Source organism: Pocillopora verrucosa, chromosome 14 (assembly GCF_036669915.1).
Source record: "Pocillopora verrucosa isolate sample1 chromosome 14, ASM3666991v2, whole genome shotgun sequence".
NCBI lineage: Eukaryota > Metazoa > Cnidaria > Anthozoa > Scleractinia > Pocilloporidae > Pocillopora > Pocillopora verrucosa.
Window position 1 is genome coordinate 8,004,838 of NC_089325.1, and position 69,753 is coordinate 8,074,590.

General features: G+C 37.8%; 8 protein-coding genes across 13 annotated transcripts in view; all 8 read left to right on the plus strand.

Moving 5' to 3' along the window:
- Positions 1 to 1,624: 1,624 nt before the first annotated feature.
- LOC131776541 (diencephalon/mesencephalon homeobox protein 1-like) lies at positions 1,625 to 10,354 on the plus strand. Of its 3 annotated transcripts, none has more exons than XM_059092741.2 (4): positions 1,625 to 1,712; positions 5,004 to 5,138; positions 7,916 to 8,091; positions 9,469 to 10,354. In XM_059092741.2, the coding sequence occupies exons 2-4, from the start codon at positions 5,024 to 5,026 to the stop codon at positions 9,892 to 9,894; spliced, it is 717 nt and encodes a 238-aa protein (XP_058948724.2). In that variant the 5' UTR covers positions 1,625 to 1,712; positions 5,004 to 5,023; the 3' UTR covers positions 9,895 to 10,354. The 3 variants fall into 3 exon arrangements, with proteins under 3 accessions (XP_058948724.2, XP_058948723.2, XP_066017572.1); XM_059092740.2 differs by lacking the exon at positions 1,625 to 1,712 and adding an exon at positions 4,262 to 4,332; XM_066161475.1 differs by lacking the exon at positions 1,625 to 1,712 and having other exon boundaries at positions 5,019 to 5,138; positions 7,930 to 8,091.
- A 2,714-nt stretch (positions 10,355 to 13,068) lies between these two features.
- LOC131776443 (diencephalon/mesencephalon homeobox protein 1-A) lies at positions 13,069 to 17,590 on the plus strand. The gene is made up of 3 exons (XM_059092611.2): positions 13,069 to 13,307; positions 15,773 to 15,951; positions 16,441 to 17,590. Exons 1-3 carry the CDS (start codon positions 13,181 to 13,183, stop codon positions 16,837 to 16,839), a joined length of 705 nt encoding a protein of 234 aa, XP_058948594.2. The 5' UTR covers positions 13,069 to 13,180; the 3' UTR covers positions 16,840 to 17,590.
- Positions 17,591 to 19,815: 2,225 nt separating this feature from the next.
- Positions 19,816 to 24,674, plus strand: LOC131776444 (paired mesoderm homeobox protein 2-like). Its single transcript, XM_059092612.2, has 4 exons — positions 19,816 to 19,875; positions 20,672 to 20,966; positions 22,998 to 23,176; positions 23,244 to 24,674. Exons 2-4 carry the CDS (start codon positions 20,837 to 20,839, stop codon positions 23,598 to 23,600), a joined length of 666 nt encoding a protein of 221 aa, XP_058948595.2. The 5' UTR covers positions 19,816 to 19,875; positions 20,672 to 20,836; the 3' UTR covers positions 23,601 to 24,674.
- A 6,061-nt stretch (positions 24,675 to 30,735) lies between these two features.
- Positions 30,736 to 39,694, plus strand: LOC131776516 (diencephalon/mesencephalon homeobox protein 1-A). Of its 4 annotated transcripts, none has more exons than XM_066161477.1 (4): positions 30,736 to 30,755; positions 36,893 to 37,132; positions 37,730 to 37,908; positions 38,789 to 39,694. In XM_066161477.1, the coding sequence occupies exons 2-4, from the start codon at positions 37,009 to 37,011 to the stop codon at positions 39,128 to 39,130; spliced, it is 645 nt and encodes a 214-aa protein (XP_066017574.1). In that variant the 5' UTR covers positions 30,736 to 30,755; positions 36,893 to 37,008; the 3' UTR covers positions 39,131 to 39,694. The 4 variants fall into 4 exon arrangements, with proteins under 4 accessions (XP_066017574.1, XP_066017575.1, XP_058948696.2 ...); XM_066161478.1 differs by lacking the exon at positions 30,736 to 30,755 and adding an exon at positions 33,310 to 33,330; XM_059092713.2 differs by lacking the exon at positions 30,736 to 30,755 and adding an exon at positions 33,435 to 33,594.
- Positions 39,695 to 44,522: 4,828 nt separating this feature from the next.
- Positions 44,523 to 48,897, plus strand: LOC136278127 (retinal homeobox protein Rx2-like). Its single transcript, XM_066161479.1, has 3 exons — positions 44,523 to 44,824; positions 47,374 to 47,552; positions 47,950 to 48,897. The coding sequence occupies exons 1-3, from the start codon at positions 44,638 to 44,640 to the stop codon at positions 48,199 to 48,201; spliced, it is 618 nt and encodes a 205-aa protein (XP_066017576.1). The 5' UTR covers positions 44,523 to 44,637; the 3' UTR covers positions 48,202 to 48,897.
- A 1,318-nt stretch (positions 48,898 to 50,215) lies between these two features.
- Positions 50,216 to 53,243, plus strand: LOC131776445 (diencephalon/mesencephalon homeobox protein 1-A). Its single transcript, XM_059092613.2, has 3 exons — positions 50,216 to 50,468; positions 52,290 to 52,477; positions 52,969 to 53,243. The coding sequence occupies exons 1-3, from the start codon at positions 50,333 to 50,335 to the stop codon at positions 53,224 to 53,226; spliced, it is 582 nt and encodes a 193-aa protein (XP_058948596.1). The 5' UTR covers positions 50,216 to 50,332; the 3' UTR covers positions 53,227 to 53,243.
- Positions 53,244 to 56,503: 3,260 nt separating this feature from the next.
- LOC131776442 (diencephalon/mesencephalon homeobox protein 1-A) lies at positions 56,504 to 60,029 on the plus strand. The gene is made up of 4 exons (XM_059092609.2): positions 56,504 to 56,634; positions 57,405 to 57,597; positions 58,254 to 58,432; positions 58,932 to 60,029. Exons 2-4 carry the CDS (start codon positions 57,471 to 57,473, stop codon positions 59,472 to 59,474), a joined length of 849 nt encoding a protein of 282 aa, XP_058948592.2. The 5' UTR covers positions 56,504 to 56,634; positions 57,405 to 57,470; the 3' UTR covers positions 59,475 to 60,029.
- A 3,785-nt stretch (positions 60,030 to 63,814) lies between these two features.
- LOC131776556 (paired box protein Pax-6) overlaps positions 63,815 to 69,753 on the plus strand; it is a 7,247-nt gene continuing 1,308 nt past the window's right edge. Inside the window, exons 1-2 of the mRNA XM_059092760.2 lie at positions 63,815 to 64,026; positions 69,245 to 69,423. Of these exons, the coding sequence (XP_058948743.2) occupies positions 63,870 to 64,026; positions 69,245 to 69,423 (336 nt within the window). The 5' untranslated portion in view covers positions 63,815 to 63,869. The remainder of the gene's footprint in view (positions 64,027 to 69,244; positions 69,424 to 69,753) is intronic.

Here is a 69,753-nt window from a genome sequence, read left to right on the forward strand (position 1 = left end):
AATGACTCAGGGCACCCCAAACGCTGGAGCATTTCTTGGAACTCAGTTTATCTCTTTTCTAGCTAGCTACCTTTCTTGTCATAGACTCACTACTTAATCCAGCAAAGAATTTAAGAACCTTCTACATATTAATAAGTGAGAAATTTTGCTGAACATTTCTTCTTTAATTGCTTGGTAAGTAAACAGTTAAGCTGAGTTTCCGAAATGAAAATGACGTGCTTTGGAGGATCTCAGTTTTATACGTAATACTTTTGCTTACTCCATATGAATATGATTCCTTGATTCATGTCATAACTAAATTTATCTGGTAACGTTTGAGGAACATTTCTGGTAAATTGTTTCATTCTATGTTAAACTAAGCGTTTGACGATAAGTACACAGTCGGTAGTTCGCGAAAAGTCGCTATCAAGTTGTAAATGCTGTCTTGCAAAATTCATTCAAACTAAGATCTCTTACCGTAAACAACAGTGGATTAATCGTTTTGTATAGGGTATCAAAATTACTTGAAATCCGTCTTTTCAGCGATGTGACATCGAGGTATTTACCGAACCTGAGGCTTTAATTTCTACCGAGCGAAATAAACTTTCTTGAAACACACAGTTACACTCTGTTAATCTTTGCAGAATGCTACTAAATGCGATGGATGCACTTTTTGGTCGCCAATCCTTCTGATAGTTTATTTCAGTGCACACGAAACCCTTATTAAATTTCTTTATTATTGGTTTTTAATCCTTTAAACTTTTATCACTTCCGGAAGCTCTTAAGTTGGCATTGTGCTTCTCGACATGTGCCGTTCTAATTGAACCGTTTAATTTTCCATCATCGTGTGGGATGTTTGAGCTCAGTGGGTTAGACAGTAACTGTCAACATGTCGACATCACTAGGGGGGCTAATCTTCAGACGATCTAATAACCCAGTTATGAAATAAAGAAGATGATGCATTTAACTCTTTGTTGCTTTTTTCGCTCTGCATCGAGCAATTATCCTTTCACACTTTTGGTAGTAAATATAGTTGATTGCCGCCAATGTCTTCCTCTTAGCTGGTTGTATTATCGATTGTGTTTCCGTTTGGGCGAGAAGAATCGATTTAGTTCTAATCTTCCTATGAGTATTGATACGTTTGGCCCAAACCTTGATTAGGCTTTGAGTACAATGATGTTTAAAGAATCAACAACGTGGCTCACTTTGTGATTCAGGGGTCAACTATGGTCCGCGGCGTTCAGCCATAGGGGATGACCATCGAGGACGATCTTTTTATGAAAGGCCTGCAATAGCCGCAAAGGATTACTTCTTCTATGAAAGAAGTTACTTTAGGAAAAGGACCTAGACATGTAGATAAAGGAATGAATTAAACTGTCACTATTGTTGAGAAGTTTTAAAATTTCGTTTAACCTCCTTACTTCGATGTACAGAGTTTGTTCCTTAAAATTTTCTCGGTTGTCAAACAAAAAACCATCTCTCTAAGTCTCAGTACGTATGCACCAGGACAACAAAAAGAAATCATCACTTCTCAATCATCATTTATTAACAAAGGTGACATAAGTATAAAAGAAATCTTAGAAGACCGACGAACGCGGTGACCTTTTCTGGTCATTTAAGCCCATTTGTAGGCTATTGCGGCAAGGTTAACAGGTAAAACCTCCACCACTTAACGGAGGAAGCGACGTCAGTGACTCTGGGGTTTAAAACACCTGTGCTATTTCCTACTACAGGTACATGTACGTGTCTCCTAAAATTTAGATTTTGATTTTTGTCGAGGGTGACTTCAATCCGGAAATCCACTGATACCTCAGTAGTGTTATAAGAAGGGCACCTTTCAGTAGCAAACCTGCTTCACGATGTTTTGATTTCCGATATGTGTTTCAGCAGAAGAAAATTTACAAATAATAGCTCACTTGGAAAGACATACGCCACATAGGAAAGAAGAAAGCAAAACTTTTTAAGTTGGTTGCAGAAGTTGAAGATTAAAACAAATTAATTGAAGATGGCGAACTTAGAAATGCCTAAATACACTTGAACAGTTGAAGCAGAGGAAGGCTTCTCAAACCTCCTTTGTTTGCGAGCAGTGAAAAAGAAGCAAGAGATCATCCAACAAAATAGTTTCTCCTTGCTGGTAACACAATTCATGATTTTACTGAAAACACAATCAAACAGGCAGATATGCAATACCAATATCTAGCATGCTCGCTTCCAAGCTATTGAAACTTCAACAGAGTTTATTTAGAAGTAACTCTTCCAAGACTTATGCTTCGGGATCGCCGCAATGCGGGAAAAAAAAAATTTCGCTACGCCGGTTACATCAATGGTTGCATTAACGTATCAAATGGTTAGAAAGGCGAATATATCAATCTAACCAAGCAAGGATACGAGAGCAGTGGAAGCCCTTACTTAAAAAAGAATATTATCATAAGGTGGCTAGATAGATTGATTTCGAATTCATTACCAATACTGATAAGAAGGTTTTTCACAAGATATAGTCAATATTTGAAGATCTTCATGTTTGCCATGCTTCTAGCAGCTTAGTAAATGCTTTATTAAAGAAAAGAAATTTTTTATTTAAAAGCAAGGCCTGTTTCTTATCGACGAAGGTCTTCCTGAACGACAAGTTTAACAGCATGAACTTTTGAGTGAGCCTCATGACAAATTTTGATAAGATCCCTCTCAGTAAGTCTTACGCTTATAGCATAGATTTCTTAAATTCGTTAAGCCTCGTGAAAAAGTAAATTTGGAGCATGGCTGTATGTTCTTCAAGGGCGTAAGTTCAAAGTGAAGCAGCAAATTCACTCGGCTGCCCGCAGCATTTCAATTATAATAGTTTCTTCAAGCAACGTCGGCAGCCGGTTCAAGTAAAGGTGTTATATTGTACTCTTTGTTAAATTGGTTTGGAATTACTTCCTTCAGTGGGATCACGCGATTCTGATTGAGCGGATTTCTTTTACCGACACGATCCCAATGGCCAAGCGAGGCTTGGCATCTTCGTGAATGACGGGCAAGGTCCATTTTATCGAGTGAAAGCCAAATTAATCAATTCTTTTATAGAAGCCTATTGCCTCCTCTGGATATAATCTGATCATAATAAAACTATTAAACGGATTTCCATCGGGCTTTAAGCCCGAGTTGTAAGTCAGTAACCGTAACCGTAACCGCAAAGACTAACGCCTTGGTTGCCACAGATGCAAGAGACCGAGGACTCGGATATATATACACTACTAAGAGAGAGTGACAAGCAATACGTGATCAACGGATAATGCGATGTTCTTAATACCAAGCGGGGGGGCGAAGAGGAAAAATAAAGTATTTCCGATTAGCTCGAGAGACGTTAAAAGTGCAAACTTCTCTGTAATTAGTGCAATTTAGCTGTTGCTAAAACTGATATGCTTTTATTTTTTCTGCAAAATGTTTTGAACCGTGTAATTTAAAGGTTGGTCACCTCAAGCATGAAAGTGAAATCTCATTTGAGCCTCTAACTACTCGAAGACAAGTGATAATTTAACCATAATTAGATTATTTGTTTGTTTCCTAAAGCCCCTAGTTTAGCATGACGTCAGGCTAGCTGCGTGACCTGGGTTAAGAAAAGAATTAAGATAATCCTTCGGTAGAAATATGACATCTTCTACTGACACAATAAGATGTGCTAACCAGTATTTACATATGCAGGATGTGGGCGACTGTCGTGCTTATCGGCAGAGAACCCTAAAAGGATTCATTGTTCACATGAAACGATTTATGTTTCCGCAGTTTAAAACAATCGCTTTCCTAAAACTCTTAAGCAACACTTCTGCAGTAACAAATGATTGCAGAGACGTCGTCGATACTACATTTAACGTCGCGAAGGAAATTTTGCTCAGATCTCATACCTTGGTTTATAAATATTATTTGTTTTTTTTGCCCGCTTCTGTGACTCAAATCGTGTTTCTTATTGAATCAGGAATTAACATAATTTTCCGCGCTCCTTCAGGCGTTAGCTAGCGCTAAATTAAAACTTCGTGTTGGCATTCCTCGTTCATAACTCCTTGCATTAAACGTAGAATTCAATAATTCGAGCGATTAAGCCGTGAAGATTTGTAGACAATAACAGAGTCGATGCGTTACTTTCCGCACGGGGTTTTCGGCGAATTGTAATCACAAAAAATGAAATAAAACGACATGTCCGCAGCGCTGTCTTCATGAGCATGCCGCTGTCATTTACCACGACAATTTCCTGACAGCAAGCTTATTATGTTATCATTAAGCCCCTCCCAAACGGTTAGTTTAAATTCAAGGGTGTTAAGCTACGCAGTGCGTCTATCAGTTTAATAACACACCGTAAAGGAACCCTGAGACGTGAGTTTGGTATGTACATCTCTTCCTTCGGATAGCTATTCAACTTATTTACGAAGCAATTAGAGTAAATTTTTATATCACTTGATCATGCAGTTAAGTTACGAACTGCGAGCATTGTTTGCTTTGATTCAATCTCAAGTGCTTTTGAAAAATTACGGCATTCTTGATGGGGACACTTACATACAAGTGCGTCTCAATACGACTTTCTCAGCGTCGGTTAGAGCTTCAAAGTTGTGAGCCGTTTTGTAGTGCCTCTAAAAATTTAACAGAGGAGTACAGTGAAACTTGGATGAATTCACTTAAACTTGGCCAATGACCACGCACAATATTTGCAAAGATGTATCGTGGGGTATTGGCTTGTTGGCGTGGAGTCAAAATAGCAAAATAGTGCGCTCCTGTGAGATTCAATGAGACAGTGGATTTCACCTGACTATATGTGCGATAAATATTTACGCCATTTAGACTGTCTCAAGATTTTGAAGCTTACTTGTTCTGATAGATCGATCGACAAAGAAATTACTACAACTCAAAAATTAAACGTGCTGCTGGAACAAATAGAGCGCATCCATCATAAGAGGATTAAAAAAACACTCTCAAAAACATTCTTGCAAAACGGACTCGCTTTAGACAGAAGTGAATCATTATAAGTGACAAAATTTTCACCAACCTTTTTCCTACAGTTCTACACCAATATTAAGAAATGGAGCGTCACCCTTTCTCTATTGAAAACATTTTAAAGGACACACGAGGTAGTAGTAGCATCCTTAAGGTTGCACCGACTTCTGAAGCCTTGGCACTGGCAGAGAGGATGGCAGGTTAGTCGCACTTCAATGTAAGCTCTCTAACGGAGTAAAACTACGATTATGTTATTTGGTTTAGAGTTATCAAAGACCATTGGTTTAAAATACGATTAGCTACTAATTTGCGAAAGGAACTTTCCTTTAAATTCAAAGGTATTTTTATGAGCATGCATCTTTGTTTTATACTCCATACCAATTGCCGTGAAATTCGATGAAGGCATTCGCCTGTTTTCAATCCAAACTGGAAATTCTTCTCATTCGGTATTTCCAACTACTCAACTGATTGTTCTCGAGAGTCTTCTTAAATTTTACATTGTTTAGACGGTTTTCGGTTTTTGGAAGCACTTGAGTAATTCAGAGGCGCCAATTTTTTACACTTACGGAATCTAAAATCACAGCCAAAAATTAATCATCGCATAATTAACTTATATTTTTGGTGAAGGGTCAAGTGAGATAAAAGGTGTCAGTGGTATCTTTCATCCATGTGGTTTTTGTCGAAGTCAAACCTCAAATCTACTCCGGGTTTTTTTTGTGGCTAAAATAAGGAATTATATTAAACCTTACCAAATCTTAGATGGACAAGTTCCATACAAAATGTTTTCAGGCGATTTGGGAATTTAAAGGGGACATTGGATTAGCCGAAAAAACCCGCAAGTGTTTTGTTAGTGCTTGAGATGTTGGTAATGAAGTCTGAATCGTGGAATAATGAAACACTACTTTCATTGTTCTCACCATCCTTCAATTGCATTTCCGCAATCCTTAATTTACAAGAGATTTAAAAACCCCAGTATAAAGCCTCCGTAAACCTCAGGAAATTCCTTTTTGTTCTGCTCAGCGCGGTTCCATTGAATTCTTTAGCACGGGGAAATGAAAGGACTGTGCATTTTTAATCATGCACAGATTACTTATATATATAAAGTATAAAGATGTTGCACACACAGTTCTTCTTATTTAAGTATTTCCAATCTACAACCACCCTTAATTATGGATGATTCTTTGGTTTCGCGTATTAGAATTTAAGCCGCTCTGTTTACTGGTGGTTGCTAGCATTGTGATAAATACGTTTTATTCGATTACTAAAGTGCAGTCTTACTGATGACAGCAGCGCTTGTTTTCGGGTTATTCAAATAAGGAAATCTCAAAATGTAAAGCTCGACTTCCGATAGTTAAAAAAAAGGAAAAAAAAAACACAAATATGCATTCCGACGAATTCTTTCTCTACAACGACTCTGTTTAACCGATGTAACAGAGATGGAATATTCGACAAAAGACGTTTTCACCTTATGTCTCCGAGTCAATTTATCTCATCAACGAAACGTTGAGGAAACGTTCTTTTCGAAAACGAATCAGTTCAAATTCTGCTTAACTCCAGGGGCGTTTCCCTTGTTTACGACGCCGTCTTTAAAACATCACCATTTCTTTAGCACTGATCCATTGAAAGTCCCATTAATCAAGATACGACTTTTTTTCTTTGTTCTCTAGTTACTGTGCTTAATTGGAAAAGTCAGTTCTGACAAATTCATAAGCTTTGTTTGCAATGGTTCGGCGCCCAGTAAGCCTTACGATCAACAAGAGAACAATTAAACAGATTTATCAGAGCACATTGTCAGGCTGTAAGGAACTATTAATTATGGATGTTGACAGTTCCAGGTGGAAGAGTTTACACATGGGTTGCAAAGTCATGAGAGAATTTAAATTAACCATTCGATTTGTATGTATAAGGTTGTTCTTTCTATTTTAACTGGTTTGTTGTCAGACAGCTCCTTATCATCACAAATAACCTAAAGAGCGTACTCATAATTGGATGGTTAATAATCCCACCTTTCGAAAGAAAGTGTGTTCTTTGCTGGCATCAAGATAAGGTGCATTTCTTAGACTGTCCATCATTTGTTTACATTAACAGCTCACATTTTGGAGTGTAGGCAAAAGTATGTTACTGTCATGAATTATTTTCAATGGGATAGATCCCTTGCATCAATTATATGGACTTTCTAAAATGCATCTCCCCTACTGGCCTTAACGTAATTCTCTGTAATCAGTAGCCTGTTAATGCCGATTGTCTGAAAGGGTTGCAAAGAACGCCGGAAATTGCGAATGAAGAGTAACAAAGGCGAGTGCCGCTTAAATAAGAACTGTCAGATCACAAGCTATACCGACTTCTACTATACGTGCACTGTAAAAAGCTGTTTAAACAAATGAGCTAAAGTTATTTCTGAAAATCGATCAGTAAGTATATTGTTTCCATTTAATCAGCCAGTACATACACAGGATAGAAGAGCTATGCAATGATTCTATTTTGAGCATGCAAAAATCCTCTTATAATCCCACCTGGGTCTTTCCTCTTCCGTAAAACGTAAAAAAAAAGTGTTACCTGCACGTTCTTGTTTAACTCAATTAGTCGCTTGTTATCACCACTTTTGAGGGAAAGTCATCAACATGCAAGAAGGATTGCCATTCTTCCAAGAAAAACCTTTGAAAATAATAATAGAAAGTCCACAATTTGTAGATCAGAACTGGCATCTTTTCTTTACGTTCTAGTTCTGAATTCTCCTCATACTTTAAGTGGGAGCTTTTTATAAGCGACGGAGTAGCATGCATTTCATTGGAAGTAAATAAAGAAAAAAACTTATTCGCTTCTGAATAAGCTCCAGCCACGTGGGTCAGTTTGGTTGAAGTAGAGACTTTGGAAAGCAAGTTTAAAAGTCTATATCGCTGTTATACAGGATGTTTTGAGCTGATGATAATGGTACATATGGGACGTAAAACTTTGCGTGATCTTTTTTTTAATATAGATATTATATTAAAGGTCAGCTGTATGGAAGGACGGAAAATTCGGCGTACAAGAACCACATTCAACCAGTTCCAACTTGAAACTCTCGAGAGGACATTTGCAAGAACTCATTATCCAGACTTGATGCTAAGGGAGCAGTTGGCAGCTTACACAAGTTTGCCTGAATCACGTATCCAGGTTGGTTTGACCCCAAAATTAAAATCACACCTGCTAATCAACTCATTAAAAAAGGACTTAGTTTCGATCCTAACTTCTCAGAGGGTACGTATCGAGGAAGTATTGTTAACAAAATAATAATCTTAAAACTTTTTTTTTTTTCAAGACCTGGTTTGTATTTGCCCGAGTAAAGTACTGCAAATATTTCTGCATAGAACTGTAGGAAAAAGGAATGACCCGGCATTCTTTGCAGTCGAGAAATATAATTTAAAATATGCCTAAAGATATCAAACAGAAGATGTTATAGGCTGAACTTAGATACAAGTTATGGCAAAGGTTATATTCAGAGCATCAAGTCACCTTAAAATAGAATATCATCTTAGCAGCAAATGGTGCCGTACCTCGATTTTAAATAGAAAATTGAAATCCACCAAATCGGGAAAAATCTCTTCCAAATAAAAGGGCCCGGATTCCCCAAACGAGTTCGAGGACATGACCTCTTCCTAATTCGGCTTAATAAAGAAAGCCCTAATTTCCACATTCCGGTCACAGTGAGTAAACCGATGATTTCTTTATAGCAGATTTGAGAATTAGTTTTTCAGGCTATTCGCAAATGAGACACATGGTTTCCATTCGTCATAATCACATCAGTTGCGCAATATCTGTCAATTATGGACTGAGGTACAGAAGAGTGATTCAAAAGATATGATTTGATGTGACGTAAGCACAGAGTAAAAATGAAATCCCAAATCTTGACTCCCTCTTCCCTTAAAATAGTGACGGCAGCTTTCTTTAGATGAGATTTACATAAAAATGCAGGTGTTACCTCCCGGCGCGAACCCTTCCACTACAAAGATCCGAAAGTTGATTTTCCTACCTGATTACTAAACACTTCCTTGTCAGCTCAATAGAGTTAAAATGAGCTTTTTAAACACTGGCTCATAGATTATTAGCAGCTACAAATAGTAGAAATTAAATCCAAAATCTTGATTCCCCCTTCCCTTAAAATAGTAAGGGCATCTTTCTTTAGACGAGATTTACATAAAAATACAGGTGTTACCTCCCGGCGCGGAGGAAACGTAATGACATCGATATGCAACTGACTCGTAGCTATAAATAGGAACTCAAAACCAACAAATGATCATGGATGTAAATTTATCATCCCCAATGAAAACACTTTTTTATGTCTGTGTGTTTGTTTTGTTTTGTTTGTCTGTTTGTTTCTTTAGTTCTGGTTTATGTCTTGAAAGATTCGTTACGCCGCCCAAAACCCTAGTCACGGTTTCTTTTTAGAAAAAAAAGCAGAAGTCAAATAAGTAACTGATAGTAGGGTATCACTACTTCAAGCGTTCTAATTTTCACTTAGTTAGTCGCCGTCTTCTTTTACCTGTCTCTTAGGTGTGGTTTAAAAATCGTCGGGCCAAGTATCGCAAACTTAAAGGATCTAAAGAAACAGGTGACCTGGAAAGTAAGGATGACCAAGAAACGAAAAAGAAGAAAAATGCGGATGATGATGATCTTCAGGATGTTGAAGGTTCACCTGTTGGGGATGAAGCCCATTCTTATCACCAAAATAAGCGGCTAAAAGTTGATCGAGATCTAGAAGACAGTAATATCGCAGTTCCTACACGTCCAGTTCCTCTGAGCTCTGGGTATGTGTCATCGCCTTTCTCTTCGAGGTCTTTTCCGTTTGACCCAAGGCTGCTATCAGGATATGGTTATACTTATGTGCCTGAGTGGGTCTATTACGACTCGGTAAACAACTGCCAGCCGCGTTCAGTTAATGTACAACAGCTGTATCCCAACATAGGAGTTATTCACTGAGTTTATGCGAAAGGCTTTGGTGTAAAATGTAATCATTATTTATCTTTTCAAAGAAACAACATTCTAGGAATACGATGAGAGACTCACGGCTTACGGAGCCATAATGTGGTGCAAACAGCGCAGACTACAGCTTCTCTCGCATCATCAATGTAATTTATTGCGTCATGTCTGTAATTTTTTTAGGAATATAGAAAGTTCTGTTGTCAGGGCAAAACATCTAGAGGAGGTGACGGAAAAACGCGTTCAAAAATCATCTGTTTGGTAAAACTTAAAGCAAATGTAAATACTAAATATGTATACACTTATGCAGAACAAATTTGGTAATAGTCATACTTATTTATAAACATCTGTAATATACTTGTATTTAAGCCGTTTCCTAAGTTTGTACCATTTCACTATTTGAAACTGCTATGTTCAACTGCGTTTGAATTGAGACTATGTTGGCAATAAAAAGGAATTTAGGCGACTTATTTAGAATTTAAATTGACAGAGGATTATACAAGAAATCTGTCATCGCTGAACATCTCAACTTTGGACCGTTCGCCCACTCGTCAGTGGGTGCATCGCTGTTATTTTATCTTGAAAAGCCAAAATAAGGCTGTGTCCAAGTAGGATCGGATTATTATAACCGTAGCAAGTATCATATGAAATGTCCAAGGAACGCACAAAGAACACGAATTGTCAAGCCGCAATTGTTAGGCCATAGCTTCTCAAGCTTGAGTTAGGTTAGCGTTAGGAATCTACCCTGGGTACCTATGATTTAGGTCACGTCTGAAGGCGTCTCAGTAAGCCAACATAGTTTAAGCCAACATATCCTCAGCCCTAAGCCGTAAAAGGCGTTAACACCGAGTCCCACGAGGTTTTTAATAAAGATCCCTGCCGAGCATACTATCAAAAAGCGGACTTGCGCTGTAAGGTGGCACGAGAAAGCTCATTTCCTATTCCCTTCCCTGCTTCGAGACATCAAGAGGAAATAATGGGCATTGTTTTCTATTGGAGACAATTAATATAGACAGTCTGAGTTTGGATTATAACTTTTTCTTCCTTAGCCAAGAAGTCTCCTTCTTCGAAGATTGTGTGTCTCTTTGTCAGTCCATCCCATACTCTCGTCTTAATTCAAGAAGACGCCAACAGTCTTTCCCTGGTCTCTCCTCCCCGGATAGGCTTTTACAGTATTTCCTGCTCTGTCAGCAAAACCATAATCGTGTTTGCTGGTCCACCAAATACTTTTTTTTTCTCCCATTTGCCGAAGTCTCTGTTGCCTATTATTCAATAATTATCGTGCTTTCAAGTTCAATATTTGATGGGGCAACACAGCGGGGGATAATCATACCAAGTGTGAAAAAGTTGAGAATTCGCAGTTCTTCCAAAGAGATGTAATCAAGCTCCTTCAGCTTTTAGAGCAAGTTCATTAAAATTTCATTAGCATGGCAAATAACATAAAAACTTACCCACATATCAATAACAATATTAGTAAATGAAAATATGAAGTTATAATTATCTTAATTTGCCAAATGTTTTAAAGCCGATTAAGGTTAATCGAAGATTGAAATCTCACCATTTTAAATCTCATTGCAGCATGCCTTTCCTTCTCACCTTGAACTCAGTCAAGGATTAGGGTGATGAATCACAGTCAAATTGATGCTGTCGACAAAAGAACACGAAATAAGCAAATTGAGTGGTTAAGCCAAAGATTTTTTGATAAATTCTGAGAACAAAGGAAAATATGGAACAGGAAAGGCAGAGAGGAAGAGGTTCAAAAAGATAGACGGCGAAGGCCTTAGAGCAGACAATCATAGGGAAGAAGCCTTAGAAAAATAGAGAGTATTGACTCATAAGAAGCAATGCCGTAATGATGAAGGAAGAAGCCGGGGTGTCAGTAGTAACCAGGGTACAGACAGGGAGTATATCCGATATATCGCCTTCTCAGCTTAGCACATGGAAAATCTCTGTATTATGATATTAATGGTTTGTGGCAAGGCTATCAGAATGGACCGACAATTGATAATCACCTTTGGTAGTTATTGTCCACGATGGCTCGAATAAAGATTCGTGTAACATGGCCAGTGGGCATACATACTTTCATCTCTAACCTCCTCTTTGCCCTTGATTTGCGTCATGCATTTAATCAAGAATGTCTTTAATGGGGTGAAATTCCCCAAGCTAAAAATGAAAAAAAAAAAAAAAAGAAAAAGAAAAAAAAAAAGAATTAAACCCATACAAAAACAGGCAAAAATGCGTGAATAAGAAAATAAGTACGATTAAGTCATACCGGAAAAGCTTACTATAAGAAGAGTCTTGAGAAGCCAGACGGTTGGTCATCCATGCTAGAGAAGCATAAACAATAGTTCTGTCTGGTTTGAACAAAGAAATATCTGCTTTAACTATAGTGATTTATGATCAAGCCATCGCTGATATCTTTTCTGAAGATCCAAGACAAAGGCTCTTTTTATGGGGCATTTGGAAATGAGAATTGAACAAGTCTTAAAATACAAAATAAATTTCGAACATAACCTAATTAAAGGTTGTTGATAGATGTTAGTCGGTAGATAGCAGTCTTACGCGTTCATGATTATCCTTTTTTACTGCTACCACAAACCTTCTCTGAGATGAGGGAAGTTGTGAAATCCAGTAGTATTCCTGACAAATTTTGGGTAATCCCTTGTGTTGAGGTCTTGAGAGTAAATTATAATGACTACGATAATTTTGGAAACTGATCAGGACTCGAGATAAGCTATCGTATCTTAGCTTTCGGTATTTTAACGACTTAAAAGAATCTTCCTAAAGGTCGAGTTATTTTCAATTTTGGCTTGCTTAATTATACCTCCAAGAACGCAAAGTTTGGATTCCGAACGAAAGTGTTGATTTTACGCCTTAATACAATTAGCACACAAGAACTTCGGGCCGGCTGAGAATGCGAATGAAGGTCAGCACATCCGTTTTATAGATCCTTGCTCACCATGAAGCTGCGTGAATAGCGCTATTACATTTTAATCTGGTATTTTCCTAAAAGCTAAATTGCAGCCACACACGGTGCACTTCCAGGTACGATAAAAACCCTTCGAGTTTTTTTCTTGTTTTTTCGCCCGCCCTTCACTGGAAGGTTTCCGGGAACATTTATCAATGTCAAATAGCTTGGTATAATCGCATTAACAGCTGGTTACACTCACACGCACACCATCATATCTCAAATCTGCACTCGTCGTTGAACGGGAAGGCTCTGCCAGCCTTCTCTATACATACAGAGGATCTTACCATTTTCTGACTTAGCCTACATATACAGACCATGGACACCCACCCTTTTTCTATAGAAAGCATTCTGAAGAAGCCCTATGCTAAGAAAGTCGAAGAAGAGACAAAAACGCAGCCTTCAAACTCCAACGAGGCGCTATCATTAGCTGTAAAGCTGGCTGGTAAGTTTTAGTCTAACACAGGCAAATGTAAGTGAATTAAACCAAGTCTTAAGCGTCGTTACAAATGTTTGTTGGCAAGGTTGCGAAGAAAGCCTTTGGATAACACTGCCTTGTTTGGTAATGTAATTTATAAGAAATGTCTCTGTCGGCAGTGATGTGGGAAGTTTTGATAAACCATCTTTTAGTTCACAGACAACTCGGGTGGAGACGGAAACCTCCTTTTTTCGCTGAAATTAAATGTTCATAGACCTTAGCTCGTTAAATTGTTTTACGTAGATTTCACATGTTAAAGGAAACTTATTACTAGTCGCCCGTTCGAATACCTTTAACGGAATAACCGAGGAAACTGTCCATACCATTAAATGGGGTAGTCCACTCTAGCTCATCAAGACATTAGATAGTGTGCACAAAGAGCGGTTGCAATAAAGTACAATGGAAAATTAAGCTTGTTGCTAACAACGCAAGACTGAGAGTTCAGGTTGGACGGCACCAAACACGTAGTTAATGCAAACAAGATAACAAGGCGTCAAGAGGTTTCAAAATAATTTACATTCACTCGTATGTCTCTTGTTGATGTACATGAGGCAGGTGAGAAACCGTTGCCTGAATAAGTAAGGTATACGCTGTAATCTATGGCCTTTACGCCCTTCGAAATTGAAATCGATGTATGTGTTATCTGTATAAGCTGTTCCTTTAAAGTTAAACAGACGGCAATCTTGAACAAAGCATTTATCAAAGTGAAAGCTCATGTTTTAGAGAAAATCTGCTGATTTCGTGACCCCCCTCTTACAACCCCTGCTTATCAAATGACTGAGGGTATTCTTGTTTGTCTTCTTGGCGCCGGCTAGAGATTCAAGATCTAGATAAGACAATACTATGGAGAACAAAATGAAATAATGTTCCACTTTAGGACCATAAAGAAACTAGATACCCTTTTAAGAATTTAGAAGCCACTTCGTAAAGCCACAGTGACTTGCATTTGCGATCTCTACGCTGATGTCTCCTCTTGATTCTCTATGGAAGTGGGTGCTCATTTTTTGACCACTGAACCACATTGACCGTATGATGTATTTCCTCTCTTACCTGGTAGTTCTCCCACACAAAAAACCAAATCCCGTTTGTTTTCGGGCAAAGAAACTTGGTTGTGTTCAAAAGCATAAGTGACTGATAACACCGTAACCAAATTTTATAATAAGCTCTTGATTCTGATCCTGTTACCTTTGGTAGTTTTTCAGAGAGAGGATAGGATAGTTGCACTCACACTGTTCTGGGTGGTTTTGGTGGTCCGCTCGTTGAAGCACTTTTCTTAACCCTTAAACAATTTGAGTTTTGGCATCCGCGAGGCCTAGCCAGTAATATAAATTGTTGTTGTTTTTTTTTAAAGTGCTTGCCGCGTTTAACTGGAAGGGCAAAGCATAACAATTTTCCATAGCAACAAGGAGCAGACTGAGAGAAAAAAACCCGCGTAAGGATCGGAAACCAAACCTTAGGAGATTGTAGCCAACTCCCTGTTCAGTGTTGTTGTTGTTGCTCCTGTTTATATTTTTTTTAATTTTTTTCTTCTTCAGCTGCGAATTATTAGATAAAAGGGATGGTTGGGTTTTACAAGCCACCCCACGAGAGCGGCAGATGTTGAGCCTCAGGGACGGCCTGCTTGAAAACTGTTGTCAGACACAGGGGGAATACACGGACCAGTTTGACATTACCTGAAGCTAGATGAATATCTAGGGTCTCATCAAGCAGAAAAAGGAATTTAGACCTTTACATCAAATATAGCTAGATAAGCGAGATTCCAAGATTCAATCTTTCACTGACTCTGTCGGCGCGCATTTGGGAATGAAAACAATTTAATCTTGTAAATTATGAGGGTACATACCTTAAAATAAACTGACTAAATGGCTGCTGATGGATGCTGTCGGAGAAACAAGACTTCTAATGAATCAGAATTTCATAGGGTATGGTTAAAAAGGGAAATGCTTTCCCTAATTCTTTAATCCTCTGCGACGAGAAAGGCTAGCTTAAATGGCGTTGTTGAAGCTTAAGCTTGTTTGTTAGCGCATTTTATGCGGAACTCATCACATTTGGTGAGAAGACGTACCACATTGGAATCCAATACACGGAAAGATAAGTTGGGACTGGCCCAACCAGCAAGCGCCAAAATGTTATTGTGACGGGTGTCTCGATGCAAATTTGCATCAACGGCACTAAGAACTAATCTGTGGGATTATAATCGAGCTGAAATTTTCCACGATAGTTCATTACTTAAAACGCTACACAAATCTACACAACGTTTAAAATGGAGTCTGCGAAAAAAAACTCGAAAGTATGAAATTCAATTTGGCTTAATTACTTTTACAGCTGCTGAATTCGAGCGAGGGTATCGTATTTGTAAGATAGCAGGCATGTCTATCCATTTTACCAAACTGCGCCTTAATGCTGTCTCACTAATGATTACCTCCTCTTAGATGTCATACTGGAAGCTCAACAAGAGACAACCCGCCGTACACCTCGACGCACGCGCACTGCCTTTACGCATCAGCAGTTGGGAGTCCTGGAACAATTTTTCAATAAAACACATTATCCGGATGTAGAATTAAGGGAAGAACTTGCTGCAAAGACCAATTTGCAAGAAGGCAGGATTCAGGTAGGTTGATAAATTGATGATTCAGTATTTTTCAGTTTTTATCTCTTTTTTCATTATCTGCTGCACGAGAAAATGAGCTGGGCAAGAAAATTAGGAGACAGACTATCCCTTGAAAGGGATGAGGACATCCCTGTCGTTTCTCTTGGAGCGCAAATCCTGGATTTTGGTTTCAATTCACGTGCTCAGGATCATACGTCAGACAAATCGTAGATAACTACTTAGAGGGAGGCGAGGATTGAAAATTTCCCTTATGGAATAAAACCTCCAACCATTACAGTAATAGCCTTTATCAAGATCCTCATCATCATCCCAAATTAGTGCCAGTAGGCACAGCGCAGGATGCATCAATTAATCCTTAGATAAAACTTCTCAAAAAGACTTTAAAATACTCTTTCAACTGAATTTCCTACTTGAACTGAAAATCCATTTGCAGAAACTAGCATAAGCGAACCCCACGTTACAAGCTAAACGATTTGTGTTCTTTTTCAGGTTTGGTTTAAAAATCGACGGGCTAAATTTCGAAAGGAGAAAGAAAAATTTACATCAGAAGTGGGCCTTAGCAGTAAAAGCGAAGACGAGATTATTCAAAACATATCTCAGGCAATTCTAGCTCAAGAAGCACCATGTTGTTTCCAGTGTAACATGTCATTGCCGCACTACTGCATCTGTGGTGATCCCGAGGAAGCCGTGAAAAATTTCCACAGGATTTCTTCTAGCATGTTCTCTCCGTTTGCTACTCATGCTCATTTGGCGCACGTTAATGGTCTTCATTGCTGTCCGAATGGCAGTCATGAAGGATTAAGTGCGGGGTATTTCGCGAGGATGAGGAAGATGAAGAAGAGAAGAGACTGGAGCGTTGGGGAACGCTCTGCACTTTATTCCTTGTGACTAAAAAAGTGAAAAGTCTTTAGAACGAAAAAATCGTTGAAGGATTGTACGAGCGGCCAATAAGAGCCAAAGTCGTTTGCTGATGACGTGACATTAGAATCTACGTCAAAACACCTTTCAAAATCAACCAAGTAGGAAATTCTTGTCCCTCCGGACTGAGCAAATATCTAGGAGAAGTGAATGAAAGATAGTATAGTGTCCTGCGTGGATCCGGTGTCGATTTTAAACGAGAGATTTGAGAATTAAAATGCTTTTAGTTCCTTTCCTTCAATTTTTTTTTTTTTACTTTAGGACCCAAACCTTACGATTATTGAATACACCGCACACCGATTACCATTACACAGAAGCTTAGACCTCAGTTTTGATGTTCAGAATTTTCCATCTTAACTCTGTAGATCACCACGCCTTTATTAATCTTGTTATAGTTTAGAGATCTAAAGGTCCGAATTCTGTCGGAAAAAGCTGGCTTTTTTGAAGTCCTCCTATCGTACACGTTAGTAATTTAATCTTTGAAAATACTGATAACGGAAGAACACACGAGAACTAGAGAGTGAAACTGACCATGATTTATGGCTTAGTAAGGCACATAGTATTGAGCTCTTCCGGTGTTAATACTTTTAACCCGGTGTTAGAGAAAAGTTATATCACTCCCTATAACCTATCATTAGGGCATCAATGGATTTTTCCATTTTTCACGACTTGACAATTTATGAAATCGATATTCATGGAAACTGATCTAGTGCGAACAAAAGACAATTTGAATAACAGACAGAAGTGTTATGGTGTGTGGTTTATTGTTATCCCCTGTGATTCAGGTAAAGAAAAGAGATCAGAAAAATCCAGCACAATTAAGTGCTTGTTGAATCTATTATTCTTTAATTAACTCAACCTCAGCCACAACGAATATGCGTTCACTAAAATCATTCGAGATCCCTATGACACATAATCCTGAAAATCGTGCTAATTAGGGCCCTACAGAGACATTAATCAACGTCAACTTTAAAACGTGACATGATTCAGTTTCAACGGCTTACATGTGAGGTGCATACACGGCATATATATCACAATCACACGATCGTCAAATATATATAATGGATACAAATTTATTTTCCATTGAAAGCATTCTAAAGGAACGTTTCTCGCGATGAAGAATCATCGTAGAAACAAAACCTTCACGATCCAATCAATCTCCCTGTCTGAGAACCATAGCCATTACCAATTGATATAAAATTGATGAATGAACTTGCTAAAAAACGGAAAACTTCTGAGCTTGATTAATGATTACTTCTAAAACCATACCCCTCACCCTGTTTGCAACGGGAAAGCCTGACCGCCAGGTGAGGAACATAATGAAGCCATCCCTTTTCCCACGGGGCATTAAGGAGCAAGAAGCAACCTTGATCTCTTAAGGCTGAGAAAATGATATTCCTGTAGCGTTGCGAAAACTTGCATGGATGTAATGTCATGGATGACAAGGGTGATAATTTCTTCAGGGTGGGAATACTAACAAATCTTTTGAAACCTCTCCGATAAGTAACAACTTCTTTTTAGTGCATCTCCATTCACAGTGAAATTAATATAAACAAGATAAATAGCCATTTTTATTTATAGCCCAAGACTATAGCTTCGCTGACAGCACTGATATGGCGATGGAAGAACCGATGAATCGTTATGGGGAAAATACTAATCTAGAACAGAGTCCATGAAGCGTTGTAGTACATTCTTCACCCTTGTGCTACTAGTTACTTATCGCGTAAGCACTTTTCAGGTTAAGTTTACTGCGCTGTACTGGCACCAGAAGAAAGATAAAAGATGTTTTGATAAAAACGCTTGATTGTTTCTTCGATTCGTACTTCCTGTGTTAAGTAATAATAGTAATCTTTCGAGGTTTTCCGTACAACCACATGAACAGTAAAATGATTTATTGTTTGCTATAAATCACTCTCTGAGTTCGCTATATTACCTCTCAGAGAGTAACACGCTTATCTTCTCATCGCAGAGCATTTATCAAAATATGCCACGAACCACTTCTCGCATTACCAAAGGTTTACTTCATAAGCTGAATGCGGTTGTTGAGATTTAATTGTTTGCATGTGCTTTAGCTATTCGATAAATCCGATTAAGGTACACCGCGAAACACTGTTATCTGTTCCAATATCAGTAGTACCAGACCCTTGCTTCTAGGAACTTCGTCTTCAGTTTTCTTATTCAAGCTGTATCATGAGCACTCTCTCTGGAGATCTAAAGCGGCGTAAAATTAAGCTTTACGTTGATAAACATGTTAGCTAGAGAGCACGAGTCTTCCATTCAAAATTATGGTATTTTTTGTCTGAAACCAGATGGCTTTCCGAAAAAAAGACGCTTGGTGATATGTAATATTTGTTTATACTGGGCTATGATAACAATTTTTGCGGCCATGTCTCCAAACAGTGAAATCGACTAGAAAAAGGGTGACAGGTTTTTCTTCTTTTTGAGATGAAGTGCTTCTACAACGTAGTTAACCCAATTGATGCGTATTCAGTGTATATGATCTAGTTTCTCGTAATCCCAGGCCGACATTTTAATCCCGGAACTTTGCAGACGACGTGTGAAAATAATGAATAAAAAATGATTTCCTGCAATTGGAGTAAAGACATGCAATATCCCAAACTTCAGGTAATTTATCATCCATAATGAATAAATTGAAAAGTGATACATTTGTTATGAAAAGTCCTCATACTGGACACTGTTCATAATTACGTGATCAAACCTCATAGAGGCTCTTTTCAATTGAAAATGATGCTCATGTCTTTGCTTTATTAAACTAAGATTTTTTCTGAATGCCACAAAGTGATTTGGAACTCGGTGGTTTTAATCCAAGTCTTTTCAGGTAGAGTAAAATTCAAAGATATATAGTATGACAGGAACAAGTGTTTTTCTTGGTTCGCTTTCATGAAAGACGAGTGGACAGGGCAAGGATCCATTTACCACCCAAAACGATGTACAGCAAGTTCTGCCCGTGGGCGCCAGAGAGAAAAAGAGAAATATAGGAGACATGTAAGTTTTTCTGAAGGCCTTTTAGCTTGTCAATGTCGGTTTATAATTTATCTGCTTCGTTCAGCCAAAGAGATGAAGCTTGATAGAAAGTTGGTAATCAGAACCGTAGATTATGCCTCAGTTATCAACCGATGGCCGATAAACATCGCCAAGTATGATGGGCTAAATTCCGAGACTATCTTACACACGCGGCCTCTGTCGGTAAGCATTTGAGAATGAAAACAATTTAATCCTGTAAACAGGAGGAAAAAACTTAAAATAAACTGACTAAATGGCTGCTGATAGATGGCCGTCGAGAAAAAGGGGGACCAATAGATCATACCTTTGCGGGATATCACAATCATGTGAAGGATTTTCGTGCGCTAATACTTTAATCTTGTGACACGAGAAAAGTTAACAGTCTTCTTACATATGCCGTTGCTAATAGATACCAGGACTATTTTTCATTAAAACTTGCCTCTTTTGATAACGAAACAGAAACATCTTGCAACTTAACTCCACCACGAGATAAGCGGCCCTTGACAGAGTGTAAACGTTATGGTGTCTAATTGCTCATTTAATGGCATTAGCACATCGTTCGTAGAGTAAGTAAGGATGAAAGAACTGGGAAATGATTCTATTCTCCAAAAATGCCGGAGGAAATACTCGATGATTTTTGTTTTCAAACTAAGTTCGGTCGGGATCATCTGCTGAACCCAATTTACAAGGGTGAGAGATTGTCAACTGCTGGCATCTGCGACAGTTTTTTGGGAACATTTATCAATGTCATCGTTCCAAAGCTTAATTACATTTGCAGATACTGCTGCTCGTAAGTTAACACGGATGAGAGAGGCCAGTATGACAAAACCACGGGTGTCTCAAAAGTGAGTGTGTACGCTTTCATTAAGACGCTTTGGTCAAGAAAGAAAAACAGCTACACAGACGCTCTCGGAGAATCGGCCACATCGACAAAATAGGTACAATGGATGCCAATCCATTCTCGATTGAGAGCATTCTTAAAAAGAAATCGGTTCCCTCGTCCGTGAATGATACGGAGGAAACTCAGCCGTCCAAATCAAGAGAAGCACTTTCACTGGCCGTGAAACTTGCAGGTAAGCGATTAATGATGTTGCTGACACATGTCGCTATCACGTACTGTCTCAGTAAAATCGTGAAGAGTCAGATGAACCAAATTGAGCCTCCAGTGTTACACACTTCGCCGTGATCTGTGATCAGTTTGTTTTGAGTGCAAACTATACGAAACTTCATTCCTTCTGATATCATTTAATCATCTCAGTTTCGAGAGGTTATTAATTTTAAGACAACACTGGAGGAAGACTTACAACGTTCAAAATTATAGCCTCCGTAGATCTTTGATCTAAGTCAAAACAAATCACCATGTTTTTTAATAACAGAGTACTTCAGTTGAAGAGGACTGGATTAACACTGAATGAAGCTCGGTCAGTTTCTCGATGAACTGGATTAATATTGGGGCTATAGCCTGCAAAAGACGCAATACGAGCCGCAATGACCGTAATTGCGCGGCAATTTATCTTTGAAGCAAATCAAAACAAATTGTGTCTCAACATGACCAAACAGTACTTGAAGAGGAATGAATCATTACAACACATCGCTGAATTGTTTTGGAAAGACCATTGCTAATCCACTTGTGAGCAACTTTGACAAGAGCCTTTGTTTAGTCAATGTGATCTTTAACTGTTTACCGTTCGAAGTCTATTCTCCAAATTTAGAAAATCTTTCAAAACCAGTTTGGCATTGTTACCAGCCACCGACAGCCATTTTGCAGACAGTTCTTGAAGCCCAAAACCTAAGTCTAAGATGACGTCTCCGCTCTTAAAAAACATTACATCTGAGCCTCCTCGCGCGTTGTTATTTAGTATCACAGAACCAAGCTTAATTTATCCTTTATCTGAAAGCTCCACTTGATTGCGTGAAGAGTAAATGAGCACAGGTATGTCAAATAAAAGGAAATGTAAACAAGTTAACAAGGAGCGGAAGGCTCTACGAACGGCGTAATGAGAAATCCATCCTCAAACATCTTAAGCAAACGTCAAAAGACAAGTGAGGCGAAAGCTTTATGTGGCTTCGTACTGATTCATTGAGTATCATTGAGTTGAAATATTTTGTAAGTTTGCTCACATACACAACAGCGCGTCACCGCACCCGTTGGTTCCCTTATCGGGAATTTATCACAGCCCGATGTATTTCTCTGACCATATTGGCGCCAGCCAAGCACTAATCATGTTCGCAATGTTCAGGAATTCCAATTAGATTGCTCTCTGATTTATTGGATGTACCTTTAAATGTGTCATATGCGTTCAGGGGGCAACTGAAATGGTTCCGAAGAGAAAAGGGCATCTCTCCCAACGAATTGGTAGAAAACTGTCTGGTTGATATTTTAAAAATCCGTTAATGCACGTGAGAAGCGCTGTTCAAGTACAATGTATATCCAAAAAACTTAGGAAATGAAATCATGATCTGATTATTCTGTCTAATCAGCATTTATCGACAGATGCTAATTTTAGTAACACTTTGCTGATCTTGTTGTCTTTTTTCTTATTTCATTGCCGTAGACACTATCTTCTCCTCACATTCCCACCTCAAGACAACAGCACTCTCTATGAAAAGTAAAAGAGGCTTTCACAATCCTTTACATTCACATCTCATCTTCTCTCCCTCCGTAACTCACTTAATGTTGATCAATGGAAAGAATCATTGCCACCTTGCGAACCTGACTTAACTTCTACCAACTGAAACTATGAGCAATAACCTCAGAAGAACAATTTTTTGTTCATTTACTATTACCATTAGTCCACAGTATTTCTTTTTCCTCGATCTAAGTTCTTGTTTTCCGTAACCTTTGTTCAAGTACCCTCTCAGCCATGTCGGTCCGATTGTACAGTTTTTACTTCAAGGGTGACCTGGCATATTCTCCTTGAAACAGTATAAAGCTAACAAAAAGTACTCTACGTCTGTCGCTTATGTATTGTCCGAATTAACGGTTAACCGCCAATATCTGATTAGCCTTCTCCCCTGAGTTGCTCCACATTTCCTCGTAAATAAGTTGAGAGATTTGGTGTCGCTTACAAATTAAAAAACTGACCATGTGTCACCTTTCTCAGATGTTATCTTAGAGGCTCGACAAGAAAAGACGCGACGTACACCACGGCGCACGCGCACTGCCTTCACCCACCAACAATTAGGAATCCTGGAAAAATCCTTCAGTAAAACACACTACCCGGATGTAGAGCTCAGAGAGCAACTTGCTGAAAAAACTAACTTACAAGAAGGGAGAATTCAGGTAAACAAATAACGTTAATGGATGGATGAATTAAACTGAAATTAATGAAGTCTTCACTTTATTTTAGGTTTGGTTTAAGAATAGACGTGCTAAATACCGCAAGGAAGCAAGAACTTGCCTTCTTCTCGAGGATTACGAAAGTGAAGAGGAACAAATCCCCGCCGTTTGCCCAGTGACGCCGACTCAATCATCGCTGCCTTTTTTTCAGTATAACACAGTTCCTTATTGTTTCAACCACAGTGAACCCTTTGATTCAATAAGAACTTATGGACACTCTTCAGCTATGTACCCCCAGTTGAGTAGACACACCCAGTTGACCTCGCATGCTCACTTGACACAGCCGCTTGGAATACACGGCTGGCAGCCTGTGTCGACAAATGTGATGATGAGTAACGCACATTTTGGAGATATGTGGAATGGATGAAAAACAATTATCGAAATCGTTCAAAGTGTATTTGATAGATCACTGCAACAGATTCGAAACAGTATTTGTGTGTGTTGTGCATTTTGATCCACGTTATACGATCGTCTTTCGCCGCGACTCATCCCGAGTAGCTGACATTTATTGTACGCCTCATAAGAAAAAAAATGTTGTCGTTATATAATTCACTAGTAATAAATGCAGTGCCTAACTTGCGCGTAACGGACGCTAAAAGTCGGCGTGAGAATGTTGTACTGCAAATGAAAAAACAAATGAAATAAGGAAGATTCATTAAATCGACAGAATGTGAGTCGTTGTTTTTTCGATCGAAAAAGACTAATGAATTCAAAATCAGTACATCCAATGACGATAAAAATTTTTTCTTTTCACACCTCTATGCTTTAGTATGCAATCAATAAATCGTCTTCTTAGGTCTTATGAAAAGCTCATATCGATTTTTCAGTTATTGATGTAAAATACGGGAGAAGAGGGCTGAAAATATCCACGGAAATATCATTGTAAGAACTTTTCAAATAGCTAGTGGTGTAATAATGTTTTTCTTTTGTCGCCGTCTTAACGGAAACATAGAAATACCGATTAAAATTCTGTATATAAACTTTAGAACTATGGATCTTTAAAATCAGTGACATCGACAATCAGGGTAACGGTTATGACTGCTGTAAGAAAATGATTTTTAGAAAAGGTTTGTTTTGAAAAATAAAAATCCAGCAGTCACAGCATCAGCCAGTAATAACTCTCATTTACTGGACTATAGTGTTATGGACGAGCAAAATATGAATAACAGCCGTGAACTGATACAAACGGGTTTTAAGTTAATCTTTTATTTTGCTACAATAACCTTTGATTTTAGTTCACGGAATTACTGTTTGTCTGAAGAAGTGTTAAGACAATCCTATTACTTCATGATCTTCGAAACTCATCTCGTGAATCTAAAAATCTTCAAGCTGTTTCACTCTTTTGTTTGAAGACTTACGGATTTATATTTCGGATCGCATCTTATAAACGAAATCCTGTTGTTATTGCTTGTAGTTTCAGGCCGGCGCTGGTTTTAGAAAATCCAAAAGAATGTTAGGACAATAAAAACTGAAAGCAAACAAGATAACGCTATTGTGTATTATTAAAGGCTCGTGTCGCTTGTTTCCCTTACCCCCCTATAAAGGCCCCAAAACCTTCATTTTGAAAGGTAGACAAAGCAAAGAACGTTTAATCAGCCCACTGCTATAATCTTATACCAGTTCCATGTTTAACCTCTGTATTTGCAGATCATCATTTTGACTTATGCTCGGAACCTTAGATAAGCTTCAACAAAGTAAAACCAACTCAGCGAGTTTATTTTTAAAAATGACAACAACAAAAAAAGACATATATACACAAAATGCTTCATTCCCAGAACGTTTTTCAACTGTCTGGGTTTGCAACGAAAGCATTACTCATGAACATTTTGGATTGGACAGTTTACGTAGCGCCAGTTGTATAAATTCGTTGAGTAGCTTGAAAATCTACTAAATAACACCAACCTACCTTGACAGCGACATACGGGCCGCGGTCGTAACCGAGGTTAGAGCTGATCCAGAAAACAAAGACACCATTTCGTATTTTTAACCTTAGTTTGTAATCTTCCTAAGTTAATTTTGACTATCTATCTCATCACTCTGTTTTTTTGGAAGTTTGTGTAAAAGTTCTCCATCTCACTGTTCTCCTCTTCTCTCAGAGAACTAGCAAAATCCATGGCAGTGCACAGAATCCCTCATTTTAGGCAACGCCTTTTGCTATATGCACTGCCATGACGTCAAAATGCCAAAAACGTATCCAAAAATGATAAAAATGCTATACTCTCGCAAAACATGTTACTATCTTTTAAAACAGTGTTTCAGACAGAATAGTTGATGTGTTTGACAACTACATCAAACTCTCTTTCATTACAATCCCAAGCAGAAATTAAATTTTCATAGCAGCTGAGCACTTCTTCAAGAGAATGATTCTAAGTAATTCTCTATGGGAGTACTCATAAAATGCGACGTCATGCTAATTTGAAGTTTATAATACAGTCCCTGAATGTAGCATCAAGGACATGGACGGGCATCAAAGTAACGAAGACTTCATTGCTCATTTATATATCAATTTCATGAAATCTTTATGAAACCGTTTGAGCGACAATCACGCACGAAACATTTCGTTATGACGCGTTATGAAACTGACCATTCATCAATGGAATTCCCCTAAATTTCATGATGAATTGCTTCATTTCGTTTCCGTTTCGGAATGCACCTTGTCCCATCCTAGGTGTTAAGAGCTTAGGGTTAGGAAAATATGACTTTAGTGCCTTCGTGCTCTGTATCATTAATTGAGCAGGCAACCTGTATAAGACGCGGACCTCACTTGAGGATTGATCAGACATATCTTATATCTTAGCACATATAAAATGAGAAACCAGATTGACCTGACAAGGAAATGCCATATTTGTCTGACAATTTCAAGCTAGCCGAAGCCGAGAAACTACCAGGTCAACACTAGATGGTTCACTAAAAAAGCCGCATTTCTTATTCATTTGGTATGACCTGCTGCCCTCAGAGAAATGGTCTTCTTAGCTGCTTTAAAATTTTCCCCACCATTAGTAAAAATGATCGTATATTGTGTTTGATTACGTGATCTTCCATCTTGTAGAATGTGTATGATCTGATTAATGAAAGATTGGTAGACTTCTTTTTCTCATCAAGCTCCCGATGACTTCCGCTTGAAAATTAAGTACTAGCCCTTGCAGCCAGTATTAGTATACATGACAGAAAAGGAAATTCTCCACAATCCTTTCACCTACTTAAATCGTTGGGAAAAACATATGTTCCCTAGAATTAAATCATAGATAGCATTAAGCTCTGCCCTCTTTTCTTTTAATGCATCAAAACTCAGCGTGTTGCCTATCTCATTTCAACTATTATGAGTACATTTCAACGCCCAGTTTTAAAACAAAGCAAACTCTTAGCACCTGCGCAGAATGAACAAGGTCAAAGTTCGCCTTGGAGAGGATCTGGCTGTCTACCCGTCTAATTTAGGTCTTTTTCTTATAGGTTAATCCTTGCTAATCTTTCGTAATCTATCAAGCTTCAAACTTTGTATTGGTCTTAAAAACATCTCCGGAGCTATATATATAAACATTACATTGTTTCTCAGATTAGGGGGTGACCGAGAAAAGAAAACGAATTTTCTGCTTCCAAACAGCCTCTAACCACACTGCATCCAAAATTACTTTTTTATAGTAGAGGATTTATTTGCTTTAAACACCTCAGCTATCTTCAGTGGCAGTGCCAAACCTTCATTAGTTGAAATGATTTCCATGATGTTTCAAAAATAGACGTATCACCCGATTTAAATGCAATTAACGTAAGCTCTGTTCTGCAATGTTAACTATTTCGTCAGACCACTACCACCACGAGTCAAGCGTCGGTGAATTTCTAAGTTTACTGTTAACCTTCAAAGTGAAAGACCCACATACGATGAACAATTAGAAGGAATTTTATATTCCCGACTATTCAAGGTGTTCCCATCCCAATTCTCGGCTCAGGCGCAAGAAAGAAAAAGGCCAAAACATTTCATACATCAACTAAAATTTTTTTCCCACGATATCATGCATACAGTATTTAGAAGGTCGCCTTCGTTAATTTTACAGTCGCAGACAACTCAAAATTAAAAATATCAAGTTAGGAAAACCAGAATAATTATCTAGCTTTAGAAGGGATTAATCTTACAATTTGAGGGTTACGTTTCGTTTAGATTGGATGATATATTATTCAGAAATTAAAGGACCTCAGACTAATATCTTGGTCTTTTGAACAAACCATTAACAAATGAAACTGCCACAAATTGCCGCTGATCTTAAAGAAAGTAGTGCTATTGTTTTATACGTGAATAGATTGAGCCAATCAAGGGTCAGCGACCTCGAGGGTCATTCTAAAGTTATTACCTTAAACCAACTATCGTAAACATTCGTCTTGGATCACAAGCATTGTTCTTTAGTTACTTTTGAGACTTGACGCAAACAACAGGGACAGTTCGCCCGCTTTTTTTTTCCGATGGGAACCTTCCATATATGATGGAAATAAACTGTCTCGCGAACATTCTTAGCAACGGATTGCGGCCATACAAACAAATTTAGAGCTGTCATAATCAATCTACAATCGAATTTGCAGCGTTTCGAGACGTCTGAGGATCAACATTCTGTTTAAAATGCTCGAAACTACTCTGTGGAATGCAGTCTCCACACGTATTACAGACGGTACGAGACAATTTTCAATTATCCTAAATTGGCTTTTAAAACGATTTCTTTTTTGCGCAGTATATAGACTTAATTCTTCCGCAGAAAGAACATCTTGCACGGAGGATGTTTGTAAGTTGAATTAATAATCAATTTAGTTTTGACTCATTTACTTATTATTAGACAAACTACGAGTACCGTAATTAGCTTTTTATAGACGCTGTTGGACAATGAAAGGCTCCGTGAAGAAGAAAGTTTAAAAATAGCTAATTGATTTGATTCGATCTCATGGGTATATGGAGAATGTATATATATATATACGATGCCTAGCTTAACGTTGACTGATTTAAACCAACAACGAAACTAGTAAGGCAGTCATTTCCCGTGAAATAAAAATTATGTTACAGTTTGCAAGGAATGGAACGTATTGAGCATGCTCTGTTCGACTGGCCCGTTATGTGCAGCTCTAGAGGTCACAGTTTCAGTTTTTTGCGAGGTTGTTTTTGCCATCGTTGGTGCTCTCTATTCAACCTTTTGCCGTTTTATTTTCAATTTCATATTATCCTATTTCAATTGGAATGCAAATAACAGTGTTGAGTAATTTTCAAGAAACTGTTAGATACTTAGGTTAATTCCGACGAAAACTAATCTTCTTAGTCGCCTACACTTTTTTTTCTTACAACACTGGATCGGTGAGCAAACAGCGGTACACGAAATAACAGTAGAATAGTCACATAAAAGGGAGTGATCCACAAACCAGGAGGATTATTAATCCATCCCGAGAAAAGGACATGGAATCATTTAATAATATATCAACAAATGCTTCGTGATGTTTACCGAGCAGAGTGGCACGGCACTCGGTTTTGCTTGAACTGTGTGACAGGAAATATATCAATCATAAGGACTGAATGAAGCTAGAACCATGCCGTACGACATTATCAACAGAAACAAATGAAGTGCCCTTCCGTACAGTTCAAGTGAGAAAAGTCCCATATACAACACTTCCATCCACATTGAACTAAAAATTGAATTAAAATTCAACATTTCAATCGAGTTCTAAGAAGTTCAACAGCAATTACTATATGGGACTCACATATCTCCGATAACTTTTCGGAGCACCAGTGGGAATAATGATAAGACAAAGATCACGGCTTCCACAAATTATGGATACACGGGTAATTAATAAGGGTACGGAATTTATGGCTCAACCTCATTTATTCTAGCATCATTTATATCTTTACCTTTCTTTTACTTTGACAATGTTCACCGAATATAATCACCGTATTGTTCTTTGAAATTCTCTACCCTAAATGTATATCAAGTAAATTTTTTTACTTCGGGTTTGTAAGCAAGAAAAAGGAACACAAGGGAATTTGACCGTGAAATTATAAGTCATAATTCGATCAATGACACCTCTCTTTCGTTTCCGTATCCATCCACTTAGAGAAACTAATTTACTTCGTATTTTGTAAAGATCAACAAGTATCGGGGACGTGTATCAGTGGCTGATACAATTCTTTTATTCAAAATAAATGATATGAAAAAAAAGTCTAGCTAATTTTCTCGATTCAGTTCCGTCGCTATCTTAACTAAATTTTGTCCTAAGAGTACCTCCATACATCCGAGTTGTGTACCAATTCTGTTTATGCTTGTGCAAACCATTAAGTTGATGCATTCAGAAACATCTACGTGTAATAGAACTTGCAGCGTATCATGAAAGCAAGCTCACATGATGTTGATCTGGGTTAATCGCGAACCCTGAAGTTCTGTGGCAATTTGCCAAAGAAAAAGAACAATTCTATTTCCAAGGTTTCCACCTACGCTAAGATAAAAAGGTGAGCACAATTGATTGGCCTCACTTTAGCTTATTTGATGTGAAACTTTTTCTTTATCTTATTTACTATCTCAAGAACAAAAACCAGCTCCTATAAACATTCCAACAAACTAGATCCTTTAATAGGCCGGTCGGCTCATTCTTTGCTCCTCTTCATCATAATGGCCAGGTTAACCTTTGAAAGTATTGTTTTTTTGATTACTCTCGCGACAAAATTCTTGAATGCCGTTTTAAATACTGTTTAGAGAAAAATTTAATGCAGATCCCTATTGAAGACTAAAAGGGTCAAATACTTGGCCACACTCTTCCATTCATTTTGCACTCTCCTCACCCTCCAGTTATGGGCCATTGTGTAATAGAAATCAAAATATATCGTCTCAAATGTTAAAATTTTCATTTTAAGTTCACTGATTTTCTCTTCAAGTTTCTAAGTTTAATGACCTCCAATGAGTACGCCTACAAACATCCTCGTGAAAACGTCGAAAAAAAATTTGAAGCGTGAAATATACATTATGTACACGACCTCGGCAATCGGATTTGTGCGCAAAGCGGACAGCTCCCCCAACACGAACATCTAAGCCAAGCTTTAGCTTTTAGCTCACAAAATAATGAAAATATTCCTGAGTATAACTACGCTTATCCTCAAAACAGGCCCAGTGACCCTACCCAATCCCATTGCTTCGCTTCTGAACGAATATAACGAAAGTTATCGAAAAAATATCAAAAATTTAAGCAGGGAATTGAAAAAATATGTGATCATGAATCACCATTAATGTTCTCTTTCCTCTGATAAGAATTCAGCGATCGTGGTCCATGTTCCGTGATAGATTATGATAAAGCCGTATTAAACCCACAAATCAACTTTACTCTTCAGTAGCCCCGTGATAAGGTCATGCCTGGCTCATGCCGTGTTTTCCTTTCTATAACGCAGGCATGTGCATTTATTTATCTCAAAACTGCTTTCGTGAGGTAGCTTGGGTCTTCTATACGCTATGCATTCTTGCCGAATTACGCTACAGCAAGGGCCAGTAAAGAAATTGTAAAAACTCTTTTGGTAAGTTTGTTATCAGAGAGCAGATTCTAGAGACTAAATCGGATCGGATCAAAGGTTCGAGTTACTACGAGATGCAAACGTTAGGCTTTTAATTACTTTTACGTCCGAAAAAACTGCAAGTGGACTTCGTCAATTGTTACAAATTGAACGAGGTTACGAATAGCGTCAATGGTTGAATTTTGATAAGCTCAAAAGTCACGACCGACGGTACTCCATGAATTATAGACCATAATTGTGCATGTCAAACATTGGTGCAAGAAACGACCAAATGTCAAGAATACCATGAACAATACCACCAAAATAGAGGTTGTCTTAAACATCTTAATTTCTTCAGTATAGTAAAACTAGATGAACGATTTCGTGAAGTCATTAGGGTCTCTTTGGATCCAGTAAGATTGTTTTCACAGAAAACACGATTTTGATCTCTTACATTAAGGATCAAAACCTTTCTACATTTACCATTACGTTTAACAGGATTTTTTTACGACGCACATAGTATGAAAGATAATTTTACTTAGAGACAGCGAGTATCATGGTTGATTTACGCCGTGTTACCTGCTCCTAGAGAGCGCATATTTCTTTTCAATTACTAGTACAATTTGTCATTTTCCGGTAATGGCATATTGGAATTTATAAACATAGCATACACTTCCTGCAATTTGTTGACTAAACATTCAATCCTTGGGTATCTTACCTAGGCTTAAACAAAAGCAAAAAAACTAATTTTTTAGAATTATAACCTAAAGTTTAAAGAATCATTATTGAGTTAAGATGGCCTTTTACATGAGTTCTGATTCATGGAAGCTATCTCTGAGTTCCTCGACAAAATATAACTGCCAGTTTACGTGATCTCGTGACTATTTGATTGTTTTAATAATCAGCTTAGTTTGACAATCAAAGTTTTCGACTCAAATCTGGTTAAGAAACTCACAAGCCGTAATAAAAACTGTTTAATCTCGGAAAAGGAAAACCTATAACCAGTTTGTACGCAAAACAACTGTATATACATTGGTCAAAATTAATCATCTTTCCTTTTTAATTTCTATGACCATAATTGTCGCCAATAATCACCTTCCGATGCAAATTTTTCATCTTGGAAGACTCCTGTAAAAACCGAACTGTTGCTGGAAAGAGTCACCGACTTTCTCTCATCGAGGAATTTTCATCTAAAAAGTTTATCTGAAGAACAATTATGACCTTAAAAAAACTGTAAACAGGTAACCGACGGATGGAAGATAAACTTTTTTATACTTTTATGAGATTTAGAAATATAGAAAGTAAAGAGTTTAACGGAAGTAAAACAATGAAAACTCGTAAGTTTTCTGTTTCTTTGGTAGTTACGTGTTTCTAAAAGTATTCGATTAAAGTTTTTCAAGCAACATTTTAATACTCTAGTTATTAAAAATATGTTAAATGCCGTAAGCTTAAAATATTCTCACGTATAACAGAAACGTTTAAAACCAACCAAAGACCTGGATAGGTCGTGTGTGGGCATGCGTCAGCATATCGCGCAATTTTAAATCACATTTGAACTTGTTATGTCACGATAAAGTGATTTGTTATTCCTTTGTGATGAAGATCCTATCTTTGTCATTCGCCTTTTGGTCCTGTAAAGATAAATTGCTAAACAAAATTCACTTTGTTCCCCTTTTTAACCAAAGTTATACCTTTCGTGCGATGTTGCTGCGCGGCGAAGCAGGGTTAAGCATTCCCTTGGTGGATTTGCAAATTTGGCGCAGTCCCGCTATCACGCAATGACTGGATTCATCGCGTGTTCAGTAGATTGTTGTGAGCCCTCCTTACTCGATGAGAAGCCCGTAATAATCAATCATATAAGAAGTCTCATTAGCAAATAATCTCTTTAAATCCCAGTGTAAACTATGATTTGACGACACCACTACGCTGTAGGAAGAAACATCCTCATTGATCGGTAAGAATTCTGGACACTGGCGGATTCTTGGTAAAAGGCTAGAGATATTTCGAAGAATCAGAGGATTCGTACATAGGAAAAGGCTATGAAAACGTTGTTTTCAAACCGGTAATCTGGCCTTTATCCGAAAAAATGCAATACGTTAATCTTTTTATTAAAATTTAAGCTGCAGTATTACACCAGTATTTGTTTAGCGCACAAACTTCAAATCTTTAACCCACGGGTTCCCTCTTGTGATTGTTCTTTCGCTTTAAATCAACATCAACATGCATCTTCAATAAGCAACTGGCGTTTAGTCGCTTTTATAAGAAATACGTAGTGTTTTCAGGAGACAGACTCGCATGCCACATTAACTTTGTCAATCTCCAGTTATAGTCAGCTAATCGAAAATCGCTTTAAATCATTTCCATCCGACTGCCCGTATAAATATATAACGCTAATACTAATACTCTATAAGCATTATCCTTTCAAAAACACGTTTCGTAACTACAAGGAATCACTGGTCTCGTAAAAATAATTTTGAAGTCATTTCGTGTATCTTCTACGGTACTGAACTAGCAGTGCTTTAAACACCGCCTTGGTATTTTCCATGTATACATCTGGCATTGGAATTTTTTCCTGAGCGAAACAAAAAATGTCTCAAAGGTATAAAGCAGGACTAGACAGGATTAGTAAATGCCTTAAAGAGTGACAGAATTAGGCTTTCACAATGAGCTCACAGAGTAGTTACTTCTCCAATACTAAACAAACAACCCATCACGCATATAATGCAAGACGGATGAGGAATGACGGATGCGCTTAACTATGCGGTACAAAGCCAAAACGGGGACAGTCTACATATTCAGAGTCAACAGTCAGTTAGTACATAGAAAGCGAGAGGATAGTTCTCGGTTCAGCTAAGGAGGCAAGGTATCCCAATTTTTTCTAAATATTTTACGGTCTGTATTGGTCATGTTTTAATTAAGCGAAGGTTTATTTCGAAGATTTTACCACATTGGGGAGGAAACTGTTCCACAACTAAAACTAAGTTTGAATTAACAGAGCACAACTAAGCTCAGTGGCTTTATAGAAAGTACGACTTCCAAAAGTTTTTGTATTTTCAAAGGATGCATTTAAGGCAGAGAATTCAACTGGGTTAAAGCTGAACGTTTTATCTATTGATGATGAATGATCAATAATTGCCAATTTCTGTTCAAAGTATATATTTCCTAATTTAACGCGTTTCATAAGCGTCATGAATTTGCCTGAGCACAAATTCATGATTATCTATAGTTTTACCACAATTTAAAAGTACCTCTCTCTTGGCTCCGATAAAGAAGAATAAATGCGGGATCAACAAGTAGCACGTCTGGCATAAAATAAAAATATTAGTTTCCTCAACAGTGATGTTTCCGTATGTAAAAAAACGAGAAAAAAAGCATAACTCGTTCCATATAGCAGTCTAAAAAGAGAAAAGCGACTGCGATCCGATGTTTGCAGTATGACTACGCATGAAATAACAGAGAATCCTCTAACATATGTTCTCAATATTCCTGACAGCTTCTGAAACGCGCTCACTCCTCCTTGTTGTAAAAAAATAACGCTTATGGACATTTAACACCAGGTTAAAATTCAACAATGCGGAAGGGTTAGCTGGTGGTGAGTTAGGCGGCAGAAAACGGATTTTGTTCTCTATATTACCAGGGCAAACCATTATTACTTTCGCAATTCTGGTAACGATGAAAAGAAATGCCATAAAAGAATAATGATAATACTGGCCCTCTTTGACATGGCTGGTACCACTGGCGTGGGGCTGGAATAGCGTGACAGAAATATAGGATTACCAAAACGTGCACGTCCAAAAATACTGTAAAGCGATTTCAGCGAGGTTAAGAAGGGATCAACCGTGTTATGTTTGGCTGCGAACGGAAAAAAGATTTGTATTTTGTGGCCGGTGACGTATCTTACATACTTGGCGAAGTGGCGCGATTATGCGCGAACAGAGACGAGTCACCTGTAATCCGCCCTCTCGAGGCAAGAAGCTAGCAACTGAAATGGCTGAAAATCACGTTCACCAACTTTTACCAGGATAGTTTAGTTTTGTGTTATGTCATTCCGATAATCACGAGGAAGCAACGTGTTTGACTTAAGTTTAGAGCAATTTTTTCGAAGCAATTTTAAGAAATCTCTCACTTAAATTTCAATGAGGGGAAACGATAAAAGAAAAAAAAAGTGTATACTACTGATTTCTACATAATGGCAAATGCGAAACCATTGCGACGATTGTTTAACTATACAAGAAAGTTACCACAAGAGCTATATGTAGCTTTGTTACATAAATCGCTCACAAATCGTGAATAACAGACTCAAATAGACTTTATTATAAACAGTTCCTCAGCAATGGAAAATATACGTTTTGCAAAATAGTGGAATGTTATTTAAATATTCTTCTTATATCTATAGTCACCAATTAAACCTTTTTGAAAGTAGGCGGTTGAAAATGAAAAGGTAATGGGCTTATTTCTATTTTTTTCCAAAGCTGCGTCACTGCTGGTTAAAAAGATCTTCAGACTAGTCAGAAAAATTACTGAAACTAGACAGCGGGCGTTGACGAGTCTATACTAAATTGAATTAAAGAAAAACAGTTCACTAAAAGGATATTACATTTACAGTCACTTTTCTTTGCGGAAAGGGATTAACAAAATGAAAGATAGAAAGTAAGACTATGCCCAGTAAAATATCACACACATGAGCGATATACCCCCATATATAAGATAATCACCCAATTCATTGTATTAATCATTTAGTAATACAATAAAACTGAAGTAACCGAGGCAATTTCCGTATTTTTATGATAGAAGACCAACGGTGCTGCTTTATGTTTTTTCTAATTTTAGAAAGCTGCCAAAATATGTTTAAACGTGTTAAATTTACTCATAACCATACATCATATCCGTTTGAGTGGGATTTTTTCGTCTCCTGTCAGTATAATATAGATCGTAAGGTTGTGTCATGCAGTTTGTTACCAAAAGTTACGAAAGAAGGGCGTGCATATTGTCGCAATTTTATAGGCACTTAGCTCACTGGTTTCCAGAAAACATCATGATCTAGGATGATCATAGTTTTCTACTTTAATTAACTACCCTTTGCTTCGTTGTAGGCGTACAAAAGCCTCTTCAAGGAGGTCTACAACACTGCAATTTTAAGCCTATCAATCATTGTCAGTTGCGCGAATTTCTTGAGCAAACGATCGGCATTACAAACAGATTGATATGTGTACATAGTGATCTAACTGGTTTAGGTAATGTAGTACGGATGCTCTTTCCTTTAAGCGCGATTTGCTTTACCCCACTGCTAGGAAATGAACAACGCTCAAATAGCAAATGAAATGAAGGGTTTCGGCATGACTGTTTTGATACTAAAGCTCGAACGGATTACCTTTTAATATCGGTACACTTTTCATAGTGTATATATAATTTTACAGATTGACGCCCTTACAGGAAGTGTTTTGTGACTGAGTTACGGTATATACAGTCTCACAAAGCAAAGTATTAGACGTCTTTGAATGGCGGCCTAATCACAGCCTAGAAATTTTGGAAAAAAAGTAAGGAGGAAGGGTTTGGTTAGAGCAAAGAGAATCCTTTCAGTGTAATTTTTGCTATATGCCATGTTATCAATAGTTACACAGTTAGGAAATCGTTATAGGATTTTGAGCTGTCTCCACGCCTATTTATCACTTTGTTTTCAAACGAAGATGAAAAGAGGTAAATTGTCTTTCTTTACTTTCAACCATAGCTACGCGATCTGGTTCGATTGCATTAACTTCTTTAGTAAACTAATGGCGTAAAAAAGCTTACATTAGTCCAACAACTTTTTTCACTTTATCTTGCAATAAGTCCAAAATTTGTTATAGGATTTCGGGGTTGTCTCGTCGTCTTTACGCTTATCAACTTAGACAAGAATAAAGAAGCAGAGAGAAGTAACGAAAGTATCAAATCTTCTTATAAATTGCTAAAATCACTCGGTAATCTTCTAGATTTAGGCGATTCGATTAGAAAAAGGCGGGGTTCATATAACTCATGTCTATAAAGGCTATTATGTAAAACCAGGGCTTTCACTATTTGAGAGAGAGCTGCTAAGTAAGCCCATCTTCTTCGCTAAGTCAGCACGTTACTTACTGTGTGAAATGAGAATTGCTAGCACGTTAAAATCCTCTTTCTATCCGCAGAGAGCTGAAGTAGAGACAAGAAGCAACATCCTCTCTCACCTTTGTCACCAAGGCTAGCTTTCAGTGGGACTTTCCTAAACCATCTTCAATTAAACCTCAAACTTACTTTAAAGATCATGGAGTCAGATTTGAGTTCTTCTTCATTTTCTATTGATAACATACTGAAACCCGACAAATGCGATTCTACACAAGAACCTCGCTCTGCAGACCGAGCATTAACGTTAGCAGAACGTCTGGCAGGTGAGCCGCGAAAAGTTTTGTCTCTGACCCCTCCTCGCAGCGTTATGAAAGAGAAAATTTCTTTCAATTAAATTTCCCTCAGAATATTCATAGTCGTTTTTGTAACTTAATTTCAAAGTAACTTAGATATATTGACAAGAACTTGAGACCCTTTAGTAAAGGGAAGGCCCTAAGAGGAAAATATTCTTTGCATTCGCTGTTTCTTTATATGTTCTTAAAATATTTTATGCTTAAGCAAAGGCAAAGAGAACCTTGGCCAAGAGCTGTTTACGAGGAATCGGAAGCCATGTGTTTCCGCGCTGACACAAAATAAGTCTCCAACTCATTCCTACGGCCAATTCAGCTACATTGGAGTCTGAAATCCCTACTGCACAGAGTCCTCCTCAACCCACCTTTTAGGGGCTAACTCATTAATAAGTAGAGAAATGTAGAAGCTCATGAAATGCTTTAAGTAACATAAAAAGGCCAGTTTTAGTTTTATTTCCCAATTAGTAACAGGTGAAGCCAGGAGTGTACGTTTGCAATTTGATTGTTTTTTTGATGGTCTTCTCTCGATATTAAACATGCCAGTTCAGCCCAAGTTCATTTTTCTTCCAGATATAATACTTGAGGTACATTATGGTTCATCCAGAGGGAAACATCGGCGAACACGCACCGCCTTCACCCACCAACAACTACAGATACTGGAAAACACTTTCTCAAAGACGCATTATCCGGATGTAGTGATGCGGGAGCAGTTAGCGGCCTACATTAACATTCCAGAATCACGAATTCAGGTGAGGCCTGAGTCGCAAGGGACACTTTAGGAATCTTCCACAGGGATTTACCGCATGATTCTCCAAATCCCCACCCGTTTCCAAGCTAAAGCACGCCATCTTACATACTTGTTTTCTGACCTGGCCTATTAAATCCCTTCCTGTTTTCAGACCTGAAATTTGATGGCTGCACGCGATTTGATGACTCGTTGTTTTATTATAAAGCAAGATCAATAAACCTAAATCACGACACTGATTTGTTCTGGGAATCTTTGAAAATAGGAAAAAAAATTTTATAAAACTTTTCACCTCGGTGGATTTAGGAGTCAAGAGTAAAACGAGCAGAAAGACAGGGGTAGAACCTTTAATGTTAGTTCGTCAGAGCCAACATATACCAAAGAGGCAGCAATAAACCAAAAGGGAAAAAGTCTGTTAAAGGTTGGAGATTATTAACTCGGATTAAAATTGACGGACTTAAACAATTTGGACTGAAGTGTTAAGAGGTACTCACCGTGACGTGGCTCTTCAGTAGTTGCTGTCACACCTTTTGGTAACCCGTTTGCCTCTTTGGCTTCAAATTGAAAAGCGATAAATCAATTTCCTCGGATCTAACTGATTTTCAGAATGAACTTATCGACACGTCTTTTTGGTCCCACTTTTCACTGGCACCGAAACCATTCAATTTTGACAATACGTCGCTGGTTATGAAAACCTTTCTCCAAACTTGAGATTTGACGCATATTGGCGGCATAAGTGATCCCTCACACGGCATGCTATACGAAACGATGTAAGGCCTACTAACGAGACATTCTCCCTATATCCCCCACAAATAGCATTCCTTTGCACAAGATCATTGCTTATGCGCATGAAATGCGTTGAAAAGCTGACATTTGCGTTGTAGGTATGGTTCAAAAACCGACGAGCCAAGTACAGGAAACAGATGAAAGACGGAGAGGAGCTAACAACGAGTGAAATGGAAAATAAAGCCTTGGAGAATCATTTCAACAGCCATGATGCGCCATGGAACCCGCAACATTTTTACACAACCAACAGTCTGCCCTTCGGTCCGGGAAGTGCTGTTTCACCCCACAGCAACTTCGCACCATACTCCTGGTCTGCCGTTCCTTTGTACGCTTCCAGCCCATGTGGTTGCTTACCATCGTATTCAGATAATCAAAGGAGATCCTCCTGGTCGTGCACGGCATGTTACGAAAATACAGATGTAAAAGGCCACTTACAATGAGCGTGATTTGTTTGAAATAAGTCATAAACGTTAAAATAATGTAAGAGGGATTCAAACTCAATAGTTAAACGATGTTCCCAATATCATCACTAGATTTCGTCATTCCCATCGTTTTTATATTTTCCTTTTTTTGGCTGAACAAAACTTGGAAATTACAGAAAATAGTTACGCTTAAAAGTCGTTTCATTCGTGTATTTTGTAACTGTAATTGTTTGTCAACAGCCAATTGTACATATGTCGAACTGTGACGTAAAATGAAAGGTCTTCCAGCCAAGGAAAATAAGGATATTTCGGGTGACGTGAACATGTCAAATATATAAACAGGTTATGTATAATGAAGTATTCCATTTATTTCTCTTAAGTCAGGGATCAAGGTTACATTTGGATAAAATGCTATTACGTAGAAAATATCATAAAATTGAGTAACCAAGGAAAAAATGTGTATAAGTTATATATGTTTACCATAATAACATAGGTTTCTTATTTTAAGTTAACAATTGTGACAGCTGATATACGGAAAACTCATCCTAGAATAAAAATATATCATAAAAATGTGATAATTCTTCCAGCTTTGTTTTAATTCAGCTTAAAATAGATGAAAGTCTGGTTCGGGGATTTAACTAAAAGATAGTTCGGGTTCTTATAGAAAGTAAAGGAGCCGACAAAGAACTATGACACTGCAGACATGATATTTTCCTCACTTTCCGGATTTTAGGTAATTACAGGGTCAACCACATCAACGCGGTTTGTTGTTATAGATTGCTATTACAGAGGCGGTGTAGAAATTCCATTCGAAAACTTAGTTTGTCCTATTTCTCTGGAGTTAAAACATGTCAACAGTTGTTGGATGGTGTTTTAAGTCAAAAAGTGATATTTCGATTGAAGTTTAGACCTTATTTTCGCTATTCTGGCCCCAAATGTTAGCGAAGAAAACTATGAATAAAATCTTTGAGCAATCGTGACAGTAAATACCATAATAAAAATCCAGTTACAGCTACGTCATGGCTAATGCATCTTAAGAAATTATCGTCAGTTATGTTAATCTTCGCCATTCTTAACCATATTTTTCATGTTCAGTTGATTCCTACACCGTTTTGGTGTTTGAATAGTCATTCAAACTGTTACTTAAGGTTTTCGTCTTTTTCAAAACAATTAATTTTTTTAACGTGAAGGTGATAATGCCTATCAAAGGACCAAATTTAAATGAAACACAAACCGAGAAAAAATAAATCTTCAAAAGTGTTATCGTCTTTTTGCTGAATTGTTGGGTAGATCATCTATTATTCCCATTTTGTTCTTATTGCTTACATCATGACGAGCTCAAAACCATTCTTTCCCATTAATCTTATTAACCTTAATTCTCAAATACACGAAATCTCTCAATCAACTCCATTCTGTTAATTTCTTCACTTCCGCCTTACTCTTGTGTGTCAAATCAAGACATTCGGATGAAAAAATACTCACGTCATCCAAACAAATTTGGCTTCAATTGTGCCAGAGTTTACCGTCTGGTGATGTGTATTTGACGTCACTAACACCATGGATGGACAAAGTACTTTTCAAGCTACATGTTCACATTTTTGACGCATTCCCGCATTCTTGAACTTCTTTCCATTTAAGACAGCATTTTTCATTTTTTGGGTCATGTTTGTTTATTTTTCACATTAGTTTGTTTTATTTTCGCTGTGAATGAATGGCAGACTTCACGTGGCACGCTAATTTTGTTTTTAAATTACTAGTTACCCTGGAGTGGTTAATCCATGCATGATTCATTTATGAGCGGGAGATCGAAAACAACATTATCTAGCTAAGGTTTCTCCTTCTTTGTTCATGAGAGAACGCGAATAATACTTTCCTTCACGTTTGTCAGCGTTAGACACTTTTAATTGCGGACTAATTCCTACCTTTTTGATCTGTTTTGTTAGTCAAAATTAAAATTCACGTTTCATTTTGGTTACCTTAAAAATTCCACACTGTGAAATCGAGCAATATTTGTGCGCACATAGTGCAAACCTTTCGCTTTGACTTTTAAATATTAGCAATGAACATGCTATTTGTCAAACGCGCCTCGCTTATAAGCTTAAGTACCAGAAGACTCCTATTTTTCAGTAAAAGTTATCGCGTCCTTCATTGCACTAAAAGTTGTCTGTCTGTTCTTCGCCAATGTGGAACAAATCGACTCAACTGGCAATCGCAATATACATTTTTTAAATTGTAAATTAAATTGGTGGTGAGTTTCATTCATCGGTGGTGAGTTTCATTCCCAGAAACAAACCTAAAGCTGATGAGTCTCAATTTTTCTATTGAACAAGTATGGGTTCAAAGCTCGTACCAGTTTATTTCATGTTTTACACCTACATTGTGGTTTCTTTCAAGGGGTTAAAGGCGCAGATGTAAAAAATTTATCAGTTTCTACATCTGGTATTTATCTTGGTATACAAGGTGCTTCCAGCTTATGCAGATAAAACTTGGAGTGAAATCAGGTATTCCCGCGAAGAGGTGATTATGTATTAAACAGCAGTGTGGTTTTGTTCACCTAAATTATTTAAATTAAAGTCACAGTCTTTATATATTTTCATGAAACAGAAAATTTGATTTTCCTCAGAGAAGTGTCCCAAAGATTCTTTTTAGCAAAGGGAGCTAGGTATAACAGTCGAGACTAGCATGGATTCCGGACGATTTTTGTAAATTAGTTTGCAGTGAAAGCAACCCAAGGACTTTTTATGGTTGTTGGACCTGGGAGAAATTGCTGCAACTCGAGGTATGCATATTTGATAAGCCGATCTTATGACATGTGGATCCCTGACCATTTTGGCTCAGCGCAGGAAGGCACATCGGGCTTCCTCCTTATCTTAAAACTCTTTCGGAAGATCAAAGGAGATCTTGGAAATTTTAAGTACTGTGTGGTCCTCGCTACTTTACAATAGTTAACACCCATAATGAAATTGATGGTTTCATATCCGAGTGTTGTAATCAAAAGAGTCAAATAAATGTTCGTAATTATAATCATCCATGTTATCGTCCTCGTTAATTAGAGCAAGGAGCTTGGAAGTATTTTACCCTTCTCTCAAGAATAATTTGGCGTCAGCACCGGCATTCACGCATAGGTTCTTAAGCCCGATCTCTGTATCAAGAGAACAAAGATAAATACTAAAGTAAGTTAATAAAGGGTACCCTCTAAGAAACCACAATTAAATTGTACTGCGATAAAAAGAATTCCTTCCTTTGAAGTACGCTCACACAAATTTTGCATTAAAGTTTTCCTGAACTACCTTGATTGCTGCTCAAGTAAAGAGCTATAGATTCCTTCTCAAATTAAATTATCATCTATCAAAATCCTTGCGATGACAGGATAATGGTTTTCTATAATACTAGAGAATTCGAACATTTTTGATGTGCTGATAACCTTGGGATTTCGTAGTTTTTCTTTGTTTTTCTTTCATAAGAAAACGTCTATCTCTTACAGATTGTTGAGGATGGTATACACGTAGAAAAACACGTAGAGCTATCAAATATCCCTTCGTTCTCATTCTGTTGTTGCAGTCATTGCTTTGGGCGTTTTCACTGTGTGTGGCCTCAGTACACGTCATATGGGCCAACAGAAATTCTGCTTATTTGTAAACGTTGGTTTTTAGTGGACTCTAACAAAATAATAGAGTAAATGGCATTCAGTTATCAAAATTTGTCAAATTTCAGAAACTTAATAAGGTTTGTCAACTTACACGCGGTATTGCATAAAAGCATAAATGTAATCTTCAGTCATCAGCATGATGCAAAGATTAAATACAAGGGTATGCGAAATAAAGACGGTTTGGTTAATACACAGAAAGTAAATTTTCGTTACAGGTCTGGCTATTTGTCTCATTTATGATAATAGCAAGGGTATGATGATGATGTTAACGGTCGACTTTGGAAAAGCCAATAATAACCTTCTGAGTAAGAGATCAAATTGCCTTCAGGAAAGTTTCACATGCTCCGCATAAACTGTTATCTCAAAAAACCAGATGCCAGATTCTGATAGACCAAATCATAAAGGAGCTAATAAATCGATGACTTAAATTAAAATAAACTGTGCATGCTGCAAGTTGGACGAAAATTAAAAGGAAGATAAAAAAAATTTAAAAAAATCATAAAAGGTCAATAAGAGAAGAATAAAGGTGCAGCCCGATCAGCTTTAATTTTTCTTAGCCTTAATTGTACCAGCCACACTGAACCATTCTACTTTTGATCAACCCAAATATCATCGTAATTCATACACCAAGATTTAGAGAGAATATCAAATCACTCACTGCACAATCATTTTTATAAGGGCGGAATAATCTTCAATCTTCTGCATTTTCGAATAAATGAAAGCGTGATTTTGATATATCTAATGCATTTGATTACACTTTTGTGACAGAAAAGTTCACTCGGTATGAAATATCTAATGAACCTCTCAGCAAATCAGCAAAGCAATGGTTGCTTATCTGTCTCGACTGCCGGTAGTCTTTAACCGATGTTTGATTAAAATCTATCGGCCTTAGTGACAGTAATTAAATCAACTTGTCGTCGCCAGTAAAAATCCCATTCATCTTAATGCTTGGGACTTGATACTGAAATCCCACATTGGAAATCACGACAAACAGTCACTTAAGCGCTTCGTGAGGGTAATCGAGACGAAACGTTTCCTGTGTTACAAATCTGAAGCAAATCATTAATTGTACGTGCTAGTATTTGTCGAAACAAAGTTGCTGCGAAATACCAGCCAAAATTCCCTTCGTGTGTTACAATCAAAGTCCAATTTATCATCTTTGACAGAGTAAAGAGGCAATAGAAATTGAAATTTACGTTAGGCTTCTCAACGACATTATCAACACCGTTCTAAAGAGACGTTAAGGTCTTTGTAAATAATTTGATTTAAACTATTCTAGAGAGCAATGAAATTATTGTCAAGGTAAATCCCCCAAACAGCACTACAAAACTGAGAGTTTAGCCACAGATGTTACAAAATCAGTGAACACGTAGCGGTATCTCCTTAACACTAAAACGAAGTGAAAAGTTCCTTAATGAAATAAATTAAAAGTTTTAAGCCCGCTTTAGAGTTGTTAAGCAAAGACAAACTATCACAGCCGAGCACTGAAGGAAACGACAACCCATGAGGTTTTATAAACAGCTAATAACAGCACTCAAATTCCACCAAATCGGGTAAAATTTTGTTTACATCTGATAAGAATGCATGCGATGTAGCCGAATCGAAAACGATTAGTATGCGAAAAACGAAATTCAGCTGTTACGCGAGAGGTGTAATATAAAGATATTTTTTCTGAAACAACGGAAAAAGTACTAATTGAAAATCTTTTTCTGGAGTTATTAAATCAAGTCGTTCGTGGTTAGGATAAATGCGGTTACCAGATGTTTCTGTCAGTGATTGGCATTTTCAGGACTGAATCTCACTGACGTCTCATTCTCCTGTATAGCCTTCGAAAACAGCGCTTTACTCCAGTCAACTCCTCTTTGGTCTAGCCAACATGAATCACAAAACACTCCCTGAACAAGCTGTGGAATCTGGGCGAGAAATGTTGAACAACGGGAAATCATCTTCATTTATGATGGAAAATATATTAAAGCCCGACAAATTTGCTACAAGACTACAAGAATTTCGTGGTGAGGCTCCATCCAAGATCAAAGCCCTTTCAGTGGCAGCCCAGCTCGCAGGTTTGTTTTGTTTCTCACTGTCTTAATAAGTGTTTACTTGTCAGTATTCGAACAATTTCGATCTATTCCAGTGTATTTATCACCATCTAAAAATGAATGGCGAATAAGCTCTCGGATTAGGAGAGTGTTATGATGAGGAAGATTCTTCCCTTTCTTTGAAGGATTGTCATACAAGCTTTCAGTCCTATCCTATCTAACGGTTCCTTAACACCCAATTGTAAACTTTGGAAAGAAACTTGAAAGTGATCGGTTGAAAAACTTCGGATCAAAACAATATTCCGTGTTGCACCGACATGTTTCCACATCATTATCTCCATAAATTGCCCGGTAACTTTCCTTTCGAAGAGGCAATACTAAGTATCTTTGTTTCCAGCAAAATAAAAATTTCATAGAAAGCACTGAGTACTTGATGAGCCTAACTAAAAAAGAAAGGGAAATTCTGGCTGCAATAGTGAATTATGCATACTTAATATTAGTGTGTTTTGAAAGTACTTGAGGAAAATAGTATTTAGCTGGTGTGAGGCGCCGTTTTGTCTCAGCCAAAAGAATCGTCAGATGCCTTTAGGAATTTTCGAGCAAACTCGTCTAGCATCACTCAAAAAGTTCCGTTCGCAAAGTTCAAGAAGTTAGCAGTCTGGCCCTGTATCGTAGAAGGATTTCCAACCGATCACTAATCGCGATCCTGAGTTACATAAAACAATAACAAATAAGCAACTGAGTTTCGGCTTTCCCATTGTTTGGGATTTATAGCAGCACGAAGGTTGAAAATTTACAACCAAATCACGTTAACTTAGTTGATCATCTTTCGCTGCGTAAGAGCGCTTAATTCTAGGAAATTTTAAAATTTTCCAAACTCACATCAAATATAATCAGCTGTCAGTTGGTTACCACCTCAAAAAGTTAAGGTTTGCCTCCCAGTTAGTTACAATTAGCTTTTAATCCACCAATTGACATGACAAACGGAACTGTTTTTGATCTGCTACATAGGAGTCGTAAGAAACAGTGAAGATCTAGATCATACGGAAATCGTAAGAAAGGCATTTACATCTCAAATTGAGAATGATTACTTCGAGTATACCAAAAAGAGTAGCTTGCCCGTCAGGTTGAAGAACGCAATGTTGTGTAAATCATTTTTGCTCTTGAAAGTAGTCCTAGTACGATTCCTTTTATTTTTGTGGGGATGTGGAGACTTCTCAGCTAGACCTTGAGTTGACGCGGAGGCTGTTGCTTTTTTTAAGGTGGGAGTCTTAAAATGTTGGAGTAAATTCACTAACCACAATTTTGAATAACAATGTCATAAATGAAAAACTTACTAACTCCTGCACTGACCCGTGGAAAGGACAACCACAAAACATTTTTAGGATTTATAGCCAAGATTGGTTATCATGGACAAACGATCTGCAGCGAATTAGTCCAACGAATTCTATCTCCAACAGACATCTAAATAACACCATAAATGCACTAGGGTGCCCTATAAGAAATTCGTAGTAACTCATTGAAATATGGTGAGGAAAAACAAATAGATGACTCGATTTTAATGCGATAGAACAACTTCACTTTTGCATTCTTGATAATTTTTATCTTCAAGAGTCAGACTCCTTTTGCGCTGATGCAGGCATGTTGTTGAATATATTGAACTGTTTCCCTTTTTCAGCTAAATCGTTCCGGCCGTAATGAACGCTCGCTCTCATTCGATGAAACTAAAATTGGTCAGGCCAATTTAAGGTTTTGATACGTTTCGTATGGCTAGAATACTGATTCCATCGTTAATTTCACCTCATTTAATAGATTATATAGAGAATTTGTTACAAAGATCGAGTCTGGATGCATTTCTTTGCTATAGTAAATACGCTAATCCAATTTACAAACAATATATTGAAGGGATTCTAATAACTGTAGAAAAGCTTGCAACAGCTAGTTGAGATCTGCTACCAATACAGTATTTAGAGGATTATGATGTCACGATTCTCTCTTTTAGCTGAAATTTAGATGTGACTTCACGGTCAGTTACTCAGAATAAGAACAAGGAATCCAAATTCTCACTTTTGAATATAAACAAATTTGTTTCTGCTCGACTAGACTTAAGTTGAAACCGATTGAATAGGATAGAACCTAATCTTTAAGAGAATGAGACAAATAATTTATGTTGCCAAAAGTGGGCTATAGATAAGAAACACAAAGGTGAGGTTTTTAGTGGGATTACAGTCGACTGACCACAGGAAACTATAAAAACGATGATTACCAATCTATTCATTGTTTCTCATCGACAAGCAAAAGAGTTTAAGTTCATCTTTAATTTGACGTTATAACATTTCCTAAAAAAATGAGCTCGAAGCAATACTCGTTGACCCAGAAATTCCTCTCAGACAATTAATATACATTTTTTCTTGTAAGCATCCATAAATTTTACTCAGGGAAATATATATTCATTAGACATGGAGACAAACTAAAGCGCATTCCACCAAGATATCTGAACTAATACGAAGGAAAATAAACATTTTCTGCTCAGATTACGGTGTGTTAATCCAAACCTTTTATTTTTGTTTTAGATATCATTCTAGAGGCCCGGCGGGGTTCTTCTGCGACACAGCTACGTCGCTCACGCACCAACTTCACACGTTACCAGCTACGAATTCTAGAAAATACGTTTTCCAAAACCCATTATCCAGATATTGCTCTAAGGAAAGAGCTCGCAACAAGTACAAGTCTTCCAGAATCACGAATACAGGTATATCGACCTCATTTCAATTTTGCTCGGGTCAAATGACCCTGCCAAATTGTTTCTCTAAGAAAATATGCCATAGAGGCTTTGCACTACTCTAATCTACTTATGAATCCTTGCCATATCAGGCATGTGCCACATTGCCAGTTAGTTAAGCTGAGAGAAGTGCGACTTTTGCAGTGTGCTGTTATGATAGATATAGATTTGTGTAAGAGTATCCACGTGAATTGGAAGTCGATATCATCAGCAATACTCACCGTGAATCTCGTGGTGACGTCTCGAGGCCTCTGGCAGCTTTCAAAAATACCCTTTCATAGCCTCTAGATATCAAAGTTCTATCATGCGTAGGAAAGCCTTTTCGGTACTGTGTTACATCACAACGTTTCTTTCTATTTACCGGCAGATTTGGTTTAAGAACAGAAGAGCAAAGTTCAGACGAAGTGAGACAAGTTGCAACATTTGTTCATCAACTTCATCTCACCATACACCCTACCAGGCATTTCAAAGAGACTCTGCCTATATATTAGGCTCGTCAGTAGGGTTGTCAAATCACGAGAGACCAGCATTTCTCATGGCTACCCATGTGGTGGAAAATAGCCACCAGGGTTTCCACTTCCCACCATACGGCTCCTGTAGCCCCGAGAGTTCTACATAAACACAACCGGACGCACAAACGGCCAGGCCATCACTGGTATTTTTCATTATGCTGCGTCTTGTCTCTTGACTCTCTGCTATGATACCATTGAAACTCTACTATAAGAATCAGGCAGACTTCGAAGACAAAACTGTTGCTTCTATGTAGTCTAAGGCGTTTTTTTAACAATGTCGGGTGAAGGAGCCGTCATCATGGGCTTCACCTCACTATCGTTAACGAATGATTCTTATAATAACAACAATAATAATTATAAAATCTTCAACAAAGCAGACTTTTATAGCTGAAAGAGATCATTTACACCCTGCCGGGAAAAACTATCCTTAAGCAGGTGAGACAGACCTCTTTTTGAGATAGAGAAAAACTTGTTGAGAGGTATTTAAGACTGCTTGCCTGGATTAACTAAACTTGATTTAAGTTATTCATTTAAAGGCCAGTTACTGAGTATAAACAAAACGCAATTTATACAATGTCACGTATATGAAACAAGGATATCCATAGTAACATTCTACTTCATTATTTCTCGTAATCTCATAAAGTAAAATTGCAGTCGTCGCTCCTGAAACTTACTACAAGAAAGGAAGCATGTTTATATTTATAAGGAAGATGCACCGTGGTTTAGTTACAATAACATAAGGCTGGTTTTGAGTGCCTCAGTTTACGAAACATCTGCTGTAGCAGTAAATGATAATGACTTTGCTCATTCTCGAATCGTTTTTTTATCTTTTTCCCCAAACAACCCTTTGACCAAGAGTTTACACGCTACCTATGGGAAATAATTCTAGTTCAATTTCTGTTCAAATCCATCTATTCTTATTGCAGCATTTGGCAAAAATAACCTACTTTTACTACACGAAGAAGTATATACTTGCATCATTATCGTCGAAATGTTAGATCTTTAGAAATGAGTTTAGGGCTAACAAAAAATATTTTAAATGAATATTTTTCTCAACGTAAAAGAATTGCTTTAAGAATTAGTTTGCTGAAAATATTTTTCTACTCAATTCAGGCCATAAGATTTCCCTCTAAATATGAAAGGTATATTCTTCAAGGGTAAACTGCATGATTTCAGTTTTGTTCATTACCTTTATTCTTTGTCTTTCTAAGCCAAACCACCAGCCGCTTACATTTTCCCCAAACGTCCCCGAACATGATCACTTGGCTATAAGGCCACCTCCACTGCCTTGATGAAGCGAGGACGCTACTTGTTTCAAGAAGAGGGAAGATGGAGAATTAATTAGCACTGAGGCTAGAATAGCTAACGTCCTTGTCACTGGTTGTATAATGCACCCTACAAAGCCTCTTCATAACGGAATTTTGAGAAAGAATCAGAATTCATTGGACCAGGAGTGACCTATCAGCAATTGATTTCTGATATTCTATGGTCAAAGCAGTCATGACAGAAAATGATAAATTGCTTTTTAAATGAGAAAAAGCACTAAATAGATCCATTTACACTGTCGGTAAAACATGCAGCTCACACACAGCGATAACTTCATAAAACAACAGACAGCAAGGGCCAAGGCAGATAACAGCTGAAAATCGATTGAGGCTATCAAGTTTGGCCTTCTGTCCGAAACCTAAATGAAAAAGTACAAACTAATGTTAAAGCCAAATGTATGAATACATTGTCTCCTATAATCCAAACTTATAGGGCGTATATGGGTTAGATTTCAGTAATAGACATCCACCGCGACATAGAAATTTCGTTGGTAAACAGAAGTATACGTGCTTAAATTGATCTGAGGTTGAAATTTCAAGCTCAGAAAATCAAATCAAAAAAACAGTTGTGTTTGAGTCAAGGGTGCAGCTTTGGATGAAATTGATAAACTAGATTTCTACACGTTACAATCACATCTTCCATCATTCTATTGACATCATGCCAGAGGAACAGACAAATTATTGGATAGCTTTCTCGGCTTACTCTAAGCTGAGGATAACTGATTTAACACGTGTCAAGAACTTAGCAGCGAGTCACAGTAAACTGTGAGTTACATACCACTCTAAAAGCGTAGGGGAAAGTGAGGAAGTTGTACAGGAGGCTGGCTTCAGTTAGTTAAACAAACAAAAGCAGGAGTGTGTACACTGCGACAGTACTGATTTAGTGCAGTGGCGTGTTTGTTTGAAGGTCGTCATGGGGGAGTCAGTGGAAGCACTTCCATTTTCTGTGGCAAACATCTTAAAGGACGATCTATCTAGAGGAGCGAAGAAGAAAGGCCAATCTAACAGCAACGCTAGCAAAGCTTTGACTCTTGCTGAACGACTTGCAGGTTGGTGAAGAATAGCTGTGGTTTAGGAGGGCGTTAAGCCAGATTAGTTTGTAAGAATTCTCATAAGCTACTTACATGCTGCTGAAATGTTAAAGCACCTGATGAAATGGGAGTCATTATTTGAGGCCGGGATTGTACCAGTGATGCTAACTGCCCTTCAGTTTCGTTCAAACCAAAGATCCATGCTACATTTATTAGAAAACGTCGATATTGTTTTTCCAGCCTGAAATGGAAGAAAATTTTAGATTTTTAGCATCATTTATCTGACATCTTAAACGTCGGCTGACCTTCCCAGAGATGTGTTTGCAACACCCATCTAATTATGAGTACTTTCTACGAATATAGATTCCGATGACTAGTAATTGGCGAAAACGGTGATCAAGAAACTACTTGGAGCCGTTTCATGGAAACAAATTTAAGTAGATAAGTGAGCTTACGAAGAATAATAAATAATTTTTTTCGTTTGCTTTTACTGAATAGGAAGTTCGGGTGATACTAGAAAAAATGAAAATATGGCCGCTGCCAACGGCCCAAATAGCGATCAAAAAAGTTAAAACTCTCCTTCAAATGTCTCCATCACGCGCGTCTAACTTATGTTATGTTGTGGGAGCAACGGCATAGTGAATCCTATAACACTTTCAAAGAAGTTTAAACATAAATATCACCGGCCGTTATAGATCAGCAGCATATACGTAAGACGTTTATCTAGTAACTGAATGGAGATCTCAAACGTTTGTACGACACTGTACGTCAGTAGGGAACACTTCACTATGGACCCAAGCACAGAGAACTTTCATCAACCTACACTATTATTCATGTCTGTTTTCAAAGCGTACTTCAGTGTTTCTGAGTTAATTGGGGTTCAGTGGTACTTCAGTGGTATTCTTAAGAACCGGGGTGCTAATTTTTTTATAGAATATTCGATCAAATTAGCTGTTTATAATACAGGCGAAGAAGTCGGAAACCTTTCATCGACAGAACCGAATTAATCCTACCGTGAAAATATTACCGGTCACATTCCACTGAAGCCATATCCTGTCAAAGGATTATTAATTGCTCAGAGCCTTTCTGCACTGATAACCGTCAATCTAAGGGTACCACATTAGAAGCCTCCTCTATTTTGTTTAATTGACTCACCAATTATCCAACGCACAGTCATTACCGATCCTTCATTGAGATAAAAACATAATTTGTAATCATCCTGCAAACGCGTTTGTCCGTGAAATGGAGAAGGCGCCAAATTTCTTCAATAAGCAGAAGATTATTCGGAGATAACTAAATGTCTTATTTATCGCATGCAGTTGGATTTAAATGAAATAAGAACTCAGTCGTTGAAATTTTTTGCGGCAACTTTTTTTTAGTTGCAACCGACAAAAGAAAGCCAACTACGCTTGTTGAAAATTGTCAGTGAATTTTGCACCATTTCATTCTACGTATAACTACGGTCTGTAATAGATTACTTGAACTTTCTGCATAAAATATCACAATTGGTGAGGTGTTGAATCTGTAATCGCAGTAAAGCAAATCATACGTAAAGCTATGCACTCGGCTATGTTGCATACGTAAAGCTATGCACTAGCTATGTTGTGTTTGGCGAGTAAAGTATGTGGTTTCCTCATGTTACTTGAATTTTATGAAAAGTTTCGCTGTACAGTATATGCAAAGATGATTGCTGTGTGTAGGTGGTCAGTTGTAATGTTTATCATGCATCACAGTTATAGTCCTATGAACATGTACTTAAGCAAACACTGATCAAAACGATTTCAAAAACTGCTAAGCGCATAGCTGACTGACTCAGTAACGTTCTATTTCCATGCTCAGATGTGATTATGGACGCCAAGATTAATGCAGAAGGCGGACTAAGTCAGAAACGACGGCGGACGCGCACGGCATTCACCCAATATCAACTCAAGACCTTGGAGAATACATTTTCACACACGCACTACCCTGATATTGTGATGAGGGAACAATTAAACATGTGCACAAGCTTGCCAGACTCAACAATACAGGTAATAGTTATTTCCTTAGCCAAGACTGACTATTTCTGAGAGCAATTAGTTGTATGATTGAGTCATTACTCGAATATATGCTTTTGGTTAGCTCGCTAAATTTCAGATTTCTACCACTCGGCTCAGGTCACGTTTTGTTATCCGTTCAGTATCTTCGCTGAATTTTTTGGGGATGGCGATTTGCAAAGGGTGTTCATCTCATTCAGGTGCAGCAACAAGTGCTATTTAATCCCCGCAAAACATACATGCTAATGAGTATGGTACGTAAGGGATTGTATACAGCCCATGGAATAATTAAGCAAACACGAAGCAAAGAAATATTGATCAAGTAAAATGAAGGTGACACCCAATCTCCTGAGATATTTTGAATCAGGTCATTGATATGATGATGTGGAAATTATTATGTGAAGGAAGGAATATCATACATTGTGCGCTATTTAGGCAAGATAATGATCTCTTAAACTAAGCTATTATCCAACATCGTCTTGCAGATTTGGTTTAAAAACAGGAGAGCAAAGTTCAGGAAGCAAAAGACCAGCCCTGTCATCCCTTTCAACAGAAGAAAAAACTTCAAGAACTCAGGGATGCAATTTTATCTGACTCGTTCATCAAGTTTACCGTTCACGCCAACTTTCTCGCCACAAGGAAACACCCCTTCAAACACTGGGCAAAATAAAGACGAGATGCCTCCCTTACCACCAATCACAGCGATGTTACCTACGCTTACATCTGCTTGGAAGCTCGTTTAGAACCCAACGAAAGTGTTTTTTCACCCCCCCCCCAAAAAAAAAAACACACACATATATATATATATATATATATATATATATATATATATATATATATATATATGAATGAATGAATGTAGGGGTTGAGTCTACCTTGGCATAAAGCAAGTGCTCAATGCTGTGGTAGTAGAATGTATAATTTGTATATATATATATATATATATATATATATATATATATATATATATATATATATATATATATACACGAAAAAGTTAACGTAAAACAGCAATATTTGATGATCGAGCAAATTCAGTGACCTTTAAATACAATCAGGATGCATGTTCGTTTAATTTTTTCATATCATAGTGAATACGAACAAAGTTAATATTTCAGTTCTTTCCATCATCAAGAAGTAAATTCTCCAGTTTAAGTGTGCAATGACCAGAAATGTTAATGACCCAGAACATACTATTATGTTCATGTGTAAATCATCAACAGCAAATTTACGTTTAAGAATTTATTTACTGTTTAAGTTCTTAGGGTTGAGAGGCTAGAATGGTTGATCTGAGTGAGCAGCTTAAAGAAAGCAACTTTTATGAACTGACTGTCAAAATACTTCGATACTTAAAAAAGATTAATTACCGTTATAAAATTTTCTACTATTTTACGAACAGTTGCGAATTCTTGAAATCATCTTATCCCTAAATCATCTTATCCCTGTATCATCTTTCCACTCAAAGGTTGGTTTGTGCTTTCATGTTCCGGTTTTAACTTGTGATATTCTAATTTTGCTATCTTTGCTGACCTTTCGGACACCTACACTTTGTCAATAAATATCAATAGAGAGCTGACTTGGACCGATAACTTAGTAAAAGGTTTTTTGCTCGAAATGCTATAAATTTACTCGCCTCCCTTCGCGTTGTTTTCAGATCTTCGGTAGTTATTGAGCCATTCCGACTTTCCGTTAAACAAACTTTAAAAATAAACTTTGTAACTTTTTTGGCTTGACACGGCAAATAATTTATCATCAATCGCAGCCGAAAGGCATGGATGAACAATCTCCATTTTACACCAAGCTTCATAATTTCCAGATTTACTCGAAGAGCACGAAGAAGAGTTAAAAAAGAAGCATCATAGTTAATCAGAACTGACAGCACCTCTTAGTTTTATAATTTTGCCGGTAGAGTACGCTGAGTAGCTGTCTGACCTCTTGTCTATTTTTCAGCCACGTAAAAATTGTGAACTCTTCGTATTAATCTTATTTCTTGCTCGAAATCTTTGTAATTGCCTCCACGCTCCTTTGTGGTCAGTATTAAAATATTTTAACAGTTTCCCAAGTAAGAGCAAACGTCAAGCAAAACTTCACTCAACGCACAAATAATCAAAAGCAATATCAGTGGAGGTGTTCGTCCGTCTCACCATCTTTACGATAGGTTTCACCCATCCCTCCTCTTCGCGCGAAAACACCACCGACAGACCATCTTTGTAGAACACTTAGAGACTTCACAGAGACCACGATGAAAGCTAACTTAAGTTGTTATGGCATATTTCAGTTCAATTTCCCATTGCTTTGACCTTACTAATACTAACAACTAAGGATGTCGTCGCTATGGGAGAAACCTGACCAAAGCTCTCAGAAACAAGAAAATGAGCTAAATTTCACACAGGTTACGATTCTCTTTCACAAAATTAATACAAATATACTTTCGTATTTTTCTAGAGAGTAAATAGCTAGTTTTTTGTGTACATTGGGAATAACAAAATGATCGTTCAGATCACAGAGGGCAAGTCTACTGAGTTCCACGTTGTTTTGCTTCATTCTGTTTCCGGTTACAAGAAGGGCTTAATCCTATGTGGTCGGTGTTAAATTCAATGAGACACATTGCATGGCAATTTACGCGATCGGCACTCAACGGATACGCCGTTTACCAGGGTTTCTAACACTTAACTGATTTAAAGATATGATTCACCAACAGGAAAGCCTTCACCCCCGCGTTTCCAACCAACAATTTAAAGCAGAAATCACTCCGTGGATTTTCACACCCTCCCCTTGGGGTAACGAAAATGAGATTAACGCAATCCTTTGAATATTTTCAAAACCTTTAAGGCGATAATGAACACTTAGGGAGTGACGTTGAGCCTTTGAGCAGCTTTGACAGTAACTTTTTATGCGAATAATGAATGCGAAGTAGTAGAGCTCGAAGCTTGGGAGCTTCGACACAACGACACCTCATTCCCTGTAAAGCCAGTAATGAAATCGCATGATTTTCGCCGCATGCAATATGCGTTTCCTGTCTGCTAAACATGCACGTTGATCACAAGTTAAACAGAATCACATCAGCACATTAAAAATGGACATGGGCAAAGTTGAAGTGGCCGACACGCTTCTTAACCCTATTAACATGTACTTAGAAATTGGACTAAAATATTAACATAGAACAAAGTGTTTTCGAGCAAGGACCTTCTAAAACGCCCAAAAAAATTAACTAGCACACTAAAAGTTATGCAATAGTCCCTCCACCGTTACGTTTTGTGTACACTATTCCAATTACTATAATTACGTTCAACGCAGGAGGTCGCTGACAAAAGGTGAGAAAACGTGACAGGATATTTTTTTTCTTTTTCCTTCACTGTTCCCTAAAGAAAGAACATGGCCAAGGACATAACAAAACGACGTATACTGAGAAGCTTAAGTTCAATATGTTTACAAAACATCCCTGTTTTTCCTAGCACTTCTCAGAAAAAATATTCACTCTCCGTGTTCCATTCCCATTAAAAGGGATTAGAACATAAGCTAAATGTTTTGAAAAGCGAGTAATGGCTTCCAATAAGGATTCTTTTCTACTTCAATTATGCACTTCTGTGGGGGACCTAAATCGGTGCTTTTCATTTCAGTACAAAACGTCAACAGTTCACTAAAGAATACGTTTATTACAAACTCAACCAGTAGAGAGGAAGGGAAGAGAGGGTTAATTCTCAACACAGTGCAAAGCCTTTAGAAAGTATATAATATTTGTTTTCTTTGGAACATGCAAAACTTCTCAAATGACATTATTTCGAAACGTAACTCAGGAAACCTAAATTTAATGGATGAAAAATTGCATACAATGGTATTCAAAACCAGTGGATAACCGGCCCATACAAAAGTGTGATTTACGGATCAGTAATAGCTACCGCACAAAAAGATTGCGCTAATTGGTTACCACTACAATAACTACCTTTAGGTGGGGTACAGTCCGTTCTAATTAAATTACCATCAATCACGACGACAGCTCGGTACTTTCTTGTGTTACAGAAGGGAGATTTGAATTACTAATCAGTTGCATCTCTTAGATAAGTCACATAACAAGCATACGACTTCTACTGTGCACAATTTTTCCTTCATTACATGTCAACACTGGAGTTTTAGAAGTACTTTGCTCAAAGGTATGACCTCTTTTACGCTCTTTTCGAAATGGTGGTTAAAGAACTCGATATGCGAGCCTCACGGATTGAATAGTCCTGCTTTCCTGAGTTATAAAAGTTTCATCTTCCGACTTCCTGATTTTTGTAATGGCGCTAAATCAAATTAACGTAAGCTTCATGTTTTATACCTTCTGCGAAAGGTACGCTTGTGAGCAAGTGTTCCTATTTTCTCTTCTGTTTTACCTCGCTTAAAGAGACCAAAATCCATCTCCAGGCTCGATAACTTGTTTATATAAGCTTATCATATGAAACAATGCAATAATTCTTGAATTCTGAATGGCCGAGCCATGGGAATATTACAATGTGGCCCACTTAGTAAATTGTATACAAAATAATCGCATTAAAATACCGTTTAAGACCCGTTTTTCACAATTTAGGTGCATTTTATATTTATTTGTTGGGTGAATGCCGCAACTGGTATTTTCATCACTATAACACTATTTTAATGTGGAAGAAAGCGTCACTCTCTGGATCATACAAAATACCTGGCGATCATTCATTTAAACTTAAGACAAATTAAGAAAGGAAATTTCGGATTTCTCGCTTAACACAGAAGTGGAAATTATCACAGCAGGCAAAAAGCCATTTTCCCAACGTGACATTTACCAGACAACTTGACCGAAGTAACAAAAACCCACACGACACCTCTTGAGATTAAAAATCCATGTGATGTTCTCACAAAAGCATTAACATTAATCACTAGTTCAGTCTCCTCTTGTTGTATTTTCCAGTGCGGCTACTGAGAGGTAGGCAACGTTGACCGTACTTTATCGTTGATCTGAAGTAAACGTCACACGATGGACTTAACATCATCATTTTCAATCGACAATATATTAAGAAGTAATCCATCTTCGAGAAATGCCAGACAGATGTTTGATGAACCGAAGGCACCGCAGGCTCTCACATTAGCAGAGCGCTTGGCAGGTATGTTACTAATACTTTTCAGTCTATTTTGCTTCGATTGAAAGACCCTAGATAAATCATTCAGTTGATTTAATGATAAGTGCAGCAAATCGAAATCTTTCTACTGTAAGCTCTTTACGACTCTTGATTCAGAGCTACTGGGTATTCAAATACTTAGACCATAAACAGAGCAGCGACTCCAACTTCTAGCAACTGGCGAACGACGACCACACTTTCTGTAAACAACTGTCCTCGGCTTTTAAAGACCATTGTTTGTGTGTTGATCGAAACAGAAACCCAGAGACCCAGAAACAAAGACTGTTCCCCAGAAGGATGGCCAAATTACGTCATTTTACACCTCTTAATCTTTGCCTTTTCCTTCAGAGAAAGACACTGGTAGTGCATCGTCACATTCGAGTAGCAGTAATCATGAATTGTGAAGAAGCACATTTTCACAAAATTCCGAGAAGTTTCGACAATTTCCGTTTTCCGAACATTTCTCATATCGTTTAAGCTTTATACCTGTTTATCTTCAAAATTTCAAAATGTGACATTTAACCTCTTCACAACATGGTATTCCTTACAATTCAGAGGGATTTACCTTTGGATCTACCTTGTCATCACTTTGCAACCAAACATTTTCGAAAGAAAAAGTAATTTAAGTGTTCACATTGCAGATATAATCCTAGAGGTACATTACAGCTCTACAAGGGGAAAACACCGACGTTCTCGCACAGCTTTCACGTATCAACAGCTTCAGCTTCTTGAAAACACATTCACAAAGACACATTACCCGGATGTGGTTATGAGGGAACAGCTCGCAACTTGGACAAATCTTCCAGAGTCAAGGATTCAGGTACTTTTATTTTTTTAATTCAATACCTGCACGGAATAGCATACCCTGAGTAAAAGCGGCCTTCTGCTATTGGAAACGACAAGACCTGAAAGCCCATTTGTAATTAAATTATGTACTCTCAACAAATACAGGGCAATGAGTTTTAGAAAGTGAAAGAGTACACTAGGTTTGTTGACAGAAAACCTTCTGGCTATGGATTTGGAATAGTAAAATATTCTTGTTGAGCAACAAAATATCTTTAAAACCCTACTAATGACCGAAACATATCAAATGAAAAAGTAAAATTACAAACTAGCTCGAAGGATTAAAAACATTTGTTTGTTGGTTTTCGTGCCCTGTGTGGCATGCAGTTTTCGTATGGGAAATAGTTGGTGCTTACATACTTGATTTCCTTTTCGCAACTACGGGATGTCCCGATTTGCTAGACCATGTTCATTTAACTGCTAGGTGACAGCCCTTTTTGATGAAACTCATTCGACAATCATTTATCATCCGGCAGGTTTGGTTTAAAAACAGACGAGCAAAGTTCAGAAAGCAAGAAAAAGTAACAAAATTCCCCAAGCCAAGTAACCATAGCAGCATATCTTACAAATCAGATAACCATGTCAAAATCAGCATTCATGATACAACTGGGCGAACTTCTATTCCTGTTCCTCCAAGTATCGCTATTGGTGGGGAGACCCCATCGGCAGAAACAAGAGAAGTAGCGACTGCACTTGGATCAAGAGCGAGCCCTGGACGGAATTCAAAAGAAGCTGCTCAGGTGTTTTCCCACCAAAGACAGCCGTACACTTTTGAACAATATCCTGTTAGGCAGTATGATACTTCCTGGCATTGTTCCATGCCAGCCACATACACATCAACTCATGATTGCTCTCTCCATGGTTGCCGTGGTAACGAAGTCGATACGAGTGGAGGTCAAAAGGAATTGAATTCACGCTGTATAAGGAAACCAACTTCATCTAGTGTTGATCTATGGCGTTCTCAAGCAGGATTACGAAATGGCATTTGCTCAGGTCCTGTCGGCTGCAGGCCGTATTAACCCTTCTATGAATATGACGTTCGCTTCTGTATAACCCTTTTAATAACATGTTTCCGTTATCCTATTACCTATGATTCCATGAAGAAATAACTAATTTGACTGGATAAATGAAGCCATTAAAGAGCGCCTTTAAGTTAACCATGGACACAAACAGACGGAAAAATTGTTCTCTCGAACTATTGAGGTTCCTTTTTCGGTACCGATTTGTTATATTCAACCGGTTAACTGTCACTGAAAATCGTAGAAAATCAGGCTAACATAATTTCATTGCTTGAATGACAATTACGTCTAGGGCAAGGTTTCCGTAGACAAAACTGAAATTTGAAATGAACAATTTGAACACTTCTTGTTTAACCTTCAATGTTTGAAGCTGCGTCTTGTACTGATAAAAGTAGATTAAAATGACCAAACGAAAGAATAGAAGAAGAGAAGAGTTCCAAAAAGTTATTCCTTCTGATAAAGATCACTTGAGTTCAGTTAATGTCTTTCTTCTGGCTTTTCTTCATGTCACAATTGTGACAAAGCTCACGGAGACAAAAATCAATCCATGTCAAAAACCGGGCTTTAAAATTTGTTGCGTTATATGTATCTCTTAACCTTTTATGGAAAGTAAAACTAAAATTTTCAAAAGTTTAAAACAACAGATGTCCTCAAAAGAAAACTCCTTAGATCATGGTGTTGTAATTCAAAGTTTAACATTGAAGGTTACACTTTCGTGCCCTCTTGACTGGTTACTAAACCACCTATCCCAACCCCCATCCCAATCCCCCCTCCCTTCACCTTTACTTTTTTAGTGAGAACCAACCACGACTAGGGAGCAAGCTAAATAAGCAGTGGTAAGATGGTTGTTGATAAGAAGTGTACAGGTACATCTTACACCGTAGTTAAAGGAGAAAAGCTAGCGAGCAATGATTAGCAGTCTAGTTATGGGAAAAAAAGGGAGGAAACGCTTAAGAGAAATCCAACTTTCTTACCTTTCTAGTGCGACATAAAAACACAATGATTTGTTGTCCCAAGGACCGTCAGCATTCTGAACAACTATTTTTACAAGGCATCCATCTGTTGCGAAAACTAAAACTTGGCATCCATACTTCTGTCATGTGAAAGGCCTAAGACACAGCAAACAAAACAAAGCACATAGATAAATTCGATACATTTCTCAGTGACACTAAGGCATTGTACTCTAGCAGAGATTGTTCAACTGTACTGGCAGACTACATGAGATCTGCTGTAGCAAAAGATCTCATCTACCTACCGCTTAGACCATTTTTTTGTCTCCACCATTTTGCGAACCGTGAAATAGGTTTCTACGTCGTTCAGTCATGCTGTTTGCACGCAAGTTAAGTTCACTTGACATTTATTGTGAACATGGACTTTGTTTTCTGCGGTATAAACAGCTCGTGGGCAGATGTGCAAATTTGGAATTACTACAAATAGTACACACCGCTTTATTAAAACGTCCTCGTGCTGTGTTGAATCAAAAATCGACATTTGATCTCTTCAATGAAGCAGTAATGAGACGCCGATAATGTGGCGGAACTTCCTTATTGATATACTCCTAGTGAACAAACCAGCCAAGTTTCCTAAAAACAAATGTGCCAGTAACGCAACCTTATTATCCGCAATTCATCAAACGATAGTTTGCAGCTATCGACCATTCTTAACACGAGCAAGTACCTAAGTAGCAAAAGTTTAAAGAAAACCGGTATACGATGTTGCTGCTCTTGGAAAGGCGCCCACGCTCCACATACTTAAACGTCTTCAGGCGGAAAACAACAGTTCTGACACCAGTTCCGGTAAAAAGCCTCTGCAAGCAAGCAGTGCATCTTTCAACTTAGCTTTAAAAGATGAATATAATTAAAAGTGAGGGTGGATTTCCAGGCTAATCACGATACCTGTCACTCAAGGTTATTAAAGCTCGAGTCACAAGCGTCCACTTGTTCTGTAACAGTTTAAATACAGTGTATGAACTTTGATTAGAAAAAAAGTTAATTGGTCTAAACACCAGAGATTAACAATAAATACAATGTCGCACAGCTTTACTAAATAAAATAGCATTATCCCTTCGCATTTTTCCTGAACGAATAGCATCAGCCCAACAGGTTTCGTTGTAAAGTTTATAGCATGGTAAATAGACATTGCAAATGTGAAAAGGCACATAGGCACTGACATCCTCTTTGGAAACGTTTTTGATGAAACCGTCATCTGTTGTTTAGTAACGAAGCGTCCAAAAGTATAATTTGGTTATTTCATATCAAATCAAGTTACGTTTAGTGCCGGTTCTTGTGAGTATTATTCAAAGGGAAAACCTCTTCAGTATGCATGTGCAATAATATGGCATGCATATTCTATTATCAGCTTAAATAAGTTTCATTACGTTAAGTTCAATTGATAGCAATGTTCCACATATTTTTGCCATTTCCTGCCATAAAAAAATCTTGTGATTGAACAGCTTTGCTAAATCACTGCAACGCATTAGTAGCCCCACCGCGGCATCAGTGGACTTTAACATGAACCGCTGCAACGCTGTCGAAGGTATTTTGAGACTAAACAATTACCTGACATTTAAAGGCTCGCGTCTGAATTTTACATGTACCTTGCTTAACTTAAAGAAAGAACGCAAATTGTAGCCTTTTGGCAGACGCTTGTGACAAATAGATAATTACCTCATCCTTTTAATCTGTGATTTGTGTACATGATCCGGCAAAAATTCGTGATGATGAAAAGGATTAGTAGGAATTTTGTGGTGAAGAAAGCTGACAAAGATTTTTTCTTAATCTTAGTTGACATTTATGTTTCAACATAGCCAGTTGCTCTAGCTTAAACTGACTTAAGAGATACTTTTTCAGATTCAAAAAGCGGACGAAAATCATATTCCATGGCTTTTGCATGTAGTAGGATAAAGTCTTCCTTTTCTTACCGCATAGTATCAAAGGCATCAAAGCGAGGGAACTGTCACTTGATCACTCAGAATTGTTTTATGATTACTACACGTGTCTGCAAATTCTCTTAAAGAGGATTCAAAGTTGTTACAAGGCTTTAATATTCAATGGACCATTTCCTAATCCTATTTTGAATTTCGGAGTTCGTGCTTTTCTGAACCGCAAAATACTCGGAGAACCAAAGGAAAAAAATTACGGGAAGTCCAGCCCTTCGAAAGTGACAGTAATTAATTTTCATCAACTGTCACTGTAAATATTACGGTTGGCGTTTAGAGCAAGGAATCAAATAGGAACGAGGACATTAGAATTCATCCTAAGTTAAAACGAGATGCACAGTTTGGCAGAGGCTCATGTAGGGAGCCCGCATGGAAAATATGTTAAATGCAAAGCACTTAACCCTACATACTGATGCGGCAAGTATAGTCAGGTATAGTCGGACGAAGGTCAACTCGATAGAGTTAAATACATATTTTAGTGACCTTTAAATATCAAGAGGGCGAGCACAACCATCTTACGACCGCTATCAATCAGAACGCGTACACAGACAACAAAGGCTTTCAGATAGTACGATCAGACATAACAATAAGTGCAACATGGTTCGCACATCATCCATGATCGTTTTCAGTGATCCTCTCTCTAAATTCGGTGATACTCACCTAACACAACGAAAGTAAACAAGTTAATTTTCTTCAGCGCTTTTTGAGAGGATGAACAAAGCTACTCATCACCTTTAGGTGGGGCAACAATTAAAGAAATTAACTTGCCATCAATCACTGACACCGTTGTGTTTATACGAAAGTTTGAGAGTTAAGTTTTGGCCAAATACGTAATAACAGAAAATCCTCTTCATGGCTTTATCTCCATCCCTAAAAAAGAAAATGTACCACTAAACGAACTGTACTTACTGTGCAACTACTAAAAATCTAGAGAATTATAGACAACTATGAGGAAAATGACGTTTGTAGTGATACCTTAGAATCATAGTATTGAATTCGAGCCAAGAGTTGGGAATGAAGGCGGAAACCAAAGTAGTTTACGAAACTTTATGTCGTGGCTAAAAATATCCTAAATGAGTTTGGCAATATCAAGGAAAAGTGATGTATCACACTATAGGGGTTGACAAACATAAGACATTGGCACAAATTTAAAAGGTTTCGAGTTAAGGAATTTATTATCTTTTATTATGTAATAAAAAAATCACCTGGAACCCAGCTTAAAAATATTTGCGAAAGTAATAATGAATTACTTGTGATCGTAAGTGTGTGTAAAACGCGACATGATTGTGTACGGAGGTCGATTGCACTTACTTCCTGATAAACAACAAGACCCTCCCATTATCGGAAGATAAAAGGATTCCAGTCTGGTGCACTGACGGCACATTTCAGTACAGTCTGATTTGCGGTTCTTGATCCTTCCTCCAGGGTTCCTTTTCTTAATTTGGTAGTCACCTGGCATGGAAACGAAATATTCACCATTTAACATCACTAATATCCTACGGCACGAGAGCTGTTCTACCACACCAGGTCACCTGGTATATAAGGGTGGCAAAAAACACGAGACAGATAGGCCTATCATCCCGGCACAAATGTCGTTAGCTGACCGACTGGCAGGTTTGTTCACCTCCGTAGTTCTCTTTTTTTTTCCTTAGCTTTTCGAGAGATAAATTTTTCAAGTTAGGTTTATGAACACGATGGGGTCATATTTATTGACCTGCGCTTTGTTAAAAAAAGTTGCCAAATGCGACGACAATGGTGGGTTTGTTGTCATGTAGGCGAGGGCGAAAGAACGCCCAGAAACATTCTTCTCCTCTCGGGTGTCTTTTCATGGTTAACTGGCGATATTTTAGTTCAATCGATCCTAGCCTAATCCTTCCTTTTAAAGAAATTCGCGTTTTCGTGAAGACACAATGTTTTTGCGAGGTACTGGTGACAGGCACGTAATGACACGAAGACAGTTCATTGTGTGTTCTTACTGTTTACCGGACCATGTGGCTCATTTTAAAGAAAAGCAACGAAACGGACATAAGGGCATACATTGACACTTAACAAGGTATGTTTTCTCTCTAAATGCAAGAAAGTCATGTCTAATTTCAGCGTCAAACTTGCAGTTTGTTACAGGCACCATACATTTCCGCTGCGAATGTAGAAAGCTGCACTCATCAATACAATTAGAAAGGTCTTCGTATTCTTTATGTCGCTTCTTTGTAACTTTTAGGCACTTGTCGACCGACGTTAACATGAAAATAACTGGTTTTACAGTTATTTGAAAATGTCGGCTGTAAATACACTTTTTGCAGCTTATAAAACACGTTTTGCGGTGTGTCGAAAGTCAGTTTAGAACCTAATAATTACTTGATAGGTGTTACAACCTAAATTAGTTGCCAACAGTGTCGCCTCGCTCAAAGCTCAGCTCTTGTCCAGTGTTGACAAATTCTTCGCTAAAACGTTGACTTAAAACGGTATGCACAAAATTATGCAGCCAGGAGGAAAAGCTACTGCCTTACATCTATGTTTTGTCGAATTCAATTCATCACACCTTGCTCTCGAATTGTTGGGAGGTATCAATTCGTCATGTCTTCCTTTAGAGATTAGACTTTTGCTGTCTTGCTTTTCATCGTTTCATGTAATCTTCGGGTGAGAGTTTCGCATCATTGTATTACATGGAAAATATGTTTTTTTTGCATTGTGGCCTGATTCTGCGTTACGGAAATGAGTTCTCGAGCGCACATAAATTCGATTCATTGGAATTTTCGATAACGTCTTCTGTTCGTTGGAAAGAAATCTCGCGAGAAATTTATTTCTTTATTAATGTTAAACAAGTGTTAATCGTAGTTTTTGTATAAAACAGTGAATATCCCTTCAAACACTGGTCGGTGGAAACAAGGTGACAACAGCTGTTGTTGTTTATTGGAATAATCGAAATGTCGGAATTGCTAACTTTACTCCAACCTTGTTATCAATGTTCTAATAAGACTATTTATGCATGCCCTTTTTTCATGAAGTCAAAGTGCGTACAGCAGTGTTCGTTTGGCAGTACAAGAAGACATTTATTTTGCAAATTCATCGTCCAAAGTCATCACTTAGTAATTGCTAGTTCAGTAAAAGCTCTCCGCGAACATTCCGGTAAACATACAGCACTACTTTCGAGTGCATTCACGAGGTTGTGTAAACTCCATATAAACCCGCTGGTCACAGATTCCCGTTGGTGGGTGTTATTTTTAACATTAGCAAGCCCTTTTTTGAGTTACGATTCAGACGATTCTTTTGCTTTTAAGCTCCCGTAAGCAGACACCCGAAAGGAATTCCATTAGCCTCCAGGTCTTACTTTAATCGATCAACTTCACATCCCTGTTAGTCACAATGATTTCACAATGCAATGATTAATTACAGGGCCACGTTTATGTGGTTGGTTTGCTCGTACACATCCTATGTTGATACTGCCATACTAAGCGGCCATCTGTCGCTTACACGTCTAGTTAGGACAACTTTTCCGCGTCCTAAGGGTGTCCGCTTAAAAGAGCTTCCACTTCAAACTTAGAAGAAATCGCCATCATGTTTGAATAATAAAACCCTATAACTGTTGCCGCTAACCGCATAACATTTTATGTATCATGCAAATACCATGTACAACTGCCTTTGTAGTTTCTTGAGTTGAGGTATGTCAATTTAAATCGAGCTTCGGCTGAGCAAGTACAATGATTACAACTCGGTTCCATCGTGTCCATCCCTCACGTAGTACCGATGAGATAACGAGTTTCATGAAACAAACCGAGAAAAATACGCAAAACAAACCGCAAATCACTAAGCTTTTCTCTCGCTTTATTAAACAAAATGGAAGTCTAGTAAGGAAATAATTTCGATCTTTTTCCTAGCATCAGCATAGAAAAAGACTTGTGATCAATTGTTTCTCATGGCGGATATGAATCCACGCCCTGTATAACTCGATTTACGTTTACAAGGTTTATGTCACACTAAGAAAACTCGCCTCTCTAAGCGATGGGGTTTGGCTGAGGTGCTAAGTTGCAAATTTGTTTCCTTGATTTGTGTGTGTTTTCAAAAGCTTATTAGGTCGCATTTGCGATTTGGCATTTGTTACTAGCTGTCGCCTACGGCTCCAAAAGTCGTGATGGGTTAATCTGCGATGACATACTCGGGTGCTTTGTTTGCTCACAAAGGTATTTTGGGTGGTCGCTTGATTTTGGTAGCGTTACTCAAATGGGAGTTGCGTTAGTAGTTCCTCAAAGTACTGAAAAAATATGCATATTTCCTGATTTGCCAAGTTGAAGAAATGTCTCTGGTATCCGGTAAATGGGCGGCAACGCTATGTCAATTTCACCAACATCTGTTCACAATAATTCGTATTACTTTAGTGCAAAACGACGTCTACTTTACGGGTCACAATGTTAATCTTTGAACGTTTCATTTTGGTGTGACCCTTTCACTAAGCAATAGAAACTATATGAAAGTACAAGATTATGACATAAGCTACAAGAAGTCTCTAGGTCGACTCTGATCTGTGTGATCTGTCTTTATATAACCGCCATATATGGAGCCAGAGACGAACCGAAATACATCTAATTCTGTAACCAATCACAAAATAATTTCTGACCAAAAACATTGAATTTTTTTCTCGCTACATGTTCAGGTTTTTTATCAATCATTTTGCTATGTTTAAGAATTTTACAGAAATCATAAATCAACTGTAATTTAATCATAGGCAATGGTCAAGCTACAGCATGCGTATACGTAAAGTTTTCAGAGGTTTATTTTTATTTGATCCAGCATACGGAGACCACGACGTCGAAGCACCACAAGTAGCTGCTAGCATCAGCGAATCCTTCGGAATACTCGATTGTAGCAATGCATTTTGTTTAAGATTTCCTTTTTGGATATGGTCGAAAAAGTGCTGGTTCACCGGAAAGTGTGCTATACATGAATTTACTATTGAACAATTGCTGTGACAGGCGGCATATGTGTAGTAAGTTCTGGACCCCTTGCTGTAAGGAAAGTGGCAGGCCTTCAGGCAAACACACGTAAAATTTCTCTGAGTTCAATGGACCAAGCTTGTCCATTGATCATCCCACGAAAATTGTTCGCCCTCATATGCTTCACTTATCAGTCAGTATTTACACGGTTTATATCTAATGGGAAGCCGCTATACTTGGCAAAGGTCGTACATGGAAGTCGCTTGGCATTCGGTGGATGGAGGAAAACACTATCAAATCCATCAGAATGGTAATTACGCTTCGCAGAACTCTGTGAAGGACTTGGTATTTGGACTAAGTCTTTAATTCTTCGGTTCTACCCGCATACAAATCTCGATTACGAAGGTTTTGTTTTTTTAGGTAAAGAATGCAAAATAACATTGATGTGTATGGGAACCAAAACCTAGCAGGCATCTTAAAAACACTTGCAAATTCACTTAAAGAAGTTTCCAAATTTATTTGTAGATGATGTAGCAAATACATCACTGCGAAGCACCTTGTTAACGAGAATGTTAAATAAGGTAATTCGAGCTTCATTTCGAGGAATCGCAACGAGGAAACAACAGTATGCACTTGCTTTTCAATTAGTACTGTTTATGCTTGTCCCACCTATTTGAAATCAATAGCATTCTGAAAGTTAAGGATTTATGAAAAATTTTGTTTATCAGAGACATGGAAAATACCCAGTTTGTCAATCAAGCTCACGAAATTTTCGGACTGAAACAGAATATTTGTTCAACGTAAGTTATGTTAAGACCACAATGAACTGACTAAAGAAACAACACAATGTGAAGGTGGCTGCTAATTTTCAACAAATGCTACACGAAGAACAATTTGTCAAACTAAGCGACAGCTGCCTATCGGTACCACGGTTATCTTAACATATAAGACGCCGCATAAGACCCGACAACATTTGTACGTGCCCTGCTAGTGTGCCTTTGCAGAATGATTAATTACATTGGAAGGAAGCATCCTTATCGGAAATGACACCAATTACTGGGTCATGACCACGTGCCTTAAAAGGAATAATGAGGCCGCCTATCTCCTCAGCTGACTAACATCAAACAGGCGAAATCATAGCCTAAAACAGAATTAGTTTTACTTTGTCAAGTGCGATAACAGGTCTGAAAACCCGATACAATTAGGACCTCCGACATTTTAACTACCCTACGTCAAACACATTTTTACACTTCACTATCACGACTTAAAGTACGTTCCACTTCTAAAAAACAATAGGAAAACAAATAGTTCTCAGGATAGTAAATCTATCTTTCTATTCAAAACTCGCTCATTCTCATGCAAACGATACGCAAAAGAATGACGGAAAGATGCCAATGAAAACGGTCTTAAGGAGATTCCTAAAATAGCCGTAAGGAACACGCCAAACCTAGGCACTACACAGCGTATAAAGTATACTTAGCGGATAGTAAGGGGTGTTTACCCGTGGGATTCCAATAATAAACAACACTTCCTTCGTTTACTCAAACAATACTTCATTCTTAATTGCAATAAGTTGCAGGTATCAGGTGGAATTCGACTCAGCTAAGAAATCAAAGCTGGAAACATCATAGTAATACCATGCGATCGGCTGAAATTTCCCCCAGTAGGATTTGAGACAATTGTTCTCTATCACTTTAATATCGTCCTACCTTAAATTGAGTATATTTTATAACTATGTCGACGCACACCACTGAACGTCTACAAAGAGAAACATTTCGAGCTACAAATTGCAGATTCACACTAAAGAACGCATTTAGATCATTCCTTCCAAAGACGGCTATTCACTCAGAGCCTTCTTCAGTATTCTTATTATTGTAATTTAAACCTTTTTAAAACCTTTACAGAAGTAATTTTGGAAAACCAAGAAGACAAAGGAAAACGCAAGCCAAGACGAATGCGAACATGTTTTACACCAAGACAACTCCAAGTACTGGAGCAAACGTTTGCGAGAACACATTATCCAGATGTACTCTTGCGGGAGCAGCTGGCTAATTTTACAAATCTTCCAGAATCAAGAGTACAGGTGATGAAAGTAGTCTCCATTTATTAGATAAACCTTAAAAGACAAAAAGCTTATTCATTTAAAAAGAAATTGTTGAGCTGCTTCAAGGCGGTAAATAAGGCAAACTTCCACCTAGTGCTAATCGACTCGAAGTGATTGAACATACCTTAACGAGGTAATTTTATGATGAAATTAAAAAGATCACCAATAGCCTTTCACTGAGGTATAGATATGTTGTAGTTAAATAGCTGTAAAAGTAAGATTTGAGACTAATTTGAATCATTGGGTGAGACTTGCAACATAAAGTTCCATTAAAACTGACTGAGTAAACATCAAAGCAAGCCGTGTCTA

Excerpts from the sequence above, each read along its gene's own strand:
- LOC131776541 (XM_059092741.2), top strand. The coding sequence starts at position 5,024 with ATGGAGCGTCACCCTTTCTCTATTGAAAACATTTTAAAGGACACACGA. Across the intron at positions 5,139-7,915 it reads ACTGGCAGAGAGGATGGCAG|ATATTATATTAAAGGTCAGC; the intron begins GTTAGTCGCACT and ends TTTTTAATATAG. Across the intron at positions 8,092-9,468 it reads TGCCTGAATCACGTATCCAG|GTGTGGTTTAAAAATCGTCG; the intron begins GTTGGTTTGACC and ends CCTGTCTCTTAG.
- LOC131776443 (XM_059092611.2), top strand. The coding sequence starts at position 13,181 with ATGGACACCCACCCTTTTTCTATAGAAAGCATTCTGAAGAAGCCCTAT. Across the intron at positions 13,308-15,772 it reads ATTAGCTGTAAAGCTGGCTG|ATGTCATACTGGAAGCTCAA; the intron begins GTAAGTTTTAGT and ends ACCTCCTCTTAG. Across the intron at positions 15,952-16,440 it reads TGCAAGAAGGCAGGATTCAG|GTTTGGTTTAAAAATCGACG; the intron begins GTAGGTTGATAA and ends GTTCTTTTTCAG.
- LOC131776444 (XM_059092612.2), top strand. The coding sequence starts at position 20,837 with ATGGATGCCAATCCATTCTCGATTGAGAGCATTCTTAAAAAGAAATCG. Across the intron at positions 20,967-22,997 it reads ACTGGCCGTGAAACTTGCAG|ATGTTATCTTAGAGGCTCGA; the intron begins GTAAGCGATTAA and ends CACCTTTCTCAG. Across the intron at positions 23,177-23,243 it reads TACAAGAAGGGAGAATTCAG|GTTTGGTTTAAGAATAGACG; the intron begins GTAAACAAATAA and ends ACTTTATTTTAG.
- LOC131776516 (XM_066161477.1), top strand. The coding sequence starts at position 37,009 with ATGGAGTCAGATTTGAGTTCTTCTTCATTTTCTATTGATAACATACTG. Across the intron at positions 37,133-37,729 it reads GTTAGCAGAACGTCTGGCAG|ATATAATACTTGAGGTACAT; the intron begins GTGAGCCGCGAA and ends TTTTTCTTCCAG. Across the intron at positions 37,909-38,788 it reads TTCCAGAATCACGAATTCAG|GTATGGTTCAAAAACCGACG; the intron begins GTGAGGCCTGAG and ends TTTGCGTTGTAG.
- LOC136278127 (XM_066161479.1), top strand. The coding sequence starts at position 44,638 with ATGAATCACAAAACACTCCCTGAACAAGCTGTGGAATCTGGGCGAGAA. Across the intron at positions 44,825-47,373 it reads AGTGGCAGCCCAGCTCGCAG|ATATCATTCTAGAGGCCCGG; the intron begins GTTTGTTTTGTT and ends TTTTTGTTTTAG. Across the intron at positions 47,553-47,949 it reads TTCCAGAATCACGAATACAG|ATTTGGTTTAAGAACAGAAG; the intron begins GTATATCGACCT and ends ATTTACCGGCAG.
- LOC131776445 (XM_059092613.2), top strand. The coding sequence starts at position 50,333 with ATGGGGGAGTCAGTGGAAGCACTTCCATTTTCTGTGGCAAACATCTTA. Across the intron at positions 50,469-52,289 it reads TCTTGCTGAACGACTTGCAG|ATGTGATTATGGACGCCAAG; the intron begins GTTGGTGAAGAA and ends TTCCATGCTCAG. Across the intron at positions 52,478-52,968 it reads TGCCAGACTCAACAATACAG|ATTTGGTTTAAAAACAGGAG; the intron begins GTAATAGTTATT and ends ATCGTCTTGCAG.
- LOC131776442 (XM_059092609.2), top strand. The coding sequence starts at position 57,471 with ATGGACTTAACATCATCATTTTCAATCGACAATATATTAAGAAGTAAT. Across the intron at positions 57,598-58,253 it reads ATTAGCAGAGCGCTTGGCAG|ATATAATCCTAGAGGTACAT; the intron begins GTATGTTACTAA and ends TTCACATTGCAG. Across the intron at positions 58,433-58,931 it reads TTCCAGAGTCAAGGATTCAG|GTTTGGTTTAAAAACAGACG; the intron begins GTACTTTTATTT and ends ATCATCCGGCAG.